Genomic DNA, 72,089 nt, shown 5'->3' with positions numbered 1-72,089 from the left:
AAAGAGGATCTTTGAAGAAGAATAGGGCAGGGGGTATTTAAAGAGGATCTGCCCCTGAACACCCAATGCTGTTTGTTTTGAGATGAGCACTGAGCTGCAGTAAATGTGTCTGAAATGCTCAACCCAAATTGTTTTGCCCCTTTAAGAAGAAAATCTAGTTCTGAAGGAATCATAGCCTGGGTGCGTAGTAGAAAGGTTGGAAAAGCTTCACTGTCGTCATTTTTGTTCCTATGCCCAAAGGCTGTACCAAATAAATCAGAAATTTTTGTCTCTTGCACTCTTAACTTTCTGGATCAAGAATGTATTCAGCTCAGGTTGCAGACAGAAGTGCTCACGATGGGGTTGCTAAGGTTCACAAGCATGACTTCTATTTGGGATGGAACGATTTCAGCTTTAACCCACTTGGACGTAGCACATTTCTCGCTGGTCACTAATTAGTGTCATTAGTATTTATAAATTTTAGTTTCTTGATTTTTGATTTCTTTATACCTTTGTTACTCCTTGAGCCATCTCAATGACTTCAGCAGGTTTACTCAGGAGGGGTAAAAGTTTCACGAACTGAGCCACTTGTTTAAGTAACTTGGGTTTTGTGACTCAAAACTGTCAGTTGTTTGATATTTATCACGGCAGTGACTGCAGTTAACACAGAAATAACTTCTTCCTTGTCATGAGTCTGTCAGTGATGAATAGACACGGCACAACACAAATAGGGAGCACCACACTTCACGTGGTGCTTTATTTTGCAGAATAGCTACGGGGACAGAGCAGTTCTTCTTTGGTGGAGTGGCACCTCTTTGTGCTTTTGCATTTTATCTGGTGCTAGTTGTTTTCCCAAATTTTATATATATTAAAAAAAAAATATGAAGACTAATGTCTAAGAAGCATAGAATACCAGGTTGAAAGGGACCTCAAGCATCGTCTGGTCCAACCTTTCTTGGCAAAAGAGATGGTTAACACCTGATGTGCTGTGGTCCACAGTTTTCTGCTATACACCTTTCTGTTGGTCTGACCAGCCGCCTCCAGATATTTATTTGTGGATTTGTAAATAATCCAGGGATGCTGTGCAAGGCTGTAGAGTCCCTCGCACCTTATGCGGATGGCACTGCAGCGTTGGCATTAGCGCAGCGCCTTGCCGACAGATTGCTGCTCTGATGACGGTGAGAGGTCACACGTATTTCTAACCCCTAATTTGCCCGATGAGAGACTACTGAAGTTGAAAGAAGCAATTGCTTCACTTCTGCTTTTCTCAGACTGTTCTCTCTTTGAGGACAATTTCCTAAACAGTCTTGCTGCTCTTAATGAGAAAAGCCCAAAGTGTTTATTGTAACCTGCTTTGAACTGTTAGCAGCTCCAGAGGAGGGAGGTCTTCAAACAGAGCCCGTCTTGTGCCAAAAAGCGAGCGCTCGGCAGAGCGGAGTTGAGGTACAGAAGCAGGGCAGCGAGAGAGCAGCGTTAATAAAAACACTGCAAATGAAACGTTAGCACGGGGTGGTGAAAGAGCTCAATTTTATTTTGTTTTCACACATTAGGTTTTGCTTAAAGCAGACAAGTACCAGGGAGAGCGTTCTGAAAAGAGGCTTTGTATAGGAGCTGGGGCTCTATCCATCAGATTTGTCATTTCAGGAATGCAGCCAGATGTATTGACTTACTAGCAATTGCATTGGTGCCATCTGGCCTGCTGGAGGCTGTATTAAAGATGGAAAAAACTGAACAGAAAGAAATGAAATTTGTTCATCATGCCATTACCCTGGCTGCTTATTTAAAGAGGGAAAAAATGTAACTTCTTGGCAGGGGGTATGCTGTTTGAAAATAAAATATAAGGTTTTAAGGACCACGAGTTTCAAAACCAAGCACTGATGTTTATACGTAGACTTGAAAGCTGGGCCTCACTGTTGTAATTTTGTGTATTTTTTTTTTTTTAATGGAAAAATGCTTTCAAATCCTACTGTTCCAAGCTGGAGAGCAAAAAACACCCTGAGACCCCTGCCTGGTCCACTGCAGCATTTGTATTTATTCATTCTCAGGTCTCCCCAATAATAGTTTAGCTGTCTGAATTGCTGCCTCCTCTCAGGAACTGAGGTTTGTAGGTGCTGTACTTTCTATTGCTGACCTAGGAATGTCTTCATAACTTTTGGATCATGTCTTTTCAAACTTATTGACATTGGTCTCTAAGCAGAACTGCTATTCCTGGTACATCAGTAGCAGTAATACATTCCTTCTTTTAATACTGACACTCCTAAATGTACTTATTTTAATGAATAAATGCCAGGTCTTGAGTATTTCCATACATTTCATTTAGCAAGATGTTTTTCTTAATATTAGTAGGATCAGGGCTAGTGTTAACATTTACTGATAGAGTAAGAATAAAAGCTTTTTCAGTGTAGGAATGCACTATGGCTATAGGGTGAGAAGTGCTCCCCAGCCTTATTGAGGTATGATTTTAAACATGCTTATATTCATAGTTAATTCTGCAATTAGTCTTCCTGAATCAAAGGCTGCCATCTTTCTGGGAAGTGATTCCATTTGTTTCACAGGATAAAACTATGGGTCTGAACCCCCTCCAACTGGAGTTAATGAAAGGTGGACTGGCTATTGTAAGAGGCCATAAAGCAATTCCTAGACATTTTCAATGTTTGTTGAAGGTAAGAAAAAAAGACTTAAGTACTGAAAAGTAAAACAATGTAGGTGCTAAATTGGATTATTATATATAGTTCTTCAGTAGTCTTTCATAGACATACTAGTTAATTTACTGTCACGATAAAAGTTGTTTACGATCACTGACAAAAATGATGAAACAAAGGACCAGAGTTCTTTTTTTAAAATATTCTTCAGTTCTGCTCCGTTCTTTTATTTTTGCCATTCAAGATAGAAAGCTCTTGAGGGCAGGGAAGTGGAACTTTGTAAAATGCCGAACTACTTGTGGGTGAAGTCAGTGTTTTAGCACTCCCGAACACATGTGTTAGAAGAATACACGATAGTTTTAGGATTTCTACAACCATGAAACCTCCATTATAGCACTGCCAGGGTCTTCACTGTGGGGTTTTTTTCCAACAAGATGAGAAATGCTGGCACCAATACTGGAAAAGTCAACAGTGACTAAATACTCTTAAAAGAAGATGTAATGTTCTTACTCATAGCAAGTCATCGAGCTGTGTGAAAAAAGACCCAATTCAGCCCAATTAAAGGACAGGAGAAAGACTTCTGTCCGCTATGGAGAAGGCTGGTTTGTGCCTTCTAGGGAAACACTGAGCAGCATCACCTGAGCGGGAGCGTTAGCTGGTACTGCACGGTGCTAACACGTCCATAGCCATAGAGAGCACCAAGCTCCTTCAAGATTGTACTGTGAAAAATTCCCAGCGTCTGAATCATCTCGGATAACACGTCACCTTCTGCGTTTGGGAGAGTGCTTACCACATCTGTGACAGCCCCCATTTGTTTTTTGTGGTGATACAGTCCATCTCCCTGCATCAGGACAGAACGGCACGACCTGAGCCGATAAAGTGGCTTTGGGGTTGCTCTGAGCAGCTGCTGCTTCTGAATGCCCCGATATGTCTGCTGAAGAGCACTCTGGGGTTTTGTTGCCTCTCAGTTTTCAGTCATTTGCAATATTCTGGAAATTAATTTAAATAAGGTTAGTTTGTTTTTTTTCTCACCCCCCGTAAAAATCAGTATCTCTGGTAGCAATGTCTGGATTATTCCTTCAATGGATTAATTAAAGGACTTAATCTCTGTGCCTTTTGTTTTGTAAATTCAGAATGTTGACATTATTATTGTTAACAGTAATCTTATGATTATAAGCAGGAAGACGGGAGGGCTCAAGCGTATGACACATAGGACAAAACGCTCTTTCTGGCCAGGAACCGCACACTGAGCGGAACAGCAAGGGTACAAAATATTCTGGGAAAAGAGAAACATTGCCATTTCTCTGCAGGGAACTTCTGCCCATGCAAAAGTTGCCACCATATATTGGTAGCCCTGCCAGGAACAGAAACATTTCCAAACCCCTGTGGATAAGTTTTGAGGGAAAGAAGGCAAAACATAGGTTTGAAAGTTTAAAGAAAAAAATGGAAGAGTGACAGGAGTTGTTGTCAGATTTACCTTACAGAAGAGGTTGCAAAATTGATTTGGGAATAATAGTTTTCCTCCTCACACTTCTCATTCTTACCCAGGTGAACTAGGAAGTAGTCCAGCTTGCCTGAAATTGGAAAGATCTTCAGAAGTATGTTATGTTTTCATATTTAATCTATGAGAGTGCACAAGTATTGTGCATGAAATGTGGGTGTACATATATAGCATGTGTGTATGTATTTTTTAAGTGTGGGATTACAGATATTGCAGTTTTAAAGCATATGGAGTAACAGCAGCCACTCACTGGCTCACTCAGTAATGCTAATGTGAATAATAGAAGTACAGAGGTAAGAAGAATAAACAAATTAATAAGCAATACTAAATAAATACAGGTAATATACTGATGAGAACAATGTAAAGTAGTAAACCTTCTACCATTTTTATCATTCATTTAACATAGGTATATATTTTATATACCTGCATAAATAGAAACACATACATTCTCTGTATTTTTTTAGCAATATAGCATCCATAAGATAAAACAAGGGTAGTAAAGGGAGGTGGGGGAAGGCAAGAAAACTTTTATTCCTCACTGTCTAGAGTAGTTTATTGTTTGATTTCTTTTTTACTGCACTTCTAGCACCAAATAACAGAGAGTGACAGTTGCTAGTGCTCAGAAGGCATAGATACTATCTTAATCTGGTGAGTTAGATGGGATTTTAATATGGGTTTGGAAAAGTTCATTGTACACCAGAACATTTAAGAGAAGACCACATGGAAAAATGCCTTTTAAAAGTTTCTAGAAAACCTGGAGCAGCACAGCATGTGCATATGTAAATATTTAAACCAAACACAGTGTTTTAGTAGCCTTGGACAACTCTGAAATCAGTGGATGTTTTCCTCATGAATATGAGAACAGTATTTCTTCAGTCTGTTTTTTATTAACACAAACAGGCTAGTGGTAGTGACATAGGTAGTGACATAAGGTGTATTTACGATAAATAATGGACTGCCAGAGGGGAGAACTGTGCAAGGGACAACTTTCATGTGTGTACTTTTTGGTGATGCATGACCTACCCTTACTCCACAGGCCTTTTATCATCTCTACATGAAAGAAACATGTTTTAGCCAAGTCCACATGGACTTGATAGCTCTATCTTTGTAGCCTTTTCTGCAGTACTCCCCAATGGGCTGATAATAATATGTAGTCAACCACCTTTAGGCTATTGTTAGGTCAAATTGGACAAAATATAGTAGTTTCCAAAACTTAAAACGCCTGTATAGGTGACAAGAGAAATAAAAGCAAGTGTAAGTCCAGGCAAAATAGCTAGAGGTGGCCAGTGGTTTCAGTGGCAATCTGGGGGGGATTGAACACCTTATTCAAATGTGGTCTCCGCAGAGACTTGCTGACAGCTTGCGCTGTTCCTGCTCTTGTTGGGATTCTGCGCTTTCAGAGAGAATCCCGCTGCCCATGTATGTCCAAGTCAGAAACTTTAAAACATTATATATAGGAAGAGAAGACAAAACTCTGCTAGCTTAACTCTGAAACTCCCTTAGAAATGAATCCCATGAGGTCAGTGAGGAGAAGGTCCGGGTGCCACTCTACTCTGTGTGAAAATTACACCATGACTTCAGCTGCACCAAGACTTTGCCCCTTCTACTTGGAGGAATGAAGCTGCAGTTCTTTGACAATATTTTTTTTTCAACTCCAAATTTCCGATAAGAAACATTAACTTTCTGTATTAGGGTCAAAATTAAAAATTCACAGCCTAATGAGAAATAGATCCAAGATCTGTCGCTCCTGTTAAACTGCCAAAAGCAGATCCTGGTAACTGAAATGGCTGCGGTTGTCTTTCTCCTTGCTGAAGTTCAAGTTCCTATCCTATTCAATGGTTTATTATGCTTAGGTGATGTACTCAAATTATTATTTTTTTAAAGAGACTGCTTGCTTGCTTTTTTTTTTTTCCCTTTTTTATTCTTTTCTTCAGTTGACCACTCTGCTAAGGGCATTTAACTTATGCTGTTCTTTATCCCCACAGCAGCAATAGCTCCAGAATGCCTGTACTGAGCACAAAAGGCAACCTTAATTTTTGCAATTAAAAGGAAGTAATTTGATGATGTGCACACAGACCAATAAGGCACGTGTGTGCATATAAACACCGGAGTATCATATGGAAGCTCTTAATGAAACCCTTATGATATGAATAATACTCAAGTTACAAATGCTACCGCTTATCTCTTATGTGTGGTAGGTGATAATAACTCTGCAATTCAGTCAAGGTAGGAAAGCAATTTTAGTAAATGTAATACCTGAAAGCAATTTTCAAATTAATCCCCGAGTTCTAATGTATAGCAATCTCCAAAACGGTTAGATTATTTTTCAAATCCAATTTCCAGCTTGTATTGATGGTTTTTAACCATTAGTGCCACATTGTTTACCACCTCAAATCCCCCGCTTTCAGCATGTGATATTTAGGTGTGTTGTGGTGACAAGGTTATAATTTTCTGCGCAAGCTGTCAGAATGCACCTTACACTGGAATTAGAGACATGATGTGGAAAACTGGGATATGACAGATGAATTATGGCGTACATTCATGTGAAGCATAAGACTGGGATATGACAGAGGTCTGTTTGTAGATCTGCATGTGGTGCAGAGGAGACAAGTAGGGAAGCATTATTCACTGTATCTTGCACTAAGAGAAGTTAGGGATACTTAAGTAAATTACTGCCTAGCAGGTTTACAGGAAATATGACAACAAACTTCATACATACACGGGATATTGTGAAGCCAAAAGCATCCAGGAATTTAAAAACACCATGTCTCTCCAGACAGGTGCATTGGTGTCTGTTAAACATGATGTTTGGTAGCGGTCTCCAGCACAGAAACTACATCAACTGTTGACTGCTAGAAGGAGACAAGAAACACTGCATCTTCGGTTCCTACTTTTCTGTTACCCAACACTTCTGGTTGCTGTTTCAGTTTAAATGAGCTTAACTGGACTGAAAGTATTTAAGGCTTTTCTTCATGGCAAGAGAACTTCTGAACATGCAAATGGGATGGTCTTGAGTTCAGTGCAAGACTTGGCCATTCCTATTTGGGCTTTCCTTCTAAACTTTAGAGCTCCCTGGAAGATGGAGAAATTGTATCTTTCCTACTAACCATGTTGCAGGTTTCCTGACGTCTGCGCTCCTACCTTTTCCAAAGGTTGATATGCAGTTGAGGAGAAAAATCATGCCCCTGCATCGTTTTACTTTTCTCTGTCTCATTTTTCTACCATTTGCCTGTGGATAGGGAACAATTGTCCTCTAATCTCTATGTATGGTGGGGAATGCTGCTCAGCTCTTCCCTTCTCGTTAAGTACCCACAGGGACAATCCAGCCTTTCACTATTGCAATTACTGTATCAGACACTGACAGAACAGTATCAATATCATTCTAAAAGACACAGTTTTACTATCCTGACATAAAGGCCTTAGACTATCAAAATTCTTCTTGAACTATGCCAGGAAATAATTGAAACCATATTTAGCTGTATGGATGTAGAAACCTAGAGGAATTTCGTTGGTCTTGTGGTTAGCTAAGGAAAGATGTGGAGAGATGTTTAAACCAAGAGTTTGTGCAAACCATATATTCATGTTCCTGAAATTTGAGAGAATACATTTGACAATAGCACTCACTTTAAAAACTGGATGCGAGGTTCTTTAGGATTGTTCTTGTGTGCCTTTGGCTGCCTTGGTAATATTTTTGGAGAGAGAATTTCAGTCACTGTTCAGGATTTATTCAGGGAAGGCAACGTGGACCTTTTTGAAGTTGATGCACTTCTATCTTGGCTGCAATTAAATGCTCTTCAGGTAGTGTTTCAGCTTAGCTGAGATTTTTTTTCCCAAGCAGAATCTCTTTCCAAATGTTGCAGTCAATGCAAACTTTCCATTCAGATCAAAGCGTATAGGCTGGCTCTGTGTTATCACCTGACAACATTATCATTGGGAATATTAAGCTGTCAACAGCAGATCTGAAGGAATCATTTTCTCAATCTGCAGTGAATTATAGAGGATGGGAGTCTATCACACATAAAAGTCTTCCCATTTTCTAAGTCTGTATCTAATTCTAATGGTTTCAATCTGACCTCAGACTGGATTTCCCTCTTGTTTTAAATCACGCTCAAGACACCTTCTAATGGCTTAGTTATGAGATTTGTAACAATTCAACATGTTTGTGTATGTGTTTATGTTATTTTTTTTTAGATGTATTTAATCCTGTGTGTGCCAAGCCTATGGTTTGGAGAGAGTAGTGTCCTTTTGCTGAAATGCTCACCACTGCTCTGTTCTATATCTTTCACTTTCTTGTTGCATCGTGATTAATATGTTGTTTTCATGGCTTTATGCTAACACACACATCGTTTGGGACTGAGTGTGGGTCAGTGTCAAGTGGGACAGGATTAGGACGTGGGAGGTTCCTAGCATTAATGCTTAGCTAGTAGGATTAGGATAAAGCTATAATTGAACAGTTCAGCTAACCTGGGATTCATCAAGAGATCAAGTACGTTACAGTGGTCAATGAAAGGAACTTTTAAACTATGAAGGCAATGTCGTATTGCAAAGCTCTAATTGCAAAGAGGCAGGGTTAAGCACTTATCTCGTCTTGCATGTACAAATCTAAGATTCTTTGCTGGTTTTGGCAACACAGTCTGTGTTTCTGAATGTTTAGAGATAGTGGGACAATGAGAAATGAAAAAGTGTTTTGTCTAAGGAAGTTCAAAAAAATGGCAGTGATATAATAGTATTTAATGAAATACCATTAGAGAGAGACTATCTGGTGGAATTTAAAGGGACTCGGAAGTGATAAAAAAAGTAAAAAAAAAAAAAACCAAAAAACCCCCAAAAACCAAAAAACCTCAAAGGACCTTTAAAAAAGGTATTTTAAATGAATGAATAAGTCCAGCAATTTACTATTTGCAGAGACAAAATGTCACATATTTCTCTAATCCTGCAAGTTTGTGGGCTAGGGAGGTAACACTGGGTAGAGCAGATACATCAAAATATATAAATGGTGCATAGACTTTGTGGTGGTCCTCTGTACGGGGATGATATGTAATAATATACCATGAAGATGGTGCCCCTAGCTTTGACATGTTACCCTGAAACTATAATGGGTGATACTGTTGAAAAGCCCACAATGCTGATAAATTCCTAAAAATTGCATCCTGTTTTCACCTAAATCTGTGTTCCAGCCACCACGTAATTGGTATATGTTAGTGCAGAGAGAGCAATCACATTGTGCAATTTGCCTTGGCTGTGCTCATTTTTGGGGGGGTAAAAATGGGAATGAAATAATAGCTTTTGATGACATCATAGCTATGGCTAAGATTAAAACTGCTCCCCTGTGGGGTGTTGGTGGGATTTTTGCTCTGTCAGCTTCATGGACATGTATATTTGTACTGTACTGGCAGTGGGCCAGTTTCTATGATTGTTTTATTGGGTGTCCAGTGTTATTAAGCCTCTCTGTGTTTTTTCCCCTTTCACTTTTTACTTCTGAACTGCATTTCTGTAACCAATTTGCATTACTTTACGTTAAGTTTCACGTGCCATGTGTCAGCTGAATTACACATCAGATCTAAAGATTCAAAGCCCTTTGAATTCTTCTTGGTGGCTATGCTATATTTACTACTCACTCGCTTGTGTGTGATTGAGGAATTAAAGAAGTTTTTGACTGTTTTCCATGTCTGAGGACATCTACGCACAGGATAGATTAAAAAACTGTAAAGATCCCAAAAGGGAACGTTTAGAGATAACTAACAATACAATTTATACCATGCTGTATAACAATCCTCTTGTGTTCTGGCTTTTATGTGCATTCAGCAATTGCATTATTCTGTTGATTTATGAGGACAAAAAAGTCCATTCTTTATGTCTGTGAAATGCATAGCACAGATATGTCTTGATGTTGTCTCGGGAGAACCAGAAGGGTACTGAAATATACAAATCATTAATAATTTATCATCGTAATAGTGTCAAGTTGTTACACGCTAGTCTCCGTGAAATCCATAATGGACTTGAGGTTGTAAAAATATGTATCTTTTCTTAAAGCCTTAAAATACTTTTACTGTGGCTTATATTTTAATTTAGCCACATTGATGTATTTCTAAGGTTCAATAAAAATAATGTTACAATGTGGGCCGTATACCATTCCCAGAAAGTATGAAATTCTAAAGATTCAGCAATATCACTGAATCTGACATCTTACTTTTCATCAGTTCTCTTGATCCCTGCATGGGCCACCCATGAAGTTGCCCAAATGTGCAGAATTTTGTCTGAGGTTTTTCTGAGCTGCTTTTTGTTGGGAGTAGAATAGGCATATCAAGTATTATTCCCTTCTTTTTTTTTTCATGTTTCTGTAAATCACAGATAACAGAGATAGCTGTGAATGACTTAATTCTGCTCTTCCATCCAGCTGAAGTCAGCAGAGTAAAGATGGTGTAAATAGGGTCGGAGTCAGGCTCTTAGTCACCATAAATTTCCTTATGCTAGTGGCAGTATGTTCAGAATGCTTTGAAGTGCTGGTTTGTCAGAGTTCACAACAGTTCGTTTCAGCTCCAAATAAAATATTATCTGACTTTGCTGGCTTTCCAGCACCAGTCGATGTAACAGTAGAGCTGTTCTAATTCATTTTATGAATCCAGTTTTCTTACACTAGTTTCTTTATTGGAATTCGTACAAAGCTTTCTTTAAACACAGCTTTTCACTGAAGAAAAACAAAAGAGTGTTTATATAAGACAATAGGGCAGACATCATTTACTGTATAGGGTTGATTTTGAGTTTATGCAACTAAGACAAAGGGAAATGAACACCCCCATGTGGTATAACCTCTGCAAGAGTGTAGCTTTGTTATTTTAAGGCTTGAAATGCCATACCTTTTAAAGTTTGAATTATCGAGGAATATACTCTACAACATGTACTTTGTTCTACAGAATGCAAACACAATAGTTTCCTTATGTTTTTTAATTTAGAATACATTCAAAGTAAGAACACTTCCACCTTTTCTGAAGCAGTTTGCAATGTACCATGAATGTTGTTTATCTCAGTTCTGAGACCTAAACAACTTTCAGCAGCTGATTTTATTTTTTATTTTTTTTAAGCCAGTGTCAGTACTAAGGATTAAAATAAGCCCAGCTGCTGAGCAGAATCCCTTAAACATTCAGTCTTTAATTCTGATGTCTCTATCTTCTTTCCTTCTCATCATCTGCTTTGTGAAATTCTGAGCGAAATAGCCCCTTGGGGCTCTTTCAAAGATTATGAAGCTGTGTGCAAGAAACGGTGAGGACAACGAGGAATTTCAGGACCTATGTACAAGGGGGGATCCAATGGATTGCAACTCTTCCACTTCTATCTTCCAACTCCTTATTGCATTGGGGTTAAGAAATAGTGTCCTAAGTTAATTGGGTAAAGCATGGAAAATTGTAAACTAACCTGTTTATTAATAGGATAAAAAGGAAATTTTCCCTTAGTACATTAGTGGCTGCAAAATATATATCTGACTGCAAGTAATATATCTATTACTTTTTAGAGTTGGCAATCATGCAACCCCACAGGACTAACCTCAGTACAACACTACTATGAAGCTAGAGTAAATCCAAAGAAATTACTGAACGGTGTCTGCAAGATTAAGAATTTGTTTTCCATATTTTTATGTTTGTGATAAGATCTAAGTTCAAACAAACAAAAAAGAGTAAATGATAGGAAAAGAAATCTGAAAAGAGCTAATATTTGGGAGGGGAAGGATAACTATAGTTGCAAGGCATAAAGATGACTTGGTTTGATGTAGACCAGACTGCCTGTCTCTGCCTTCCAGAGTCAAGTCCATGTAGTTGCTCAAGTGTGATCATTCTGATATAAGAAAGGAGGGATGAAGTGGGAAGGAGGCGCTTAGTCTTTTCTCTTACAAAGACTCCTCTGAACCACTTCACTTCCTTTTGGTCTGAAATAATCAGGGTCTTCTGTCCTGCAGGTCATTAATTTATTATCTTGAATGCCTTTCTGCACAGAGGTTAGGGTATGTCTTTATGGGTAGCTCGGGAACTAACATCCAGGTCTGAGAGTGCTTGTTGGCCTAGACTGGGTTCAGTACCAACTACATAAATTATATTTGAATTAGCAATGCTGTACCTACCTATATAAGTAACAGATTTTTCCGGTGTAAAAATTCTTAGAATCTTAATAGGGTAAGTGGAAACCTGGAGAGATTAACATTGGAATGGGCTGCCCAGGGACGTGGTTGATTCACCATCCCTGGAGGTATTCAAAAAGCGAGTGGACAGGGTACTCCAGGGCATGGTTTAGGGGGCATGGTTAATGGTTGGACTCGATGATCTTGAAGGTCTTTTCCAACTGAAATGATTCTATGATTCTATGATTATCTAGTCCCAAAGCGGTCAGCTACTGCAAACCATTCCTGACAGAGTTTTGCCTAATTTAAAAAAAAAAAAAAAAAAAAAAAAAAAAAGGATGGTGGGGAAAAGGGATATTTAATATTCTTTCCTGTCCAGGATGGCATCAGATTTCACACCAAATGCTGTATTCCTCATGCATGGTTATGACAGCCCCTATTTGTGCTTCCCAGTTAGTTGTGATGGATCTCACCTACCCTTTGAGACAAGCGTAAGTGAGAAAGGTGGAAAGGCATTGGCTGACTAGCAACAGTCAGATAATGTAGCTTGCAGCCATCCTGCTAAGAGATTACCAGTTAAAACATTATTTTGGTGAGTAGGAGATAGATCATCTGGTTTAACTGGCAAGTACTGCCCTTCCCCACAGGCAAGAGGTGTCTGTATATGAATGATAGTGAAGTGATAACCCAAATAAACTATGCAATGAAATCATGCTTTATTGAGCTTACTCACAATTTAAATCTAAAGAAGAAATGTCTATAGAGAGTGTTTTATTATAAGGGATGCACAGCATCTATCAGTGCTTCAAGTGTTAATAGGTAACTAGAAATTTATGAACTGAAATGTATGCAGAGAGTGTGTGCATTTTTCCATTAGTAATGTTGAGTTTTCTCAGAAAACGAGCAGGTTCTGCAAATCCATTTCACAAATCATCTTCAGCTGGACTATTTATTACTAAGAATTTGCAAACTTGAATCTTAAATATATAGAAGTCATGTTTGCTTTCTATGGAAGGAAAGGGTAATCCCTCAATTGTTCTTCTCATAAGGGCTGACTGCTCAAACTTTACCTGCGTCAGCTGCCTCCTAACCAGCTACCAGTTTATTTCTAGTGAGTGAGAGACTGAAAGTTTCATTTTGAGAACTTCAAACAAAGTATAAATCAAGATAGTTTAGTGATAAAAAAGCTTGGCTGGGGACTTCTATTGGCTTTTCTATATGAAATACAACATGAGGGGTTTTTTTTATGAGCACAAATGTTATTTTTCACTGGCTGTCAGAAATGGTCTGTTTCAGCTTCTTGTACAATTGACCATTGTGATAAGTCAGTGAGTTTGTCCTTTTTATCCATTAGGCTGAATAAACACTGGGATTTTGTTCATCTTTCAAATCATAATATAGCATTTCCCAGAGGAGGTAAGCTTTGTATTTACTTGCGTGGCAACTCTTTGAAATATGGCATTTTGAATCATCTCCTTTTTCCCCAAAAAAGCATTTCCAACAAATCAAGAGGTTGGCTTTATATGTAGGTTTCAAGGGCTAAAAAAATTCCTTGATGTGAAAACACACTATAAGTTTAATTAAACACAGGGCTACTACAAGATTAGATCAGTAGATTGTTTATATCGGCAATGCTTTCCAGAAAAAGTTTTGACAATCAACTGCTGAAAATAGCTGCAGAAAACCCCCAGTGAAAACAAGCAGTAAAAAAAAAATCCCCAAGACTAATTCACACAAAAGTAAAGAAGGAATAGCTGAAAACCCTATCTCAGCTTAGACTAATGCTGGCCTCTTTGTAGAATAATTTCTTTTGATGATCTAAGGGAGCTGTCTTGATGCTTTATATACTTGTTATTTTATATCTATTTAAAGCTACAACAGAGATTTGAGTGTGAAATACTTCTTCAATTTGAGACACACCCTGGATGAGGACTGTACAAAGAAGAGGAGATTTCAAAGAGACACAAACATACTATTTCCATGTGTGACAGGCATTTCTTTGGTAAAGTCTTTGAAAATTTGAAACAGGACAAACAGAGAAAGGAGGTGCCACAAAAGAGAAATGCTTCATCAGGAGCTACCAAAGGTGATATTAGATCTAGTGATGCTGTCCTTGATGTTTATAAAGGTTATTTGACCAATAGCTATTAAAAAATAAAAATTTTAGGAAATGTTTCCCTCTTGGTGTTCTGTCAGATTGAGTGGAGGACCAGTTGCTTACCATAGATGTATTCTGCCCTTTGAGATATAGCTTGAAGCCAGAATACCCTAAAGACCCTTGCCTCCCAGAGGTCTTATGTCTTATTTACAATTCCTATGAAGATGTCTCAGATATTCTGGAACACCTTAAATAGCACGAGGTGCTTACATTTAGGCAACTGACTGCTGTGCTAAGCTATAGACTGAGCTTTCAGATTTTTTTCTGGAGAAGAGCCATAATCAGGAAGATAATTTTTCGCTTGACTGTTGGGCATATTTGAGTTAGCTTTAAAGAAGCTGGTGAGGTTGCTTCTAGGAATATAGTCAAAACAGTTAGAGCATGGCACCAGCTGAAGCTCAAATATTTGTTCAATTTCTTGTGAGGATTGAATATGTCCTTGGTGAGTCCTATGCTGCAATGGTTAGACAATAGCAGTATTCTGGAGAGAAACTAGTTAGCTAAAAGTTGTCTTGAATATGTGCTCTCACCACAGCAAATGTACATCTAGACTGCAATAGATGGATATCCTGAAGGTGCAGCCACAGTCGTTCACAGTAGCTTATGAGCTCATGACTCTTCTGGGTAACGGCACAGCAACGCTGGGCACGAGTGAGAGCAGCAGACTACCTGGGAAAACAAAGCTGTCAGACGCTTGTTCAAGGAAAAAAAAAAATTGAGGTTGACAAACACTACAATTATAAACCCGTGCTGCATCTACTTTTTATGGCAAAGGTTAAAGCTGTAGTGAGCAGCTCTGGTAATGCTTAGAGACTTAGATCTCCTCAACACCAGGCAATTTGTTTTCAGGGCTGCGTTATAGCACAGAGCCCTTAGTAATTGGGTTAGCGAAGTACTCTTTGTGATGGATGGAGGAGAGGCGTTGCACCGATCCATGTAGATCTGCCAGCTGCCTTTGACACATGAAGGATAGTTGACATGTCCGTGGGCCCTGGCAAGAGAGATGGAGCCATATTTGAGTGTCTGTGTTTCATTGTAAGGCTTGGACTATGTCTTACTGCCTGGGGGGACTTGAGGGATTTACCTTGAATAGGTCTGTCTGTGGGACGAGGTACTTGGCTGGACTTGGCAGTGGTAGTAGCTCCTGTGAGCAAGAATTTTTCCTGGCTCTTATTATGCAGTTTCACAGGTGCTTCTGTGTTCCTGAGTATTAGTGGTTCATAAGCCAACGAAGTGGTCAACACACGGTTGCCACCCATTTGTCTGTGACTAGGTATCTCTCTACGTATATTCCATGTATACTCCAAGTCACTATGATAGCCTATGCTTTTATCAGCTTGGTCATTGCTGAGCATGAACACACCATCCGTTTAACTTTTTCAGAACTGAATGTGAGTACAAAGGGTTAGCTCACTGGTGGGGTGGGCTTGGTCACATTTAGCTTGTAAAACAGAGAGAAAGAAAAGACTGATTATTAAGACCACATTTCAAGTTATGCCCCTGCAATGACAGAAGGACTTTAAAGATTTCTTCTGCTTACCAGGGTCATCAGAATTATTTATATTACTAGAAATTCTTCACCTGAACACAGACAGTGCTGGTTTGGAAACCAGTAATGCCAAGTTCTGCCACAGATTTTTGAGATCCGGTTAAAGTGCTAAAATACCATTAAGTACTGGAGCCTTGATTGCTTTGGAAATATTAATTTCAGCCATTACTAAACTTTGCACATTCGTACTTTAACCAGTTTTAATATTACGTGTGTCCAAAATGAAAAACATGAAATTCCACTTGAAACCTAAGTTCATGTTTCACCTGAGGTGAAATGAATCTTTGCATTCGACCACAAACAATTTTCTTCTTACACTTTTGATTCATTAGAAAAGCATCATGGTGGACTGCCTTTTTTTTTTTTTTTTTAATAACTCAAAAAATCAGTTGTGTGCAAAGTTCTGCGTGGGACCCCAATCTAGTTTCAAAAGCAATCAAACCCCCAAATACCCTATCTCTCCAAACCAAAACCTCTTGCATCTTTCTTAGGCATGCCTAGATACATCTCACTGATTTCACACAGGGAAAGCAAATAAACAACAAAGAACTGAAGAAAAGTGATATGTGTAGTTACATCATGAAAAGGTACTGAATGCAAAGGGTGGGATTTACAAAAGTATGGAAGCATGGCAGGTCTCTAGTAAATCACGGAGACCAAAGAGGATGTCCACAGTTCCCAGGGCAATGAGGTGCAGGTAACTTTGAGCTGTCCCCAGGTGAACTTGTAAAAGAACAGAGAAGGGTATAGCTGTACTGAGACTGCACTGCTAGGAAGTTTTAGTGCCCTTAATGAGATGCTTCATTTAAGCCCTCGATAGCTGGATTGCACTACTGTGTTACATGCCTATAGACTGAAGGACACCCAAGATCCAATTCCTTGGGAGTTAGGTGGCTCAGCTCCTCAGAATTATCCTAAGTCAGATGTCTCTCATAATTTAACTCTAAAACATTAAGGCTTTTCACTTAACTTGTTCCTTCTTCCAATCATCAACAGCTGCTACAAAGCTGTGTTTCAGCTTCCAAACGATGAAGTAGGCGTATACTGTAAGCTGCCATACAAACATTTCTGCATTATTGGTACCATCAGTGCCTGAGTCATATATTTGCCATCAATTAAGTTAGTCTTTTCCATTCTGATTTTATGTTTTAATGCGCTGGCATGACAACTTAATCAGCCATTGCTTGGACAAACAAATATGATAACTACTGAAGAAAGAATTCAATCTAGGCCAGTGCATTTCTAGTTCAAATATTATCTGTATTTAACCTTTCTCTGCATAGGTTAGAATCTCATATTATTCTCTCAGGACTTTGATTCTTGTTTTCCTAAATAATTATCTGGACTACCTGACTTTGTGCTTGGCTATCAAAATTGTTGAGTTAGGAACACTGAGGAAAGGTTAATATGTTCTCCTGCTGATGATTGTGTCAGAATGGGCTAAGTCTGTGAAATCCAGGATGCCAAAGCAAATATTCAGATTCCCTTGAACTCATTAGCGAAAGTTTATTTTAGATGTGATGGGATGCGAGCTATTACTCCAGAGTGGAACAGATGAATAGATTAGGATGGACAGAATTCATGCTTAAAGCAGGTCTGTATCTATTGGAACTTAATACTTCCTTACTGAAAGCTCAAAAATGGCTTAATTTATGAACACATTCTTAGATACAAATATTTTATTTGATATTTCATCGCTTATAGATAGAATTCTTTCAGTCCTTTCTGAGTTTCTATCTCAAATGGAAATAAGGTAAATCCATTAACTGGCTCATATTTCACGCTAAAAGGGGAATGACAGCAATAATTCAGCATAAGCAGCATATAGGAGCATGAACACCACATAGAAAGTCATGTAGCTTATGGAGCTTAAAGTTAAAACATGAGCAGCACATCAGAATCCAAGGAAATATCTGCTGCATTTTTGTTTCTTTCCAAACTCTAAGTGTGATATCGTACCTTGTTAACAGAGTGAGCTGCCATTCAGTCTGAATTAAACTGCCAGAGCTGTAAGATAATAACAGCATGAAATTCTTGAAAGATAAATTCAAGATAGTAGCTACAGTTGGACTTCTCTGAACTGATTACAGTTATAATTATATTGTGAAAAATACTTATAGTAAAGGTGAAATATACCTGGTTTTTTATCAAAAGAAGTAATAGAAGAAAACATCTCACTTCACTTCCATGCCATACCCAATACATTCACTCTTGAACTTACTCTGTTTATAGCTTGCAGGGGACAAGGTTTATTTGAACTGGTTATATTTTGAGTTCATGTGGGTTTCTGCCTTCAACTGCAGAATGTACTCCACAAGTTCTCGTGTCACTCTGCCTGGCTATTCTTTTTGTTGCTGTGCCAGGGTTTATCACCACTCACTTCTGGATAGTGTTAATGATGCAGTCACTTCCTCTCTGCCAAACAACTGTAACATTCACCAGACTTCCCTGCATGTTACGGAGCAAGTCAAGTATCATTACCTGAAATGGTAAAAAAAAATCAAAAATAAAAAAAGTTAATCCTGTTTATAGAAGAAATTTTGATAGATGCTGAACACCCTTTTGAAAGATTAATGCAAAGAAAGGTAGTCATTTTGGATATCTTAATAGAATTTCAACAGAGTGGCGCTTCACAATACTCAGGTTTTTAAAAAAAATTGTTACGGAAGCGAGCTCCTTGTTTTCATCTTTTACTGCATCAAACTGTATTCCTTTAAGGGAAATGAAAACCAAGCTAACAAGTGATGGAAGGGTGAAAGCAGTGATGTGTCACTGCCCAGGGCTGTGTCAGCAAATAGTGTGGTATGGCTGAGATGGACAATTCTCAACCAACCACAATTCCAAAGTCATCTCTTCTCCTTCATAATACGCAAAATGTATTTTATTAAGGGGGCTACATGGGAAGAGGTGGGAACTATAAAACCCTAAAGCAAATGCCCAGGTAGACAGAAGTGTTTGTATTTATGCAATTGAAATTCTGAAAACAAGTTATTTTGGGGAATCCTGAGAAACAGAAATAGCTGTAGAACTTTTGTTGAAGATAAACTCTTTTACTACAACAAATTTCTTAGCAATTGGTTAGAAGATAGTAATGTTTACCTTTGGAAAAATACCACTGTGCTGCCAACTACACCAGTTAGAGCAAATTTCCAAATATTACATCTTTTTATTCACTTAGGCTTGACTCCATGCAAGAAAATAGCTCCCATTCCTCACAGCTGGAAGGACAGGTTGTAAGTTGGAGCCTCCCAGTCCTCTGTGATACTGAATCGAGCCAATTCAATGCACTGGCCCAGAGGATTCCCCCCTTTTCTTTTGATATTGGATGGAAGATTGATGCCTGAGGATGCCGGTTGTATAAAGTAACCTTGTTGCAGAGCCACCTCCGCTACATGGAGAGGAATAGAGGCCAAAATCCTAAATGGGTGGTACATAACTCTTCTATAATCTTTACATTTTTTCCAAAGACAGATTGAAATGGAGTTTAGATCTATAGGCATGTTCAGAGAGGAAGGTTATTCTGATGAGGCTTTTTAGAGTGGATTCTTTCTCCTGAGTTTGGACTGGAAAACCCATCTCAGACCAAAGAAACCTTCATAATGGAAGTTTGTGAAAACAAACCTTCCTCATAAAAATGTTCTGTCTGACCAAATCTGCACGTCATAGATTTTGTCCAGCTCTATTTTGGAGAGCCCCTTACCTATTAGGTCTGTCGTTCATGCGTGCAGCAGTTACTATGTCTAAGGGCATGAGAAGAAAGAAAAGGTTTTCTGTATCTCTGGAATTTCTAGCAGCTCCTGTGTAATTGTAAAGCGGGCAGGTCAGCAGACATCAGTCAGAGCTTGCAAAACTGAAGGACTCAATCTGCAAGTTGAAGCTTAGACACGTACAGCTTGCAAAAGCAGTTCTGAAGCATGAGGAATTAAAAAAAAAAAAGTTTTGCATCTCTCAAACTTCAGTACTCCTGTTTTCTCACCTCATTGGCAATTTTGACTCATTTCTAACAATGCACTGGCATCCTTTCTCAGTTCAACCAGTCCTCGCCAGCCCCCTGGGGAGGAAGGAGCCTGGTCTCCGAAAAGCTTACACAGACCAGAGAACCCAGCTCGGGAGGTCTTGGTTTGGCACCAAATCTAAACTAAGAGTGTGTCTTTTAGGCAACCCAGGGGAGATATGCTGCTTTAGACTGCTCTGATCTTCAGCCAAAAGCAGGACTTTCGACTCTGTAGACTTGGGAACAAGGATTTTCAAAGGAAATTAAGAAATGTCTCCACAACAAGTTAATGCTTATAGTGAAATGTCAGAGAAATGGAAATTCAGTGTTCACTAGATGCTAAATTTTCTTCAGCTCCTGTGGAAAAGCTCTCAGCTTTAAAGAATAAAAAGAGCTAAATTTACTGTTCTTCACTACACAGTAGCATATGGGTTGGTGTGATTTACAACCAATTGTCAGCTTATTCATTTGTGTTTCCTTTTATTCGTGAATTAAATGGGAGTTTGACCTGTTAAACAGCTGTTGCCTGATACACCTACTGAGTTCATTGAAATATTCAAGGGTCTAAAACCCTATAAAATGACAGTGTTCCCAAGTAATTATAGATAATTATTTCTGAATATTTCATACAAAATTGAGCAGCAGGGCAATTGTTTTTACCAAGTTGCAACCTCAAGGTAATATGACGTTTTAGTAGCTAGGTCCTAAATGTTATAAGCTTCAACTATTCTGGTACTTGTCTTAGAAACAGAACTATGTTTCACCAGTGAGATTTTATGGAGAGCTGTGTGCAATGAAGACTTAAATGCATAATGTTAACATGTCCTTCTATCCTTTCTTCAAATGAAGGATATTTGTGAAAAGGAAAAACTGACCCATGTCTTAAAGGGACACCGTTTGAGATGAATGTATTATAAATTCAATCTACTCACATGCCTCAGTGTCACACTTGCTGCAGTAGCAAGTCTAGAAGGACTGGGTGAAGCTTAGATGGTCACTAAAAGCCTTGTAAAGACTCTGCACAGCTTGGGTGTGAGGCCCCTTGGATTTGAGCAAAGCCTACTGAAGTACGGATCAAAAGGCACTATTGACTGTCAGAACTGAGATTAAGCCTCATTTCACTAGGGAGCTGGGAAGAGGGAGGAAAATCAGACTAATATTCTTGTAGGAGATCAATATCATCTGCAGAATTAGCTGGGTGTGTATGGAAGGACCTGCTAAGCCAAGTCTCCTTTCTCTTTCCAAAGCCTGGGAGACTAACCCAAAACAATCTTTTAAAATGCAGTTTTATGACCAGGCAAAAGTTAAAGTGTGGAAAATGTATCAATGCAGACACATCTACTTGCTTGCCTTTTGCTGCAGTGGCTGATGATAACCTAGCCTCCTTCCCAACAAAGTAAAAAAAACCCACAACAAAAACCAAACAAACTGAAAAAGCTTGACCAAAGGAAAAAATGTCTGATGAAATATTTTTTGCTTTGTGCAAGCAGTCTGAGGGACTGAGTTTGAGTTTAGTAAGTGTAATGCCACTTAAATTTACTGCTGCTTATTCACTAACTGTAAGCTACAGAGGTGGTAGGAAACTCCAGGCACTCTGTGCATAATCCTAAGTGAAATCTAGGCCCTGTGCCTGTTTGGCCTCAGCTCTTGGGATCAGGTCTGAAGTTTTGCATAATAATACCACTCTGGTCTTTGAATTTTTTTCTTTACCATGCAAATAATAAAATTAAAGGAGTTCACAATCAGATCGGAAAATACTGCATGCAACAGAGGTAAGATGGATATGTTGGTTTCTCTCTTATTTATTTCCCCATAGAATTTTTTTTTTTGGGTGACCCTTTGCTTCTTTGTTATATATTTGTTTTAGTACTATGAGACATCATGGTCTCGTGGGGGACTTCAACTTGCCAGATGTCTGCTGGAAATACAGTACAGCAGAGAGGAAACAGTCTAGGAGGTTCCCGGACCGTGTGGAAGAAAACTTCCTGACACAGCTGGTGAGGGAGCCAACTAAGGGAGGTGCCCCACTGGACCTGTTGTTAGTGAACAGAGAAGGACTTGTGGGTGATGTGATGGTTGGAGGCCGTCTTGGGCATAGCGATAATGAAATGATGGAGGTTTTGATTCTTGGAGAAGTAAGGAGTGGGGTCAGCAGAACGGCTACCTTGGACTTCTGCAGGGCAGACTTTGGCCAGTTCAGGACACTGGTTGACAGAGTCCCTTGGGAGGCAGTCCTGAAGGGCGAAGAAGTCCGGGAAGGCTGGACATTCTTCAAGAAGGAAATCTTAAAGGTGCAGGAGCAGGCCGTCTCCATGTGCCGAAAGATGAGCCGGCGGGGAAGAAGACCGTCCTGGCTGAACAGGCAGCTTTGGCTGGAACTCAGGGAAAAAAAGGAGGGTTTATGACCTTTGGAATAAGGGGCAGGCAACTCAGGAGGACTACAAGGATGTCATGAGGTTACGCAGGGAGAAAATTAGAAGGGCCAAAGCCCAACGAGAACTTAATCTGGCTACTGCCATAAAAGACAATAAAAAATGTTTCTATAAATACATTAGCAACAAAAGGAGGGCTAAGGAGAATTTCCATCCTTTATTGGATGCAGGGGGAAACATAGTGACAAAGGATGAGGAAAAAACTGAGGTACTTAATGCCTTCTTTGCCCCAGTATTTAATAGTAAGACCAGTTGTTCTCAGGGTACCCAGCCCACTGAGCTGGAAGACAGGGACGGGGAGCAGAATGAATCCTCCATGATCCAAGGGAAATTGTTAGTGACCTGCTACACCACTTAGACCCACACAAGTCTATGGGGCCGGATGGGATCCACCCAAGGGTACTGAGGGAGCTGGTGGAAGTGCTCACCAAGCCACGTTCCACCATTTACCAGCAGTCCTGGCTAACTGGGGAGGTCCCAGTTGACTGGGACCAGTGTGGCGCCCACCTACAAGAAGGGCCGGAAGAAGGATTTGGGGAACTACAGGCCTGTCAGCCTGACCTCGGTGCCGGGGAAGGTTATGGAGCAGATCATCTTCAGTGCCATCACACGGCATGTACAGGACAACCAGGTGATCAGGCCCAGCCAGCGTGGGTTTATGAAAGGCAGGTCCTGCTTGACCAACCTGATCTCCTGTGACAAGGTGACCCCTTGGTGGATGAGGGAAAGGCTGTGGATGTTGTCCACCTGGACTTTAGTAAAGCCTTTGACATAATTTTCCACAGCATTCTCCTGGAGAAAATGGCTGCTCGTGGCTTGGATGGGTGTACGCTTTGCTGTGTTAAAACTGGCTGGATGGCCGGGGCCAAAGAGTTGTGGTGAATGGAGTTAAATCCAGTTGGCAGCCAGTCACAATGGTGCTCCCCAGGGCTCAGTACTGGGGCCAGTTCAGTTTAATATCTGTATCAGTGATCTGGACGAGGGGATCGAGTGCACCCTCAGTAAGTTTTCAGGTGACACCAGGTTGGGCGGGAGGGTTGATCTGCTGGAGGGTAGGGAGGGTCTACAGAGGGATCTGGACAGGCTGGGTCGATGGGCCGAGGCCAGTTGTATGAGGTTCAACACGGCCAAGTGCCAGGTCCTGCACCTGGGTCACAACAACCCCATGCGGTGCTACAGGCTTGGGGAAGAGTGGCTGGAAAGCCGCCCGGCAGAAAAGGACCTGGGGGTGCTGGTCAACAGCCGGCTGAATATGAGCCGGCAGTGTGCCCGGGTGGCCAAGAAGGCCAACGGCATCCTGGCCTGTATCAGAAATGGTGTGGCCAGCAGGAGCAGGGAGGTGATTGTCCCCTGTCCTGGGCACTGGTGAGGCCGCACCTCGAGTGCTGTGTTCAGTTTTGGGCCCCTCACTGCAGGAAAGACATGGAGGGGCTGGAGCGTGTCCGGAGAAGGGCAACGAAGGAGGTGAAGGGTCTGGAGCACAAGTCTTACGAGGAGCGGCTGAGGGACCTGGGGTTGTTCAGCCTGGAGAAGAGGAGGCTGAGGGGAGACCTGATCGCTCTCTACAGCTACCTGAAAGGGGGTTGTGGTGAGGTGGGGGTCGGTCTCTTCTCCCAAGTAACAAGCGACAGGACGAGAGGAAACGGCCTCAAGTTGTGCCAGGGGAGGTTTAGATTGGATATTAGGAAAAATGTCTTCACCGAAAGGGTTGTCAAGCACTGGAACGGGCTGCCCAGGGAAGTGGTGGAGTCACCATGCCTGAAGGTATTTAAAAGATGTGTAGATGTGGCACTTAGGGACATGGTTTAGTGGTGGACTTGGCAGTGCTAGGTTAATGTTTGGACTTGATGATCTTCAAGGTCTTTTCCAACCTAAACAATTCTATGGTTCTACCATAGCATTTTACTTTATTCTTCATTGTTTCGGTAACCTTGCTGTGAACACGGGGTTTTTTTGTGTGTGTGATACTGCGAGCAACCAGGCATCTGTTTAGAGGGGGTGATTAGTAATAACCCTTATTATGTGCTTGTCCAACTACTCAGAAGCCTGAAGTGGACTGAAATTGAATAGTAGAGTGAAATATGTTCACAGAATTATTGTCATCAATTAGGTGAAACTTACATCCTTGCTGAAAATGTTATTTGAATGAGTCACTAGGTAGTAGCACATTTCCTGCTAGTGATAGATACATTTTCTTAGTTGAGTCTTTTATTCATACCAGAGGCATGTGTTGGCAGAGTTTGGCAGGGTTTAGAGGAAGTCTGTGAAAAGTACATAAGAAACTCTTACCTGAAAATGTCAGTGAGACCTCTCCCTTCTCTCAGATGTATGCCTGTTCGTGACCCAGAACCCACTGATGTGTGCTTTGAACTTCACCTGCAGCACTTACTCACAAAATGTGTTTTAGAGCAAACTGTTGCAAGTTGCTGCTTGAATGTGATGGATGTCACCTTGCAAGAAAAGATAAAAATCCCTTAATGTATGTTGTTCTTACATATTCTGGTAGAATATTGAATGGTAGCACCCATGTGAGTCAACAATTAGCAGCATTAAGGTTTGAGAGAAGCTGGGTTTTTAATCGAGGAGCTATTTCTTTGTGTCTTGCTTAAACTTTCTCTTCAATTTTTTAAAGTGGAAAAAGTAAATGTGTCTCAAGGAGCTAATAGTTGAATAGTTAATCATTGACTTCTGACTAAGGTCACGCCAGTTTTTAGTACATTCAGTCCGATAATCACAGTCTCAACCCTTAACCTTTTTTACATATATCATTGCACACAAGTAGAGCTTGTAGCTTTGAGCAGTTCATGTGGCAAGGATAGCCGCTTCTCTTGTAGCGGCTTAAGAGCTTTTGTTTCTTTGTAAGCTATTGCTGAAAGTTTTCAAGGAATGATTTTTAGACAATAGGTTGTTTGCAGGATGACGTTACTTTCAGGAGACCGTGCTTTTGCCAAGCGTAAGTTCCTGGCTAAGTACAAAAAGTGTGCTGGTGTGTGATATACAGGAGCCAAGTAGCGGGAAGGGCAGCTCAGGTACTCTGAGTGATGCTTGGGAGAAGTACTGGAGTAAACAAGATGTGCCAAAATCTCAACAGTGGAGACCGCTGTTTCATATTAGCAATGTTGCTGCCACTCCCTCGGAATAAACCTTGTGTTGTAGCCCCAAAGACGGGGGCTGGCCCTTGCTGGATGGGTGCTCGGGGTGGTCTCGTGCTGCACGTGCGGTGCGTACCTGGATTTCCTTCACCCTGGATGTGGAGGGGAAGCACTGCCTTCTCCTCCCTCCTCTCTCCCCTGTGAGCTGTCTGAGCGAGGAGGAGAGGGCTCACATCTTCATCGGAGCTGAGTCACCTTCTTTTGAGTGTAACTGTTGAAACGCCCAGGGCAGTGGTGTTAAAAAGGGAGATTTCTGCCTGGCGCTGACACCCCTCACTCCAGCTCTGCAGACATGGCCAGACTTCTTAAATTTAAAATCTCTGACTGTGATCATGCAGGAGTAGTTACTGATGTAATATCGCTGTTCCCTGGCCGGGTGGCTTTGAGGCCTTGGGCAGCAGAAAAGTGCCTGTGATCCCAGGGAAGCTTCCAGTAGAAACTTTGCAGAGCTGTGTGTGGTGAATTATTTTTGAAGTTTGGAAAGAGAGCCCAGTGCTTGGGAAAGTTGCTTTTTCATGCAGTTATTATAAACCAAAAGTTATACAAGTCTGCCGCTATTGCCTCAAGACCATCCTTTTCACCAAGCAAACACAGAGCTGTGGTTTCGTAATTGAGTCTAATTGTGTGAGAGATATGTACATAATGAATAAGGGTCATGAATGTTGAGACCCTAAGGATTAAGACCAAAAGAATGGCTTAGGTCTGGCATTGCAATACTGTAATGATAATTTTCTGAAATACATAACATCGTTAGGAGCCTGGGCTCCCTACATCCTTGGTATTCCTTCTGGGCAGGGCACCAGGTCCTGGGGTAGAGAAGGTGCAGGATCAAATATTCTCAGGCAAAGAAAGTGTCTGAAACCGGCTGCTCATTGAGTCTGTGGGTCAGTAGCTGAATGGTAGGTGTTCCTCCGGTCTTGCTAGGAAATGGGGTGATGAGCTGTGAGGATCCCTCATCAATGCAGTAGATGGGGGCTTATTCAGTTTTGAATCCCAGGAAGCTGATACAAGAGACAGAAGTCAAGGTTTGTTGTGATTTCGTTTGGGGTTTTTTTGTTTGTTTTTGTCATGTCTGGGAGCAGATATGTAGGTAGCTATAGGATTTCATTGATGGGAACCATGGGATCTACCTTCTCAGTTGTGTCCAGACAGTCAGAGCTCTTCTAACTTTGCTCAGAGCCCTTGGGACATGAAGCAGCTCTGGACTAGAAGCAAGGCAGCTGCCTTAGTCCCAGCCATACACCTTCTCAGTTGGGTTATAATGTGCCCATCTGACCCATGGGCAGTACAAGCCTCTTTGTCACTTCTCATTGTAGACATACCTTAGGTCGCCTGGGGTTTTAAATACCTGTGAAGTTCAGCATTGTTTCAGGGAATGAAATTCTCTACGTGCCACTTTGGGGAACAACTTTCCCAAAGACAAATACTAAAGTGACTGGAAAGAAAGGCCCTCAGAGTCTTCTCATGCTGGTCCCTTGTATGGCTTTCCCCTGCATTTATTTCCCTCTATTCAGTTAAAAAAAAAAAAAAAAAAAAAAGCTATCCCAATCTTGGCAAAAATCACTCTGTTTGCCTCGATTTTTTTATTTTCTCAGCAGGAAGGCTTTGGAGCTCTTCAGAATTTTATAGGAAAGATGCCAGAACAAGGGACCAACTAATGGTGTGTGAACTTGAGTAAAACAAGAAGAAAAGTAATGCCCAAACTTCTGTCCTCCTGGAAGGTCTGTTATGCAATTCATGGTCTTGCTAGGGTTTCTTGCAAAAACAGGATATAGCAAAATCCTTTAAGATATACAAACCTGCTATTTTGGTGCTGAAAATATGGGAAAACTAAGATTATATGTTCCATGGTGAATGTCATAGATGGCAAAAAAAAAAAAAAAAAAAGACATATTAAATGCCTGAGCCCCTTTAGGGAGAATATGACAGATTCAAGACAGATGCATGTGAATAAATCTTCTTTTAATGAACGACACTTAGCTCTGCTGGGCTGTATCAAACATCTTGCCATGGTGTCTGTGCAGCTTCAGCAGCAGGAAGCTAAATTGCCAAAGAGGTAATATCCTGAGTCTGATCAGTGTATCATAATCAAACAGACTCTAAGCAAGAAGGATAGAGTCTCCCACAAACCATATTGGATTAAACAAGCTTGCTAACTATCTGTAATTTCTGTGGGCTTCAACAACTGTCTTAAAGGGCTAGACAGAAGCAGGATCATGGAGTGCATTATTTTGGAAGACCACCATCTCCCTGAACATTGCCCTTACTGTAATATAGTGATGAATGCATCGCTATAGTTAATATTCCATTATAGACCTCATTTTCCCAGGGTCTATAACTCACCCATAATAATTTGCTGAAGGTTGAAACTTGGCAGACAGGGCTGCAGACCGGGAATTAATTTTGGTAACACTATAATAAGTGCTCTTTAATTAATGTTAAATGAAAATGGAATTCCTAAGAAATTACACACAGCAGTCATGCGACATGCTGAATGAATTCATCATGATTAATGTTACTAAAATGAATATCAAAAGTGGTAAGTGGGATTTGCCTTTTATTAAAAAGTGTTGCCAGCATCCTTTTACTGATATTTGGCACCAAATTGCTTTTAAAGGGACAGCATGAGGAAAGCACCACCTGTTTAAAAAGGAAAAGGAAAGCGAGCAGGCAGGTCTTGTGTTAGTGTGCATGTAAGTACGTCTTAATCCTGTAAGCCCTGGTTACTCGTACAGTCTCGAGTCATTCAGGGTAGCCACATACAACCTGAGCTAGTGCTGGTGACAGCTCTGCTTCAAGGGGGAAAACTGGACTGAAGACCTTTATCAGCCCCTTCCAGCCACCTCACCTTTGATTGCGTGAATAACAGTAAAATTGAGGATCTGGATTATATGGAATTATATCTGGAGATATTTGTGTAAAAATATTTCAGGGATGGAGGAATTAGGTCTTTCAAGGCATTATTCTCTCACAAGGTAAATTGATAATAATTATCCCCATGTTGCAATCCAGGAAAGAATAAAGCAGAAAGGAAAAAACAAAAGGTACTATCCAAGGAAGTCAGCCTTTTGGCAACAGCCAGAAATTGTAAGGTGAACCTGTTCATTTGTATTATTTCCCACGTTTGTGAATGTCCCATCCACGCTCTTTACCTAATAACACCTTTGACTACCACAACTGAATAGCTTTCTAAAATTCAGAGACTTTTAAAATAACTTTCACCGCTCAGAGATAAACATTTATTTTAATCTTAATTTTATTAATCTTGGACAATGGCACTATAAAGTCTAAGAAAATAGCCTTGGAAACTCTTTGTGGAAATGCATTGATGAACACTGGATGGATCATAAATGGTTTGATGAATGCTGCCAGGGTTTCTATATAGGAACGCTGGGAGATTATCTGGGCTGCCAGACTTCCCCTTACTAAGGATTTAGTGAAACTCTGTTATGTAGACTGCCCTGGAATGGAGGGAAGAGATGACTTGGAAAACAGCAAAGTTCATTAGCAGGAGGTATAGGAATAAATTCCCCCAGCTCCCAAATAATCTCTTGTGATGGTCTACAAAGAATCAGTATTCCCAGCACAGTAGGTGTTAGAGTACCTCATGCAAGAAGTCCCTGTGAGCTAGACCATGCCTTCAATGAGGTAATAATATGACTCATCTGCTCCATCATATGGCTCTGCCAGTGTATCATGGCCTACCCAAGAAAGGATCTCCTTGTAGACAGAGGCCATAAATCACCTGAACTGCATGTTCCATGGGGCAGCATGGCAGATACAGTTTGCTAATGAGCTGTCTTGAAAAAAATTTATCATGCAGTTCACAAAGTGAAATATTTTGATTTTGGTTGAATTTACCGAGAAAGAAATAATCCAGTTATGTGAATAAGAAATCAGGGGGAAAAAAAAAAAAAAAAAAAGAAAGAATCTGCATTTAAGAGACAAAATGTTAATTTGGCAAAAAACTGATATACACCCATTTCCTAGAAAATTTCTGACCAGCCAGATTACTGTTGCTCAGATAAATGGTGGAACTTATTCCTAACCTGTCTGTTTCCTTAGGAGTAAACAAATGACAATGTTTTTGTCAGTTAGGCTGTTAGATGAATTGCTTGCTTACGTGGCACAGATGGCAAACACAGCAGCCAGACTCGATGCTTCTTCCTAGGCCATCACAAAATTTTGAGTTGATTGCACTCATTTTAGTAGTGAATTTTTTTTTCAGCAGCATTGCAAACCTCTCTGTCTTTCTTTCTCTTTACAACTACTTTTTTTAAGTTTATATGATATACAAAAATGTCATATGATTATCCTTGCCAATATATTCTGCTCTGTCTCCTGTGTTGTTAATGTTATCTCTCCAAATGTCCCTGATCTGGCAGGAGGATATCCCACTAAACACAGACACACTGGTGCCAAAGAAAACAAAACAAAACACATGATAATGTCTCAAACTGTCTCTCTTTGAATGTACATTGTGTCTTTTCTTGTAAGGATAATCAAGTATAATGATAAATGAGAAACAAGATAGGCTATATTTTTTGTGGCGTATGTAGGTGTGCAAGAATCTGGATAAATTCTGGTATTCATAGAGGATCTTTTTCTGAGCCAGAGGATTTGAAATCCAGAAAGATTTGAAAGGAACCAAATCACATCACCAACACCACTGTGTCAAGGGAAGAAAACACACTGGAAAAATCAATAACATGAAACCTCTTTTGACAATTACCACTGACATATGACATCACCAGCTGTACAAAACAACAGTTATCTGGAATTCTCGGTCTGCTTTATAAGTCAAAACAGAGAAGCTATCTTTACCTCGGATCTTCCATCTTTCACCCAGCCTAGGGGAAGGAAAAATCTATGTCTGTCTTCTCAATTTGTATTCAACTGAATTGCCCCAAATTATTTGTTATGGTGATCCCCTTCCTTCCTTCTGGCTTCTCCTTCTGTAGCAGGGACCCCTTCGCGCTGGGCAGTCGGAGCGGAGCGGGAGGGTGATGTGGTAGGGTGCCTGACTCCGTGCTGCTCCGCTCGCCTCCGCCCTCGCAGCCAGCCTGCCCCCCGTGGGTCAGCACTCGCCTTCCTCTGGTCGGTCACCTGAAGTCGTGGTTGGGCTTTGAACTTGTTCCTCCCACACCCCAGCGGGAGAATTTTAAGAGTTTTGGTATTCATCGGGAAGAGAAAGGAGTGGCAGAAAAATATTGGCCAAGACCAGACAGTGGTGACGCCGGCAGACTGATAGGGCGCTAAGACACGACAGCACTGTACAACGTCACTCCTTATGGATAGCGACACGTCTCTGGCATCAAAGTGACTTTCTGTTGCAGATGACATTGTCCTTGTTCCTCCTGTGTTGTATTCTGCAATGGTTCCAACACACCAAACGTTAATATTTTCCTAATTAACATTTTCCCTAATTTTTGTTTTTCCTAATTTGTGCTTTACAGTCTATTATTTTGATGGTGAGCTAACAGTACGTTAAAAGCAATATTAAAATATACTTACATCGTCGTTATATGGTTAAAAGAAAAATAAAAAGGAACCCAAATTGGCTGTTTCAATAGCCTCTAGGCAAGATGATTTCTTCAGATAAACAGCCTATCTCTTAAGATTTTTGGAGTTATTCTGCTATTGCAATCAACTGTGTATTAATAGACCAGGAGAAATCAAACAAAAAAGACCAGACTTCAACAGATGGCTTTTGGGTCCCACATGTACACCTCTGTCCAACAATCTGTTTACAGTTCAGGTTTATTTTTCTAGTGATCATTTATTTGGACAGAGATAACAGCATTGCTTTCCCCAAAGAATGAGTGATACGCTCTACGGGGTGAAGGAGAAGGCTGAATAATTTTGGCCATGTAGTGTTAATTCTGACGTGCACAAAACTGTACATTCTCTGAATTTTGTGAAAATCTGAATAGAGTTTGTAGAAAATGTAAAGGTAAACTTGCTCTGTGCAATGCATTCTGTGAAGATATGATTCAGAAAACCTCTACAAAACCATCAAAATGGTCGAATAGAGTCAGACCAGAAGTTTGTCCATCATTTATTTTCCCCTTGCTGACAATGGCTTGTAGGAGAGGCCTAAAGAGTTTAGGACTACAAGAAATATATAGGAATAAGATTGTAGGCATCCAAATTTTACTAGCAAGAAGGAATGCAAAAGGAAAGAGAGAACCCTGAATTAAGGCTGAATTGCTTATGTCTTGCAGACCTTCAATGGCACGTAGTTAAAAAATAATCCTTTCAAAGAAAAGCGAAAAAAGAATTCTGCACTCAAATAGAGAAGGTCTCTCAGAGATCCAGCCTGCCTTGCACACAATCAGAATTAGTGGGAAAAGCCATGGTAATTCTTCTCTGGAAAATCCAACCACAGTTAATTTCCAGTGTCTTCCATTGAACCACCACATTTTTGTATCTAAATTTGTATGGTCTGGAAATGGAAGTGAAACCTCATATATGCCATGAATGAATGAAAAGTAAATAAAGACTAATATTCCATTGTAGCTTAAAAAAAATAAGCTTATACCAGACCACATTTGTCTTTCCTTACTCTGAGAGTATCCTACATGTCCAGAGAAATGACATATTTAATAAAAATAACCTCAATTCCTTGTGGTACTTGAGCTTATTTCACTATAAAAGTTTGCAAGAAAAGGAGGGGGGAAAAAAAAAACAACCCCAAAGACAGGCCTTCATGTCTCAATATAGTGCATTGGAAGTTGACGGAAAGTTTGTTGCTAGTTTCTGTGTGCTGTGTCTGACACACATGGGACAAGATCAGACCTTAAGAAAGGTTTGAGTCCTTCGCAATGTGCAAGAAGGCATGTTACACAATAAAAAATATTTTCCTGCGGAGTGGAATAGCTCAGGGGTATGGATCATACCGAGGGTGGAGTTCCCCAAAAGCAAGACTGGAAAAGGCTGGGCTGGCTGGTTACTCAAGGGGCTCTGTCACAAATGAATAAGTGGGAGAATGTAATCTGAAGGTTGAACATAGCTGGAAAAGATCCAACAATTTAAACTCATCGGTGTGGAAAATAATTACATACTGACAGGTCTCTAGGGCAAAGAAAGAGAGACAGAGACAAGAGCTTATATTAACTCTTCAGGGTTTCAACAATCAATCAATTGTTATTTAATTGAACAGTATTTGTAGGCATTTTCATACTGTGTACAAGAAATGACACGTTTATTTTATTATTATACAGGAGATAAAGGTGTTTAATGGATAGCCGGAGGAATTAAACCACGATGTTTTTGGAAAAATCAAACTTTCCAGTACCACAAATTTAAAAATGTACCTTGATTTGGGTAAATCTTCTAAACTAGTTATCAAGTGTGGTGTATAAAGCTTTGAGCAGAGGGAGCAAGGAAACGGGAAGTGAGCACAGTGTGAATCATTTTATTTGGGAACTTAGTCCAAATGAGAAAATTCAGCTGTTTGTTTGCCTGGAAGGTTCAATGGATGGGCTAAATTGTTGCTAAATTTGAGGGCCCCAGAGCAGGTTATAGAAGGTTTTTCTCTTGCTCCATTAAAAGCTGAACTGAAGAAAATACACAGAGTGCTCAGTTAGTAAAATTCAGGTATCACTGAGGGAGATGTATGCAAATGAGACCTCAGTTCCTCATATTGCCAGGTTTCTGGATCCTCAAAATTATTATTATTTTTAATAACGTTGTTGGGAACAACAATATCTAGTGAAACAAGATGTAAACCTACTTCAAGGCAAAGTGGAGCACATCGCCATTAATCTTATTTCAGCACTGGTGCCAAAAGCTCTGAATTCCATGAGCACCGTTCAGAGGGTTATCTGATTGTCCTCAGCACACAGCATGCTGCAACCTATACCAAGCAAATTAAATATAATCATATCAGTGCACTGAAATTACACTCCTTTTCCATATGGGGCCTGTGGGCAATAATCATGTTGTTATCCATTTATCTGTTTCCCTCTAGGAAGTTTTCAGACTAACTAGCCAGAACAAATTCGAAGGCTCTGTCATAATTTCAGGAATTGCGGTGCCAGAGGGCTTCTAACACCTCTGGTATTTCTCGCTTTCCTGTCAGGGAAGGAGGGGCTTCTAAGATTGGTTGTTTTTTGTGTTTTTTTTTTTTTTTCTTCCCGTGTAATATTTTCTTGTATTCCATTCTCAAGGTGGAGAAAAATAAGGCTGCAGTGTTTAGCCTATGCCCATGGTCATGCTAACAAATGTATTTCCTCTAAATGTTGATATTATACAAGGTTGAATGACATCACGTTGCTGCTTCCAGTTCATTCTTCCCTTACAAGGGCAATATTGTATGGCGAGTAATTTGTCAGAGATACTAAAAATGGCTTGGGAGCTACAATAATTGTGAATAGGGTGAGTGGGTTCACTGTTCTGACTTGTTTCAGGGGCTTAACTTTTGGAAAACAGCCTAAAAAAATATCAATTTAAAGGAAAAAAAAAAATAGAACCTGGGGCATTTGCTAGGGCCAGACATTAGTTCTATTTAGACCCTAAACCATCCCACACTTAATTGTAGGTCTGCTGCATTAGCTTGTAGGAGTAGTAAAAGCATGTAATTCGATCTAATCAAGATGGGCAGAGGAACTGGTGCTTTGTGCCAAGCCAGCCAGCCCCTGGAACAAAAAGACAAATGTGACTGCAGAAAAGTAGTTTTACAGCACCGTAGGAAATTCTTGCAGGACTAGTTGATCTGTACAGAAAGTGGTGTAAGAACCGAAACACTCAAGAAAATGCTGGTGTCTAAGCTCTTCTTGTTCTGTCTCAGCAGGGCATGACCTGAAGTCCTCGCAGAGCTCTCACTGAATGAACTTGCATGGACCAGCACTGCTGGGTTTTCCATCTCGCCCAGATTTGATTGCCTAAAAACTGGGTCCCCAGCAATAAGTGTCTCCAGGAGGCAACTCCTTCCCCGCTAAACTTGCTGTAAAAGAGTTACTGGGAGTCGTCCTCTGCAATTATCAGTCATTCTTGATCCAGTGAAAGGTGTACGCTTGATGAGCGTAGGCTGGATGCCTCATGGGGACTCACACCCTGAGTTGTCCATCTGGGACAGCTGCTGTGCTGTAAAGTCACACCCACTTTATTAGGAATTAACTTTCTCATGCAAATGATCTGTAGATGTGCCCTCCTTGTGAAAGCAGAATACCGAGCAATGCATGTAAATTGTTCCTAGGAAAAGACATTGCTGGAAAATTATCTTGTACTGAAAAAAGGACACATGCCATGGCCAAGTAGCTTTCCTCTAGTTCCTTAAAGATGTAACTTTGTCTGCATGATAATTTCTTGAAGTGATAAATACTTGTCTGAAACTTTTCTTGAGGAAATTCTTTGCGTATATAGAAATTTTAGCCCTTGTTGATATTTCTGCTCTCTCTGCTTTCCATAATAACGTTCTATCCTTGCTGAGATATGAAGTTTTGTGTTGTCAGTGAAGATTAATATATGTGGCTTATCAATATTCTCAGTTACAGTGTTGCTTTAGATGTTCTGTATCTACATTGGTTTGTTAAATATCAGTAATACTTCCTTTTTTTCCCAATCTAGTTTAAGCATTTGCTATTACAGAAAGTAAACACTAAATGAGTGGGTGGGAATGGGGATTGTCCTCTAGAATTTTTTTAGCCACCTTAGAGTTGCAGTGGTATGGTTCTGGTGGTCACAGTAGGTTGCTCATGTTTGCATTTAAATGGAAGTTTCAAAGAGACACTTGAGCAAAAGTAATTTTTCTCCACCTGAAAGAAATGTGGACAAAAGAGGAACAATAATTAGGCAAAACTTCAGTGAAATAATTAAATTAAAAAAGAAAAAAAAGAACATGAAGTTGTTTGGCTTTAAGCTGAGATGTCAGCTGAAAAAGCAAGCAAGCAAGCAAACAAACAAGACCTAAAAATGTCTTTAATTCACAATAGAATCTTCCAACCAGAAATCAGGAAAATTTGAGAAAAGCAAGCACAGTTCATTAAAATCCCGTGTTTCTTTTAGGGTAAAGATAAATGAGCATTTTTTTGTCTGCCACTGTTCACCGATCAATTTATTTGAAGGTCGGAAGGCCGCTCTACTCGTAGGTCCCTTATTGAAATAGAAAATCAAATCAGAGTTCAGTGAGTTACTAGAACAGAAAATCACTTCAAATGGGAGCAAGCTCTGTTGGATGCAAAGGCTGGCTTGGCCAGGGTCCCAGTCCTTTCACCAGTAACCCCTCCGGAGGTCAGCCCCGCCAGCCTCCTGGATGCCTCTCCCCGACCCGCCGAGAGTTGCAGACTGTCGAATTCTGGCTGCCTCTCCCCCGGCATTAGAGAGGGATTTCCTCTACAGCTCTGCTACTCCTTTCTCTTTTCAGCGTGCCCTCGTTGGAACAATTATAACATGGCCTTTAAATTACAGCACCACAAAAACTGACACTAGAATTATTTAGGAATAGAAAGTGTGAACAGATTAAGTGGAGCATTAAAAAAGAGAACAATCTGATCTGTCAAAGTACAATGACAAATCCTATGTTTAGGAACAATGAGCATATTATAGATGTGCTACACATTTGTTTGAGTGTGCATGGTTTGTATAAACATTCTTAGCTCATTTAAATAGAAGTTCTGGCTTTGTCTGCATGACACTTTTGTTTCTTACATCCTAAAAAGAGGCCATTAAATAAAGCACAAATTAAAGGGGAAAACCGTGACTTTGATTGTGATATAATTTGGTAGACAGTTAATTGGTAATTAAAGACTGGGTTTGCTTTAGCCGGAGCTTCTTATTTCTTAATATTTATCTGATATTAGGTATTAGACCAACACTTAAGGAAATGGAAAGATTTTCAACAGTACTGAGCACCCTTTAAGACAGAGCTGAGAATAAATAGAGCTTTTGTATTCTGATATTTCAACCTTTGTTTTATTTCTGTTTCGGAGAAAATACCCTCAAATGAAAATGCTCTATTATGAAAAAAAATAGCTTGCATTATATATAAAAAAAGCATAGTTTTGAGATCAGAATAGTATCTCTAGTCAGTGAGTGTCTACTGGGATGTGTAATTGAGACCCTGCATTGCCCTGTAACTTTGCTATCTAGCTGTGCTACAGGTTCTTGATAAACTGTGTGGTCTTTATGTATAGTAGCACCTCATTAAAAATGATTTAATTGAAACTTCTTTCTCTTCAGTTTTTTTGACCTGGTCTTACTATGCTGTCAATTAATTCAGAAATCTTGCAGATTCTCCTATAAAAATTTGCAGTCATTTGTCTTATTTGCCCAGGTAACCTATGCTGTCATTTCAACTTAAATTCATGACACATTTGTGAACTGCTATAACTTTTTAGACCTTCCTGTGGAGATGGAAAAATAGGAATGAAATGCTATAACAGAGCCACTTCTGCATTTTACGTGCTTAATATTTGTGCGTGCCTCTGGTGATAAATCGCCATAGTCCTAGCAGTTGAAAATATCATGACTTAGTAGGCAGGTTAGGGAGGGCATCACTGGGGGAGGAAAGAGATGCTTGGACACGTGTGGTGATTTTGACATGTTCCTAGTCTGAGGACGGAGCCCCATGTCCCCTGGGGACCCAAGATCTGCCAGCCTGCAGAGGATGTGGCTTGTGTCCCCCTCTGGGTTCCGCCAGCTGCTGCAGACAGAAAGGTGGAACCAGTACGTCCTTCCCTCCCGCTGCGGGATCTGGTCTTGCACCAAGTCAACAGCCACGCTTCCACTCTCTGCAGTGGGTGCGGAGCCAAGTGGCGTCTGTGCTATTATTAAACTGTGCTGTGATTTACCCCCGGACACCCAAGGTTTTTTAATTTCTAGCTTTCTGTATCCTCCGAGTCCTACTTTTTTTCAGCTCTGTTGTTTTGGCGAGTGAAAACATTACTCTGTAAGGGTGCTACCCGCTGGCTGGAGAAATCGTACGGGTCACTTTACACATTAACTTTGAGTTTGGCTGCTGAAAGTTAGACAGTTTCTATATTTAAAGAAGTGCAAGTCCTGATGCCTGACTACTCACCGGGATGGAAAACTTGTTGCTGCAGAAACGTCACCCTGCCTTTTATTGATATTTTTCTTACTCTCTGCAGAGATATTTTTTCTTTCTTTTAAAATAATAAGTAGGAAACATTTACTTATTTACTTTGTTCTGACTAAGGGATAGAAAGAGTGACATTGTAGTCAAGTTTAAACAGGATAGATATTGGTGATATCCAGAGATTACAGAGAAAGTCATCAAAATGGAGCCAGAGGAAAAACAAACTTAGGCTATACTGGTACCGAGAGGCATTTGTGTTGTAGCTGACATGACATGACATGTTTGCGATGCCATTCTGTGTTTGAAACTTTCCTTTTCCCTGAAAGTATTTTCTTTTCTTCTGTTACACGTTCACAACAGCACAAGTTAAAAAATGTGCAAAACCACCGTAGAAATTGCTGCTGGGCTGTGAACAAAGACCTTGGGATCTTTGAAATATGGAGGCACAAATGTACTTCTGAATCTACACCTTTGATCTTAGATCGGCAGTGCTGTTTTGGCACACCGTGCAATAAACAGAACCTGATCTGATTAGAGGAAGGTTGGTCACCATGCTGGGTTTGAGCCCTTCCATGTACTTCTGGGCTGAGGTTCACGTTTGGAGTTGATCCAAGCAAAGTCTTCATGCTACAGTGAATCTGTAGACCTCACCAGACTGCCTATATATCAAGAACCTGTTCTTTTAAAAACATTGGGCTTGTTAGATAAAATTTTGATGCATAGTTAACTTCTTGTTGTAGAGCCACTGGAAAATATACTACTTCACGTGAATAAAGAGGAACAGGATCAGACCTTTGGTCACAGCCGGTACAGCACTAATGTTAGTGTAGGAGTAGATGGGGTAGTGCTGCCTACATGTTAGATTTGAGAAATTTGATAACACATTGAAAAACAGGCTCCTACTGTGCTTTTACCCTTTAATTTCAGTAGTAGAGCGATGCCAGGTAGTTAAGAACAGAAATGTTGTGTGGAAGCAAAAATTTCTATACAGCTGGAATGTGGGTTTATGAAAAAATGAGTTGTGTTTCAGAACTAAATTCAGTTTGGTGTATATGATACACATATGGTATCTGTTCATTTGAGAGTACCAAGTTCCTTGTCATTTTGTCTTTGGCTGCTCTTTTTATTGTTTCTTGTAATGATAAGGAAATGGATCGTCTCAGAATAAATGAATGCCATATGTACCAAATGTACATGAAAACGTCAGCTTTTGTGTTGTGTATCACTAAAACCCCACTACGAATCCATGTCAAAGAAGTTCAGAGAACTTCTTCATATAGCCAGCAGCTACTCTCAAGCTTCTGTATAAACAGTAGTCAAACTCTGAAGCAAAAGTTGCTGATGACTCAGTGACAGAACCTACACTGCATGCGTGCTGCCCTTTTATTGCTTACAGAAAAATAAGTGAATGGGTCATTAAGTTTCCAAGGTATGCTATTTCTGTTTGGACTGAAACAGCTTGGATGTGCTTTAAAGCAAGTAACGGAGCATTAATCTTTCTATTTCTCATATATTTTTTCAGGGAAGTTTGTTGCTAAGTAACATTAAAATTCTGCACGAAATCACAACAGTTCTGCAGCAAAACCTTTATTTTCTCATGCTTCCGTGTTGATGTGACATGTAGTTTTTTTGGAGTTTATGTTAGAGTGTAAGACAGTTATATTCTTTTTTCAAATGTCAGCACAGGAGTTGGGTGAAATCAACTACAGTTAATAACACAAACTAAAAAATTACTGAAAATTTTAATTTTGATGAAAATATAATTTTAAAAGCGTAATGTTGTCACTTTGCTGTTTCCAGTCAGGGACCCAAAAAACAGGGTAGATGAACCGTTTAATTGAACAATGTGACGTGGATGTCATTTTCATCACTTCAGATAGTGACAAAGAAGAGATTTCAGACGTTCTACAGACTTGAGAAAAATTTTTGTAATTTTGAATAATGAATAAATATATAAGAATTTTTAAGACCAGCTGCAAAGATTGAACAGTGAAATTATCATCTTACCTGATGTGAAAATCACTGTCTCAGGTTTCCCAGCCGTAAAATGGGGTAATGATTAAAAATTTCAAAGGGATTTTTAAAGAGATTTAGATGCTCAACTCCAGATAAATTTCACCAGGTCTTTCTTTAGGATTTAAAAAATTCCTGGACCCTGAATTTAGTCACTTAGCTCCAGTCCTAAGTGTGTACTTTTTTGTATTCCAATACTCCTTGCTGATGTTTGTTCCCTGTCTTGTGTCACGAATTGCATTTTATTCCTCAATTGAGTATAAAAGATACCACACTGCAATAATGATTAGAATTTGTTGAAAAATTGCAACTGAGAAAAAAAAGAGGACGTTTTAAATCCTGTATCAATGCCTGCTGCTACTTTAAAGCTCTTATTTATTTTATATTTACCAGGTTTATATTAGTGTCTCAGCCTTATTGTGCCAGATTCTGAATAAACGTAGCCAGGGGATGGCTGTGCCCCAGAGAGATTATGTTCTACACAGAGGGCTGATTGTGTCCTTCAGACTTCTCACCTGTGTCAGGAGACAGTTATGGTAGACCTTTAACCTCAGGTCTGCCGCAGCACTGCAAAGCCAGGAGCACACAGCTGCCCCGTCCTGCTCTTGCCCCTTCACAAATTCCTCCTGCTCCGTCCGATCCTCACATGGCGTCTTTGTGTTGGAAGTCAGTCAAGAAGGAAAATTTGGACTCTGGGGCTTTAGCAATACTTCTGTGCCTCATCGGGCTTTCAGGGCAGTCGTCCCCTGGGCAAAAATCTGTGAAGTTGTCCAAGTCTGCTGATAAATGATGTGCAAGAGGGGGGTGGCGAGCACCCACACTCGGGTGGTAGCCACCAGCATGCACCCAAGACCGGTGGCATCACCGGAGCGGGCTGCTCTCACTTCTTGCATCATCTACACAGCAGAGTCCACTGCGAATCTCTGGCCAGGGAAGGATTTCATACACAACCACAACCAGAGCCATATCCCCCGCGACCTGTACTGCTACGAGTGGAGATCTCTCCGGTGAACTTAATACAGGAACGTCTGCAATGTTTTAGAAATGAAAAAAATGAGAGGGCGGGCTGAGGTGTTGTAATGTCTGTATTAGCCCAAATCGCACGCTTCAGATTTACATGCAGTTTGAGCTCAAATTCTTAATAAATATAGCATACGTTAAATCAAGAAGACTATACAGATATTTAATAGGGTTGTGTGTAATTTGGTCTCTAAGCCCCCAGGATTTATCACAGAGGGATCATCTTTTCAGTAGAAGTTTAGAACAATGTACTAAGATAACATTTCCTCTTGCAGGGCTGTGCAAAATTATTAAAATTTTGGTATTTATTATTAAATGCCTTAGTATTTTTCTGTGCAGGAAGAACAGTTGAATAAACTGTCTCTCTGTACATCCGCCAAAATCTTATCTGAAGCAGCAAACACTCGCTAGAATTTGTATCTGTTGTTTGAGAAAGTATACCTATGCTTTTGAGAGAGAGCACCAGGGCTTTGTGTGCGTACGAATACTTTGCCAGGTTGTTTACCGCAGAGGTTATAGCAACAGATGCTGTAAACAGACATACATTTTCCAGAGCAGGAAGAAGAAACCCAGAAGGAAATCAAGATTTCACTAGAATACTGTAAGTAATTTTAGCAAGTTGAATGAATGTCCAAAGGCTGACAAGCATTAGGCCTTCTTTTTCACAAAGCTTTTAAGCACAGACTTAATTGTAAACACATGCTTATGAATGTCGCTAACCAGCAAAGTACTTGCACAAAAGATTAATTTAACAATAATATAATAGCTTCACAATAATAATTTATCGTGCTTTTCCACTTAGAAATCTGTAGCTAATGTAAAAATAAATAGCACAAAGGAAACATATATGGCTTTGCCTTTCCATGGCAAGAAGAGTTATAAAATAGGAGAGGTCATGTGGTAAGTGTGATTTACCTGAACTTTAAGTACTTTGAAAATGAAACACCAGGAACAGCATAATCAGCCAGGAGAGCAATTAGGGACTCCATTACCACTCAAGAGAAGCAACAGAGACCATAATCACTTGCCTGAGGAAACGGTTTTCACATACATGGCAAATTCAGTGTGTTTTCTCTGTGTATCAGCAGTGTGTAAGTAAGGGAGTGTCTTAAGCTCTTGACAGGAGTAAGAATAATACATAGGGAATGGGGCAGTTATTTAGGGAATCTGTCTGTCGTAATTTATTTGTTCTGCTTCATATCTGGAAGTAGTTGCTAAAAAAGTTCAAAGCCCGGACTTGCTGAAGGCATGTGGAATGCTTCATTTGTTGACAAGGTTTGCAATGTGTCCAGCAGACCAGGGACACTGAGGAACCTTTAACTCTGTTGTATAACAGGAATTACTATGGTGGGTTGCTAGACATGCCACTTGTCTCCCATCTTTCTCTCTTTAAGGGGAAGCAGAAAGCCCAACCGGGACAAAGATGACAAACCACGGTTTTTAAAAATGTCCGTGTGATGGGCATTTGGGGTGGGAAAAGGCTGGTGACTCATATGTGCTTTATATTTACCCTCATACACACATGGGAGATAGTGAGTATAGGATCTAGTTTAACTCCAGGCAAAACATATTGCTCTATGGCAGAAAGACAGAAAGAAATTACTTGAGTCGGAGGAGGATTGTGGACTACCCCAAATGTCACATGTAAAAGTCTAAAGCATTCAGGAAATGCATATAGGGCCTATTATCTCTGTTATGTATCTTTTGTGTTGACACATAAAGTGCAATAGTATTTTAGACTCCCATACAAAGTCTGTTCTGTTCAAAAGAAGCATCTCAATAGCTGGCATTGGAGGAAAGGGTTAATAGATATGACAGGGACCAACCAGTTACACTGGTGTGTCCCTCCCAAGAAGAAGGGCTGGATAGGTTTCCTTCTGGGCTGTGTTGCCAAAGGACTCAGAGCAGTATAGAGACTCTGAGACGAGTCCAACGATTTCAGGATCATAAACCCAACCATTCATCGCAATTGTCCTGATGGCTAAATTTCAGGACAAGTTTCATGTGACTGAAGGTGATGCCTGCTTGCAACTGTTGGCTTAATTTTGTGTTTCTGTTTACAAAAATGAATATTAGAGGAAAATTCAGACATGACATAGTGATGCAATGCCTTTAATAAAGAACAGCAAAAGACTTTGAAAGTATTGGAAAAGGGTCTGTAACAGGAAAACAGCCCAATGTGTACACATCCATAGAGAGTAAAAAGTGAATGACTTTGGTATCTCAAGCTAGGAGGTTTGGACACTTTTTCCTAGCCTTTTTTCATTTTGATAAGATGAACGAATGATTTTTAAAGTCCATGAGAGGCCAATAAATGATGGTGATGAAGAACGAAAGAAATGACGATGAAATGTACTGGTCAATATTTATAGAGGATTTATATGGTAAATAGACTGAGAGCAACTACACCTTCATAACTCTTATCAAGCCCTCCTTTTTGCTTGGACATTTTTCTTTCAGTGTAGGTTTTGTGCATTTGTCAAAGATACTCGGACATCTACTAGCCCTACTGCTTTGACAGGGTTGCTGGACATCTGGAAATCTGGACACGCCAAGTGCATTAGCATGTATGCGCTCTACAGTTCATGCACGGTAAATCTGGAACATCCAGGAAGTCTCTCCTCAGGTCCCATGCCCTGAGCTGTGCTCATGCTTAACAGTTGTTTGTGCATCACTGGATTCCTGGCAACTTCCTGGAAATCTCAGAGAAATAAGAGAAAACTGCATAGATCTTACTACAGCTGGGGTATAAGAAACTCATACTGCTGTAGCACCCATGCATAAGACTAGCATATGGCAATTTTCAGGACTGGGTTTATAATGAAGGAGAGTTATGTAATCATATATTTTTTATTTCTGGGCAACAGTGGTTAGAGGAGATTTGAAAGGCAAACTAAAGCTGCATGTGTAGAAATTTTGACAGTGAGTCTTAATCTAAGTGTACAACTCGGCACATGCTCAACTTCAAGCTCATAGGTGGTTTTCTTGCTGAAGGTAAGCACACATCACGACATTCAATAGCAGGCAAGATCAAGCTAGTAAGACTAATCACATGTGCACACGTAGTAAAAAGAAAAAGAAAGATTTTGGGAGCAGCAGCTATGCTATCAATTGCTCCCTGAAAAATACACTCTAGCTTGTTTGGGCTGGTAATAACTGATGAATTTTAGCTCTGTTCCTTTTTTTTTTTTTTTTTTTTTTTAATGACACTTTCAAACTGCATTCATGGTCTTCCAAAACAACTTTGTGTTATGATGGAAGGCATATTCCTTTACCTCCATACTCTTCCAGTGCAGTTTTTTTTAGTAGTCTTCCCTTGAACACCAGGAGAAAGTAATGTGTGCTAAACAGTGATCTCACCCTGGTGGGAATTACAGTTTTGTTGTAACTTCAATACAGTAGAATGTGTCAGGATGCCCAAATTTAACACTTCGGTTAATAATTAAGGCAGTGGGAGTGGTGGGGTGTTAGCTTTACTGCCAGCCTTGACCTATCATAAAACAAGTTTCTTCATGGTGCTCTTCCTGCCTGGACTAGATTTTATCCTTGAAATGACAAAGGCCTTTATTTGTCCTTTCATCGTGAATAAGTTTGGCTAAAAGGTCCAATTCTAATGCGCACATATTCTTGTTAGTTCAATGTACTTATTCTTTTAATACACTCCTTGGGTCATTTTTTCCTTTTGTGTTTAGCATGATCTTACTGTATCACTTTTCGTAACTGGCTCTCAGCAGATTCAGTGCTCTGCAGCTCAAAGTGTCAGATTGTGGGTGGTCCATTTCATTTGGGGTATTTTGAGCCAAATGTGAATAGAAAACAGCTTTTGTTCTGCAATTTTGGACTTTACCCTTAAATGCCTACCAGACTGTAATCATCCACACATCACCCACTGCCAATAAATAACCTATTTTATTATCCAACTCCCTAGATGGAGAAGAACATTTTTGCTGAATTTGGTTAGAGGCAGCAATATACTGGGTCGTCTTTCTTTTTTTCCATATGAAAGAGAGTTAGATATTTTATTAGAGTGGCAGTGATGTGATTATTTATTTTGTTATACAAGAATACTGATGCCAAAGTTAAAAACATGAAGTAGAGTTTAAATGTTTCTGTGTTATATACTAGTATAAAGGGAAGCAGAATCTGGCCAACAGAGCTTTTCACATGTATGGGGCCAGAATATATGTGCAGCATAGAGGTTAAGAAAGCAGAGTTTGATAGCCGTGATGATATAATTTTACAGGAGCACTGAGGAATCTTAGTGAAATCGTAGGCTGCATGGGCGAGGCATAGTAGAGGTACTTAAAACAGAAATGCTCTCCAGCTCTCTGAAAGCTCATAATCTAGGTGTCAGGTAAAGTCAAACAGGTGAATGAAAGAGGTAAGCAGTGCAGAGAAAGCTGGCAGATGAATTAATGCTGTAACATCCAGAATTTAACAGAAAAGCAGATGCTTGAGCTAGCTATTCTCCTAATCAAAGTTCAACAGGAGTAATACGTAGCCATCCCAGCAGAGCTAAGTTTAAAGAAAGAATTTAAAAGGGTATAAATGTGAATTTAACCTTCAAGTTTTCTTCCCCCCCTCCCCGCCCTGTTCAAATATTTAGAGAGCGCTTGTTTTCCTGTCTTCTCGAATTCCCACAAGGATACTGACACGGCACTGCGTGGTAGCTTGGCCACACTGCTACAACAGCTCCTGATTTGAAAGGGTTCGATCGGTTTCTGTCAAAAGTTTTCATTCCCGAGGGGCTTTTCTATTATTTTTATGATACGTCAGAGCTATACTTGTGATGCTGTTCCCCCTGACATAATCTCACAGCTCCGATTTGTGGCTCCCAAGAGAGTCCTTAAAGCACAGATGAGGGGCATTGGGTTAAATCTCTTTTTACTAGGCAACCTGCTTTGTATCATTTTCCTTTTTTTTCATAGATCAAGAATGTATTTTTGGCATATTGTACACAAACAAAGGCTGTTCTGGGTGGAAGCCTATCTAGTAGTTAAAGCAACGGATTGTGACTCAATGAGTGAGTCAGCCTCTGGATTCCTAGCTGAGCATTTTCTATTGATTTATTGTGTGGCCTTAGACAACTAGCTAATAGCTTTCTGTCTCCCTCTATTCTCTCTCTTATTACTTTTGCATGGGCATAATTATACCACACAGACCTTTTCTCATCCCTTTTTAAAAGGGCTCTTTTAAATCAGGTGAGAGACTTGGATGGGAGTGTCCATGACCTAGGACTGCCTTTCCCCTGGCTTGGGCAGGGTTTCGGCGGCGCAGACGCTGAGGCAGACTATGGCAAGGGACCCCTTTGCAAGCGTGGGTGCAAGGTGTTTGTGTCTTCATTGCAGGGCAGGAGCATGACCCATTCCTGGCTTCCCACTGTTAACTTTGGGCACGTCCTGGCCACATGTTACTCCAGCCACATTTGGAAGGCAACCAAATTTGTAGATGCTACAGTTATAGCTGCTGTAGCCCACTCTGGCAGTTAGGGAACCACTAGTATAGGACACAGAGTAGAGCGTGCTGACGTGGCTGTTGAGGCTGTGGTCTCGTTGACAAATGTTCCTCGGGGGATCTCAGGGAAATTGAATGAATCAGATGATCCTGGGTGGTTTTGAAAGTGTAAGAGGGCAGCGGGGGGACTGGGAGGCAGGGTCATAGTCCCCAATCCCTATTGCTAATAAACTGCGAGTCTGTGCTCCCCATCTTATAGACACAGCACTAACTCTGCCCTGCAAAACATATAAATTGCTTTGAAAGCCTCTCCCAAAATAACTGTTCTTCCTAAAGGAAAATCCCGGGAACAACAGTTTAAAGGAAATTTCCTGGTTGCATTAAAGGAGGTTGAAGTTAAGGTTCACTGGACTTGCTGTGTGCACAGCACAAAGCTGACCTGTGCATCTGCAGACGTTACTATGTCATGTATTCAGGGTCACTATGCGGCAGGTACATGTCATGCTCAGATCATCAGCCACATAAAAGAGCTCTAAGATGATGCATCTCTGCGTCTTCACACCTTCTGGCTACCTCTTCCAAACATACAGAAATGTGCTAGGTCATTTTTTGCATAGATGATGAATGATAGGTCAACCTGTAGCTCGGGGACAGCTACTGGAAAGCCAGGTTTTCCATTTGCTACAAACCTTTTTATAAAAGAAAACAAAAAGGGCCTTGAATTGCAATACAAAACCATTGGGGTTTTCATAGCTACTGTAAACTGATGTGCTGTCAAATGAAATGAGCCTTTGTAGGCCAAATGCAAGTGTGATTGCTTACCTCAGACTTGTGTATGCTGTTTACAGCAACAGTACTTTTATATGGTAAATAAGTCAAAAGAAATTCTTATCATTCAATTCAGCGTTATCATTAAAAAAAGTAATCTGGACAGTGTAAGTGCTACAAATTGCTGACTGTGTCAAGAGGTTGATGTTCACACTTAATGCCTTAGTTACAGTACTTGAAAAAACAACTTTGAGATAAGAGATGACTACATTATACCATATACCAAAATCAGCTTTCTTTGAAAGTGAGTTACTTAGCTTTGATTTGAGAATATTCTGTCTTTGCTAAGCTCTAGTGGTTGATGCCTTGAAAATATCAGTTAAATTATACAGGTACAGATGAGAAGAGATAATATTTTTAAAGAATGTCATAGCAAATAGAAAATTGCTTACATAAAAATGTTGCCTGCTTTGGGCTTTTTAAAGCAGAAACCGGTAGGACTGTTCAGAATTATGTAAATTCAGACTGTTTACTGTCATACTGGTTTGCTAACTTTAAAAATTCATTACTTTTTTCCTGTGCAGTAAAGACTGCCCATTCTGAGTCATAGAAACATTTGCCTGTTCACTTTAAAGCTATACCTCAGCCCCACTAAAATCAATACAATTTAAACAAGTACTTAAGCATTTGATCAGTAATGGTTAAAGCCAGAAGGAGGTATTTGTATTTATATATAGTCTGACCTTCTGTTCAGGACAGATTTGTAAGATTTCCCCATAAGCCAATAAATTCATCTTTGGCTAAAGAACACGTACAAGAAGGCTATTTGATTGTGATTTGAAGGCTAAGAGTTCTTTCATTAACATGGTCCAACTGTTAGTTATCCTCCGTGTTTTAAATAGGTTACTCTCTGCCATTTTCCCTTTGGCTTCATCCTCCTGCCATCACTTCTTATTTTTCTTTCCCAAAACAATATTTTCTCTTTCTTGTATAAACACACACTGTAATCAAACTACTCTTGATTTTATTTTTGGTAAGCTTAAGAGTGAGTCTCATTTTAAGTACTTCAGCTTGCTGTACAGCTCTATTTCTCTTACTATTCAGAAGTAGAGGGGAAAGATGCCCGAGCTTGGGCATATGGACATATGGGCTTGGAGCATGGCTTTGAACATCCAGTTTTGCTGAATGGAGGTAAATCCCCACCTTATATCCATGGAAATGGTTGTGGGTGACAAAAGGACTGCACCGCTGGACCTAGTTAGAGAAAAAGAATTATATGTCATGGGCACTAATGCAGCCTTTTGACATTGATTCAGGGCTATTTGACATCTAAGAAGTTCTGAAAAAAAGAAATCCTCACAATTTAATTCTTCTGTGTGTACTTTCTCCCTTAAAATCTATTTCAGTCCCATGAATTCTCCAATAATTGCCAATACAGCATCTCCAGGTGAGTCCACAGTCCTGCCCAGCCTTCTTAAACCTCACACTTCTGCTGTGGATACATGGTGTAGCACAGGGCTGTCCTTCAGCGCTGAGCTGAGTTTCCCGACCATCTCCTTGCTGTGCAGCAGTGATGTTTTTCTTATGCTGTGAAGACAACAAACTCTGAGACTGTGAAGAGAATATGTTTACATGTAATGAACTTTGTTATTAATATTCTTTTTTTTTTTTTTTTTTTGAAATGGGGAGTGTATGCAGAGGAGCAGACAGACTTTGTGATCTGCTGTCAGGCAAATTGCGGCAGGATGGATTGGACAGACCCCTTGGTGTTTTGCTGGCACACAAAATAGCCCTGTCTGCAGTGTGTTTCTTTTGTCATCTGTGATGTGTTGGTTTGAAAAGGCTGCAGGAGGAACAGTGATGTATAAGAGTATTTTGAGAGTACCATTATGTGGTACTCCCAAATGTCAGAACATTATGTGGTGGCTGATGTCTTGATTAACTGTGTAGAAAAGCTTTCCCCTTCCCTTTCCACAAGCAGTTCTCCCTCTGTGAGGAGAAGGAAGAAAACTAAAGATAAACACTTAAGCAGAAAAGTAAATCCAGCTCCATGTCAGGTAATTGGCTTTAATTATGAAAACTGTAGATCAATAACATGCTGAAGGATATTTGAAATACTTCTAAGGGTGATATATGTGTTCACCTCATCTGCCCAGAAAAGGTTGTATAGCAGATACAGCCAGACTGTGTGTCTAATCAAAGGAAAGCTGTCTTTGGATATCAGAAAAGCAAATATTTTTAGAATGGTGCTTCAGCCTATTCTTCAAAACAAGTATGGAGCAATGTGAGGGTTTCTGCCTTAATCAGCTTGCAGTAAGAGTGAGATGTTACTCCACAAATCATTTAGCAGAGCTGCATATGAATAAATCAAGGATCAGTGTGGAGGAGGCATGAGGTGAAAATGAATTCACAAGCAGTTACTAAGCACTCTAATATCACAAAAATATTTATTAGGTGTATTGGACTGGAAAAAAGTAATGGACATGCCTAAATTGTGGTTCTGGAAGTTGTCCAAAGTGACCTGGCTCCATTGGAAAGCTGGTATGCTCGTGTATGTTTTCAGCTTTCTGTGTCTGTCTAGTCTGGGTTGAGATTTGCATCTAGTTTTCTGTTCCTCTGTTGATGTACCAGTTTTATGCAGCATCCTCTGGGATCACTCTGCCAGTTATCCCAAATGCGGCTGGGCACAGAGGCATGTGAATCTTCCATGGGGTCTTGCTATGAATATTAATATCGTCACAAATGTCTTGGAAAGCTCACTGAAGTTCACTGAAGTTTTAAGTGAAACTGTGCCCAGTTTTGAGCTTGGATCGGCCAAGAAATGTTTCTGTATTCCACTCAGTCTCAATTTAATGCACAACGCGGTGCAGGGCATGCCCAGAAAGACCTCCTGGTATACAGCAAACACTACATTGAAAAAGGAAGGCACTTCTGGAGGTCATAGTCCCCCAAGATCTATTGATTACAGCGTTATAGTTTTGGATTTAAGAGCCTATATTCTGTGTAGATTCCGTGTAAATTTAGTGGTGAGTCCCATTTTGGAGTTGTCGAAAGTCCGACTCTCCAATGCTATCAGCAAGATCTCCCATGCAATTGATGCTTAAAAGTAAAAATCAATCCACAGATTTTTAGTCATGTTCTGGAAAGTTCAGACTGCATAATTTCTCTACTAGAAATTCATCTTCTCTCTGGTTAATGTTACTCATTTTAGCTCACATTTAGCTAAAACTTTTATAATTTTGTTAATCTCGCATATATGCTCAATGTTACAATATATCCTCTATCATTGAGGTACCGTATCCATTTTCCCAACGTCTTTCTGTTCCATGTTATTAAACACTATTGCTGTAAGTGATAAGCAGAAAGCAAATTGCATGGAAAGGTCATCAAATATGATTATAGTACGCTAGGTATGATGTGACAATTCAGTAATGTCATAAAATCCTGATTGTATCTCAGTCTTGTCACCCTCAAACATTAAAAAATCCTGAATTAGGCCTGATTGTGATGAGCAATTTAAAACTTTTTGAGATTTTTTTTTTTAAATTATATATGTTGGGCTCTCTTACTGAACTTATTGCATACGCTTCACATTGCTGAGTTTCCTGCCAGTGACTAGTGACAAAGCTTACTTTTGTAATGAAAGTTATAAATGGAAATTGCCCGAGTTATTATTCAGGCAATCACTTGATTGCAGAAACCTGCAAGTATCACAAGGGTTGTGGTGGGCAGTGGTTGATAATGGACGGTATCTGCTGAATGATGATGTCATCGGCAGAGAATACTTTCTCTGGACTCAGCATTTTTGTGTCCTCTTTTCCCAATTTAGAAGGAACCAAGAGTGGTGGAGAGAGGAGCAGAGCTGAGGCAGTTCCTCCTTCTCAGACATGCAAGAAAAGGGGAGGAGAGGGTGCAGGAATCCTTAGTCTCCCTTTTATTCCCCCTCCCCTCTCTCAGCTAGCAGGGTTGGGAGGAGGATGCTTTTTCCCCACTTCTTTCTCAGCTGGCTGGGGAAAAGCAGGCAGGCAGCAGAGATGTGTCTCCTCCCTACCCAGAAGCCAAGTCACTACCTGAGCTTCTGGGGGAAGGGAGCCCTGCTCCAGACCTGGGACCAGAAAGGTGACTTCCACTTTTCACTATGGTTGAAACAAAGTCCGGATTCTCTCTCTCTAAAACCAGACAAATAAAGCTACTTCCCACTAGAACTCACGAACAAAGCCATCTCCAAAAGTTTGACATCTGGCTTAGAAATGTCCACAGGGCAACACTAAGGTGAAAAGAGTTAACTGAACATCCATGTACGTGTTCTTCCCTTTGGTCTACGCTACCCACCCACCCATTCCACTGACCAAATAGGTCTTTGTCTATAATGAACAAAAAGTAAAACCCTCACCATGATATACAAAAAGCTGGAACACCGTGAGAGAGGCCCAAGAGTGATAAGAGGGACAAAAGCAAAATACTCATCAGAATGACTCCTGTGTGGACTGTGTGAATTCAGAATGTTAAAACCTAATCCCTAAAAAACCGGTCAGTTCTAGCAGTTAATGACCTGCTAGTCTGCTAACCATCAGGAGAGGAAGCCAGGAGCAGTTAACACTTTCAGAAACACAGTTGTTGCTAACAATAGTAATGAACCATATCTTGGACTTGTTATTGTACATGATGTAGGAGAAACATAAGTGCTTCAGAATGACAGTAAATAATTGAAATATTAAGGCGTAGAGGTGAGGAGAACTATAGATGTGATCCAGGAATGGAAGCAGAGCATTACAAATATAGTGGGCAAGCAAAATAGCACCGGTTTGACCCAGAGTTTATTTTAAAGCTGTGGACTGATCATTTCCTTCCTGCAGTAAACACGCAGGAAGAGAAGGAAGAAGGAAAGGGCAATGCAAATAAGTGCTGGCCACTTTATGGGCTTACTATTTGCTTGTCCTTCTGGCTGTCAAAGCAAAAGATCTTACAAAACCATGGTGCCCCAGAGAGTCTAAAGTTTCCCAAGGAAAGCTGGTCATGAGAATTTATCCCTCCTGAACGTCTCCATCCAGCAGCTCATGTTTCTCTACTTCCCGACTAATAGGAACCTCTACAGGTACCTCTATAAGTTACTTCCCCAAAAGAGAGAGTTGTGCAGGATTTCCTTCCGCCTAGTGTTAAACCAGAGGTTGTGCTCTAGACGGCACTCGCCTTAACAGAACGATGCTTCGGAGCTATTCGTGCTCTGCTTTCAGCCTCTTCTTTGTTTTCTTATTTTATCGACATAGCCATAGGATGCAAAGGAAGTATCAAAGGGTCTCTTTGGGGTTTCTGTGGTTGCCTGTGAAGTTTCAATGACAGACTCTTCCTATTTGTCTACAGTTTTTTTGGTGTTTTCTATGTAGCGACCTGACCTCTCGCTGCCCAGTATTTATGAGACTGCAAGCTGAATGCTTTCATACTTTTTAAAAACAGACTTCTCTGATGACTAAAGTAAGACCTTGAATGCCCTTGCTTCTATTTACCTCTTCTTTCAAGAAGTCAATTCAATTATATTTAAGAACTTACGATGCAGTATTTTTGAAACCTTGGCATATAAACTCCTCCATTTTGCTCCTCCCAGACAGCATGGCTATCAACATGAACCTTATCATTGCTTTGTAATAGCTCATTATTTATATATAACAGACAGCACTAGTCAAACATAATTACTGACAGCACCACTGTTCATGCAAACTTATCAGGTTCTGTGAAGGCACTGTTTGAGATTAATGGTATAGATGGCTGTTCTTTTCCTGGGACACTTTGCTTTCTGTCAGATACCACTATCCGTACAAAAAAAGACTTCTCACTATTCCATGTTAAATCAATTGTATTAACTGGCATAGGGACAGGGACAGGGACAGCAGAAGCAAGGGTAATCTGCTCTGGTGTTGGTATGGAGTCAAATCTGTGTTCATGTAAGTTTCTTCTGTACTGAAACTTCAGAAATTAGGAGTGGTGATTTATAAGCTTTTGACAAATTTCCATCTGCTCTCATTCCATGTAGTTTTTTTTTCCCCTCAGAGTTCAAAGGCTGTCTACTGCAGAGCTGCAGTGCCTTTGTGATATATAGCTGTCTCTGAGGCTGTCATACATTCTAATTTTAACACTGATGGAGCTCTATGCCTTAATTCAAGAACCACCCCGAATAGCTCCAACACGCAGGAAATCTATTCTGCTAAAACCCAGCCAACCGATCAGTCTATGTACTCTCATGCAAAACAGTATTTGTGAAAATCAACCTAAAAATATTCAGAAAACATTGAGCGATGAATGTTGTTGGGGTTTGGAGAGAAATTAATGATGATATCATTTTGTATAATATTTTTCCCCACTGCTACCTTCTGCTGCAAAAGTGATCTAATTTTTTGACTGTGTGTAGCAATCAACATTTAGCAAAGAACAAAGCATGTTTTTTTCCCCCGACTCTGCATTTTTGAGGTTTGTGTAACTACATATTCCTCAATTTTTCACTCTTTTATTGTGGAAAGTTACAAATCCAGACATGGAAAAAGGAACAGTATTTAGTAACTTGTTCCACCTTTATTGGTTGAACATTCATTATAGTATGGATTATATAACACACACACACACACAAAAGAAGTAATAGATTCTAAAAATCTAATAACAGGACATATTACTTAACTAATAATACTAACACTGAATCCAGTTCCTCCCTCAATTACAAATACACAATTCCCAGTGTGGCAATAAGGGGCAAGTATAGGAAAAATTCATCGTAGTCAGTCATTAGCCTCAGTTTCACACCTCTCTAACATTTAAAAAAACCCACCCTGTATTCTAATATTTCTGGGAAGAAATTCATGTACATCATTCTATTAATCCTGCAAACATATCAAAATCAACTTTTAGATTTTCTCAACATTTTCAAATAAGATCCTTTTTCATGCTAAGTGCCTTTTTTTCAACACAAAGATGTACATCAGATTTTCACCTCCTTTACTAATATTTAGTTATTTCAAAAAGTGAAACTTTTATTCTTTATAGCTATAGGTAAAAAGGGAAAATAAAGAAAAAAAGTCAATAAACGCAATAAATAAATTAACATTATTTCTCTCTTCTCTTCCTTCTTCTCTGCCCTCCAACCCCAAGTTGAATTTTTCTAGAGCCCTGCACAGGGAAAAGAAATTCCAAATTGTTGAACAAAAAAGCTTTTCCAAGTTTTGTCCAGATTTCACTGATCTTCAGTCTCACAGGACTGTCAGATGCAATTTCCTTTCCCCCTCTGTTTCTGATGCACACTGAGAAAGTCGTTAGTGGCGTGTTTTCTTTTAGGTGCAAAATGCAGAAATGATCTTAAACACATTGACATGTTGTGTAGCCCTGTTTTCTGAGAGGATTGCCGCTACCTTCCTCCTCCTGCCCAGGGATGAATGAAGCTGGGAAAATAATTTTTTAGAAACTGGAAAAAGAGCCAATCACAAGGTGCAAGAAGTGAGAATTTGCAGTTAAACTGAATTGCTTAGAGGGAGGGCAGTGATGGGGAAGCAAAGCTTTTTGTGAGATAAGTCCCATTATATAGAAGATAGAGGAATACTTTGAACTTGGGCTGGATGTAAAATGGATGAGGGCTACCAGAGCTGACCTTTTTTGAATTATGATGATCCTAACAGAGAGAGTTAAGTGAAAACTGATGGAGGGAAAGCAGGACTGCAGTTAAGTGAAAAAAGAGCGCATTTGGTTGTTTGAAGGTCCATATGTAAAAGCAGAAAATTTCAGTGGATGTCCACGAATAATGAGAGGCATAATTTATCCAGGAAACATCCTTTCAGTTGACAGCCCCAACCGTAGTACTGTGGTCTTTCTTTCCTTAAGTAGTCCCTGGGCCTAGGCTTTCTTCTTATTTTTTACTGTGGCATAAAAATCTTTTCAATCACAGCTTCTTTGTAATGTTAGTGCTTCAAACAGCTATTAGAAAAATTCATAAGCAAAAAATTTGACAAATTAACTCTCTTTTATAGTCTGTTTTCATGGCTTTGCATTTCATTTCCACAAAGTGCAGCAGAATTTACTGCTACGCTCTGAAGAGCTACTGGCGATGTTATTACTATGTTTGTTGTGATAGCAGTGCTTAATAATTATAGTATCAAAGACTCTCAGTTATAATCCCTTTATTATAAATACCTTATGAAAAAAACCAGGTTTTATTATTTAAGAATGATACTGTAAGCAGCAGTTACTTTGAAGTGCAACATAGAGGCCAAAGGTAAAAAAAAGGCTAGTGAGATTCCTAAAATGTTCTAAACAGTAACTGAAATTATTTTACATTTTAACACTTGTTTGTTATCTGAAACAGCAGAAGTCAGCTTTAAATTGAAAGCTGCTTAATGCTTTTTAATTGCCTATTAAACTGTGCAGATTTTTACTAACATGACTCTAAATGTTTCATGAAATCATATTCTGACCATCTGAAATACTTTGTTTAATAAGGTTCCACTGATTGTCTCTTTTATATGCTGCAAACAAAGTGCTCTGCTGCTAAGCTGGATGGAATTAGGCACAAGCTATACAGGATTCCAGAATTAGTTCCACTGCACGACATATGTTTTCAGAAATGGAAAAGCACAGCATGCAGCAACATGCATGTGATTTCTAGGAAACTCAGGAAAGACTTGAGAAAGTTTGGATTGCAGTCACTATACACACGGTTCTCCTAGTTTCTGCTGGCGAGAAAGCTTTTGTGAAAGAATTTTTATGTACAGCCTGTCAGTTTTAGTACGTCTAAATAATTTATAAAACTCTAGGAGGTAATCTCTGACCAGGCTTAGCCATTAGAGCGATCATAATATTATGTATTGGGTCAGGTTTCCATATTGTAAAGGGAGACCTGATTTGTCAGGCTGTGTCACAGAAGTTAGGACTTAGTCCAGACTTTGCCTATGAACTTCAAGTGTGTTGTAATTTATTACTTGCTTGATGCAGCTAATGTTGGTTTTCTCTATTTTGATTCAAGGTTGGTATTTGACTAACAAGCAAGGCTTTTGCCCATCTGCCCTTGTGCTTATGTATATTAACTTCCTTATCCTTGCAAGTGTTCAAGAAGTTTTATTGGGAAAAGGCAAATGTCAAAAGTGTAAAGTTACTTTAATAAAACTGACCGAGATCAAGTTTCCTTGCTGGCTGCCTGCCATTGAAAATCCCTTTGTTAGCTTTTTAAAATTTCCTGTGACAAATAGAACCGTTTTCATTTCTTTCTATCAGACTGAACACGTTTAATTAAAATGTGAAAAATCTGACTAAAAATTTCATAGCATAGAAACCTTGGGGGTACTTTCCTTTTGAACCTGCCTGATTTTGAAGCTACTATTATTTTAAGGACAGTTCTAAACCTCATGGATGTAGAAAGCATGAAAGATCAAGAAAAAACCATTAATTATATTACCAAATTTTAGAGTGATTGTATCCTCCCATTTTCCAGGGGTTCTGATAAAAGTTTCATGACAAACAGAGAGCATGAGCTGCTGGGAGGAGGGGGGCAGGGGAAAGAAAAAAAAAAAAAAAAGAAGAAGAAATATGGTAAATGCGAACACAATGAAATGATTAAAGTAAATGAAAGCATTACTGTGCAGCTGGAACAAACGATTGATATACTGTGCACTGGACTGATACTTGTAGGAAACACTCGTTGTCCCCATAGCTGCTTTGATTGGCGATATTGAAGTTAGCATAAGGAGCCAGCAAGATCAAATGCAGTGTCCAAGCAAATGTTCCAGAATTTGACTGGAAAAAATAGTGGTTATGGTTTTGGACATCCACTGTTTAAATTGCACTGGGTTACTATGACATGTAAAGTACTTGGCACGAACAAATATTTTTTACCAAAACAATTCGACTCCATTAAAATGGAGTCTTTTAAAATGCTTGGCATGCCTTAATATTTTGTGCATGAAAAGAAACGTGATCAGGAGAGCAAATACAGTTTTGGTATCATATACAAATTAGAAATGTAATAAAATATTAACAAAATGGTTAAGCATAATTTAAATTTCACAACAAAATTACCTTCTTTATGGTAACAAGGCAGTGTGTTTAATTTCACTTAATAATGTAGTGCATGGAAGGGCAGGTTGTAGAAATCCCAAGAGGTTTGACATTCGGTCGCCTTAGACCACATCCTGCATTTTTCTGTTGTGTTGATGTGTATTGCAAAGTCGGGTTTGAAAAGGAGCACAACTGCCAGATCAAGCTCGTTCTGGCATCCCTGGCATCTTGATGATGGCTGGCGTTCTGATGTGTTCTTCCAGTTCTTCATTTTGGGCTAGTTGGACCCATTCACAGTGGCTCTGTGTGCTCAGGAAGAATACATTAGTAGTGAAAATGATATCTGGTAACTTAGTGCGGTCATTATGTCAGATAATAAAACCTGAGGCCCTGGAGAGATAAGGTACTTTACAAACAGTACCTCAAGAAGTAGGAGATGGAGACAAGCCTAACACAAGCAAGCATGGACTCATTCCTAACATACTTTCTTTTTATCCTCTAATCACCCTTCTTTGATTCTCTTTGTTCGCCTCTCCTCCAAAGAAACAAAATGCCCCTGTGGTCCTTTCCAAATGAGGAACAAATAAGGTTCAATAGAAGATTTTGCCAAAACCAATAAACAGAAGTGGCAGTAGCTGTGTTAAAATCCTATCGTTTTTAAAAACACAAAAGGAGAATTAGTATGGCCTAGCCTTGGGCCAAATCTGCTAATTTTCTGCAGTATGGTGTCATTACAAATTTAAGAAGGCTCTCAGGAGTTGATACAAACCATCTGAGCTCAGAGCTGTAGAATTACAAAGGCATTCCAGTGTCTCTGATGAAAGGAATTAACAGGGAGGCCAAGGCAGAGGTGGGAAGCCCAAAAAGTACGGGAGGCTGAGACAGAGGTGAAGGCCGAAAGATGTGGGAGACCAAAAATGTGTGGGAGGCCCCAAAAAGGTGTGGGAGGCCCCAAAAAGTTGTGGCAGGCCCCGAAGGACAAAAATTTGTGGGAGGCCAAGAGAGAAGTGGAGGCTGAAAGCAGTGGGAGGCTCAGACAGACAAATCATATGTTCCCAACAATTAATCAATACATTTAGTCCCATTTTTTAACCTTTCCAACCACTGCTTAGTTTTTGCATGCTTTGAAGTGAAGTTACCTCAAAAACATAATGCTGGTTCCAAGACTACTCTGAGCTCTGGAAATAGATCAAGAATCAGAAATTATGTGTACATCGAGTTTCCCCCATATTGGATTATAAAACAGAATAGGTGAGGTATGGTAAAATTTAGAATTGGGTCAAAATACAGATTTCTTTGGCTCAAATCTAATTTAAAGACCAGCATCTTGTATTGCTTCCTGGGCATCTTTAACTATCAACGTGTTTCTTTCGGTCATTGTTCAACGTGTTCTTCGGGTCAACGTGTTTCTTTGGGTCACTGTCCTCTGTGTTTTGTGGAAGTTAGACAAAGGAAGTCCTACCTTTAGCTACACTGAATGAGAGACTGAAAACATATGTCTAAGGATACCACTACATTCTTTGTCTTAGATATATAAAACCTAAAAGTAGATCTATAGAGAGTTCAGAAATATATTCCTAGGTAGGATATTGCTGCTACATTTACAACAGTTTAATTCACTGGACTAATTTTTAAAAAACACCTCTATTCTTTCATTAAAGATGAAAATCATAAAAGTAGACCTTTTCCCTGTTACATTCAGGAAAGGGGGAGAAAACTATGTGCAAATAATACTGTGTGTTTAATTTAGCTGAGTGTGGGCAAGCTTCACCATGTCAGTTAAAACTAAGAATAAAATACCCTATGTGTATACAGTCTTTCACCTTCAAGAATCTCACAGCACTTTAAATACACCAAAACCTCTTCACCCCATGTAGTCACAGTGCTGCTCAAAGGTACAATGAAGCTGTTGTTCAGCTGCGTGTAGAAATGCTACATACCAGTGGAGGGTAGGAAGTTAAGAATAATACAGTATATTCAAATATAACTTTTAGGAGTATTTAGGTAGGCTGAATGTAGCTACCTGGAATTTGGCCACAAGACTCAGCTTAACAGTCCTCTTCTTGTCAAAAGTGGAATAAGATCTTTAATTTTTCCATTCCGTTTCTATTAATCACCATAAGTGGTCATGAGGTTTTTGACCCCAGCCAGCAGTCAAGCTTTCCAACAGCACATTTCCTTTCAGCAGTACATTACCAGGGTGCTAGATCAATGCTGCTTCAGAGCTAAGAGTGCCTCCTACTGAATGGCTAACCCAGTTTCCCTTCACGTCACGACTTCCCGTCTAAAAATTGACGAGCTCTCCTGACCATCTAGGTGATGATCTAAGGGTCTAAGGTACAATGGTAACACAAGCTGAGAGCCTGTGCCTTTTCAGAGAGGCCTTTAATCCATCTTCAGGAAATCCTTTAGGAAGATTTTGCTTCTCTGACAGGCTAAGTTTTTATTAAACAGCAATTGCCCTAATCTGTAGCAATTTTCTATTTGAAACATGAAGGGAATTTGGATAATAAAGAAGATATAAAAGAGAGTTGAAACTATAAAGGGTGATTTTTTTTTTACCAAATGACCCTAGGTTCTTGAGGGTCTTTTCTGAGTTCAGAATCCAATTAGTGTCTGTACGTAAAGAAAAAAAGGCAAAGCAAAATGATAAAAACCTCTAACTACTTAGCCCCAAATATCTAGTGTACTGTATACAGAGACAGGAAGGAAAAAACTGATGATAGGCAGTGGCATGATAGGGAAGGACAGTTCTGTAGCTGAAGAAGGCGCAAAGAATTATTGACAGAAATATTTTGCTGTGAAATTCAGCCTATGTAAATAACTTCCTTGCCAGATGCTGCATTTAATTAAGATAGCTTTAACAAAAATTGTCCTTCCCTACCCCCCTCCCCCAATTAGAGGGTAATATTTACATTCCTTGTCAGAGATACTGATATTCTATAACATTCAGAATAATCACCGGGGCCCGATTTAAGGGATGTTCCTAATTGGACAGTTTTGTACTTTAGGTTAAAAATTATCTATTGTATCTTGCATTTGTTCCAGTCATAGGACATTATGGTCACTGCATATCCTAGCAGAACTGGCAGCTGTTTCAGTGTCATCTCTTCAGGGTGATTTACTTTCTAGCAACACACAACTGAAATGCCATGTTTACAAATACATGCTTTGCATTTGAACTAGAAAAAAGTACTAAGAACTGTGGAAATACAGCTTTTTTGCAGATAAAGGTTGATTTTAATACAATTTGTAATAGCTTCTGCTTGCAAAGAAGGTTTCTATTTTATCTTCAGTAATTCCAAACAGTTTTACTGTTGGTCTTTGGATCACTTGGAAAAGAAAAAGTGGAAATTTAACATTTGATTTCTGGAAGAGACTTATTCAGATGTCTCTCTCCTGTCTGTATTTATATTTTAATAGTATCTTAACATCTACCATAAGAACAGGTCTTTGTTCACTAGCTACTGCACATATCCAAACTCAGGAAGACTTTAAAAACCTCAGAATTGTATAACTCAGCTAAGCTTGGTAAAATGTTGGTTTGATAGACATATTCTGCTTTGAGATCCAGATTTCTGCCTGGTGCTGAGCTCTGGTGTTTGAATACACTTGCCGCCTGTGCTGAGCCACTTGCCTTTTTGTGTCCTGCGGACAAGGTGGTGATCAAGATCCTGGGGGCTCACAGCAGGAGACATAACAGTTCCTAGAGCCTCAAACTTGAGTCTGCCCAAGATTTTCCTGAGTTGGAAAGCACTTTGAAAACCTTCCCAGACGGTGACTGTAATAGAGGCGTCAGCTGTAGCTGGTAAAGGTCCTTCTGGATACCTTGAACCGCGACGTTGCCCTTGCGTGTATTTTTTCTCTGAGCACCAGGTGACTACTGCTGTCCACACCCAGAGCAGCCCTTGGTCATGAGGGGATGCAGCACTCATTGGGAGACTCATCTTCTTAAGTTCTTTCTTTTTTTTCTGAGTATCTCAAGGGAGGTTAAAGTATCGCAACAATTTACCTTTTTTGAGGGCTGAATTCAACTCTTAGATTTATTAGTGCTTTTGATGGTGTTGACTTTGATAGGTATTTACCTCCAACATCCCAGAATTCTTGGCTTTAGGATATGAGAAATCCAAGACAAACGTTAAAAGTGATGGGTAAGCCTACCTGGCATTCTCTTATTTCTAAAGGCACTTCAATAATGAAGTTTATTGGTAAACAGTGCTAGTAATGCAGTTTTCTAAGGCAAAGTTCACATCTATTTCATTCCGTAAAAAGAATACAGAACAAACCAATACTAAACAAGGACTATTAATGTTGCTTTTTCTGGAAACTTGCTAAAAAAAAAAGAGAAAAGATGGGTTTACTGAGGATGGACGGAATTGAGGCCTTTTAACCACTGGAGAAAATGACTGCTTACTTTTCTGTTACATGATGTCTTTATGTAATTTGTCTAATTCACCTGTATTTGTGTACATACATGCAGGCATTCACTCTGATGAAGGCTGTTTATGTATGTATTTAAATGAATAAGACAAACATTTTCAACCTAAGGTGCCAGAAACGCACCTCAGTAGATCCCGTGAGGGCTCAGCTCACTTCCTCAGGGCCTGGCACTTCCGAAGATGAAACGTTTGTACTGAATATGGATTATGAACAACTGTGGTTGGGACGTTCAAAAATGTATGCATAAAATTCTGTTTCCAGTATGTGCCTCTTTGGGACTCTTGGACTATTTGCCATCTGACGCTACCTCTTGGAGGTCAGTGGAAATGTTTTTGTTGAGCTTTGTGGGCACTCCTGGGTTACCTACCATGCAATCATGTAAAATATATGTCTAAAACCACTCTGCTTCACCTAATGTTGTTTCAAAATAATTTCCAGTCCATTAATTATGGTCTGCAAGCTCTTCTTTCTTGGGGCCACTTTAATGTTGCTGAGTCGTACTGTTCAAGCTTTCCTCTTTACGGTTGCATTTCCTTAAAGCAAAACCTTGGTGACATTTGTGCCAAGAGGTGAATGGCTCTGTGACAGGATTTGACCTTATGTAAATACCCTGAAGAGCCACTTCCCTCAAGCAAATTACTGAAGTCCACTTAAATAAGACTTTTAAAAGATGTTTTCCAACTGATGTAGCTCAACACAGGCATTCAGCGGCAACTAACTGCAATCCAAGCTTAGACGATTTATGTAGACCTATAGCTCATATCTTGTAATCGCATGTCCCATTAGCTACCATCCTGGTGTACATGTCTTTGAACTGCTTCACAGGAAGAAAGGCATTCAAACAGATGTGGCCAGGAAAGCAACTACTAGTAAAGGTATTGGTACAGACCAGCACCTACCTCTACTTCTGCTACATCTTCCCCACCAGCAGGAGGGACGATGGGACAGCTTAACCCCAACAGGGGAGAGGGGTGGTGAAAAAGTGCTTGCACAGGCAGACACTGGTTGCAGCTGTGCTATTAGAGATCACATTCAGCCGGAGACTAGTGCTGATTTTATGGGCACTTCTCCATTCCAGCTCAAAGTGTAACAGGTTAACTTAAACTGTGTGTCACTTTACACCTGCCTGCTTGACTATAGATTGGAGCAGAATTTAGGAGAAGCCTTAAGCAGCTGTCAGGCATCTTGTCTGTCAGAGGTCTAGCAATTAAACAAAGACATGACTCCAGTGTTTGCCATCTTCCAGCTGAGACATACATCTGCCTGCATCCTAATTTGGCCATAGCTGCAGTGAGTCAGGAGGCTGTACTAGGCTAATGCCAGTGCTCATACTTGGATCAGACACAGTATAGACGGAGGCTGGGACAATTGCTGTTGCCCCTGCCCTGCAGAATCAGGTCCTGGGCATTATTCTTGCAGAACCTTGACATTTTACCAGTCTGATAGTTTTGCAGCGATCAAGTATGGTAAAGCAACTGCTTTACTTCCTCCTGTAAGGAGAGGAAGACAGAGGTTGCAGCCAGTTAAATTTCAGCAAAGGGTTAATTCACCTATAAGCCTCTTGTACAATACTTTCACAAGACTGGGAAAAAAAGGATCCCACATTAATGGTATAAAAAGAAGGTACATGCTCAAGGGCACTCTTCATCAAACCAGTCTGTCGCCTTATTCACACTGAAATAGGCTTAGACTCGTACCTCATGCACTCCGAGGTAACATGTGCCTCTTATAAAATCATGTATTTTGTCATGAGTGTTAAAATTCACTTTTCTCTGTTTCAAGGACACCGGTGGGAGGAAATCAAAACCTTGCAGAAATGTGTTTTCCCAGTTCACTATTATTCCCAGAAGTTACTGTCTTCCTTCTGTTGTGCCTAATTCAAAAAAGCAGGTTGATCCCTTCACAAGCATTGACCTGTTTTGTAACATGAAAAAGAGTCAGTGCAATCACTTAGCTCCCACATTATCTTGGAGCAAGCTGCTCTCCAAGGGTAGCCAGCCTGAACAGCTCGCTTTGCTGTCCACAGAGGAGAATGACTCTTCATTCCACTGTCTCTATGTCAAGACGTGGCTTCCAATGAGGTCATTGTTTTGACAGTTTGACAAAAAAAACCCCCAAACATTAAAAAGTAAACAGTCATACATTTCTGATGACTGGGGGCATTTGTAAAAGGAAGATGAAATGTATCCAAAACTTTCCTTAAAACATCAAGACACTACTGAACGTTCTGATTTTATAAAAAGGCAACATGTTACAAAGCTGGTAGTATTAGCTGATGATTTAAATTCCAGTGACTATTTCATAGCTGTTTTTCTTAACTGCTGTGCTGTTGGGGTGTTTGAATCTCCATTGCTGCACTAATTCTATGTTTAAGGGAAATAAAATAATTTCAAACCCTGATAATTGTTCGTTCCATTTAACACACAGTTGGCAAAGCATAAATCGCTTTTCTTGGCGTTCTGCAATTTTTTAAACTGAATCCAAGGTTGTGCCTGTATTGGGTCATTTATGTGGCTGTGTGAGACGTTCGCAGTGAACCCTGAACCAGCTCAGACTTAGCTTGGGTTCAGTGCTTGCTGCAAATGTGAGCATCAGCCTGGGCTGGCAGAGTCCCTGAATACAAGCTGGGGTTTGTGTTCAGGTTTATGCAGCGGCTTTTTGCCCTTAGGTTAATCGCTAAGCATGTCCTGCAGGTTCTGTGCGTCCTCAGTGCTCACTAATATTCTGTGGGATTAGAGGCTTTGACATCTTTGGAGGCTTTGTCTTTTTCAAGGCAAAGTGTACTTTTCTGTACGTTATCCAAGAAAAACATTGTTAATGCCAGAGAGGGAAAAAGAAGGTATCCTTAACAATTTCTTCATTGATGAAGAGCTTGGATATCAATATGGAGTTTCAGAGGTAGACGTGTGGGAATATATACACACCTAGAACACTCTATTTTCATTTACAATCTTGTCTGACTACAGTGACTTCTGGAGTTTCACATCTTATTGTGTGGGGGTGCAAGAAATGTGGTGAGTGAGACGCCACAGAGACTTAAAGTGTTAAAGACCAAGCTTGAGCTCAGATTTTCATTTCTCCAGTTCCTCTAGCATGGAAGCCGCTTATGCTGTTTTTAGGAGCAAAGCTGTCCTGGCTGATCCTTAGTGCAACTCCATTAGTTTTAATAATCAAGGTGGTCATAAATACTGCTACAAAGTTCCTGATACCATCTGCCAGTACTGACAACACAGAAGTTATTTGAGTTACTCTCAGGTTCTCCACAACTTAAGGTTTTATCACATCTTCTCAAACCCTGTCCGTATACCTGGCAACGCTAATGGTGCAGAGTTCATGTAAATTTTATCACGAGCTAATCTGCAAGTTGTTTGAATATGCATCAACCATATTTATTCTCATTATGGGAATCTAAGGCTGGGGAGCACGGTGGATGTTTTGGGAGCACAGAATTTGCTGGGTTCCTGGCCCGCGCTTTCATCTCTCCAGGCTGGAAGCCAACTCGGTTCTTTGAGGCTCTGCCTCTGCTTGTTCCTTGTCCTAGACGAGGTGGGGTCTGGATCGCTTTACACGCGCCAAAAGCTGACTTCTGCTTGCTTTGGGCTTGGGGAGCCACGTACTGCTCTTAGCTGGGGCTTCTGCGGCCGGCCTGGGGGCTGCCTGCCTGTGCGTGGAGGTCTGGGTGCTCCTGGCTGGGCTTCAGCGCCCTTCGGCAGAAAGTGTTGCCTGGGGCATGGCCCAGCACCACCGCGACGGCTGCTGAGAGCTGTGGCTGCGGGAACGCTAGGTTTTGTCTGTGTCTCTGCCTTCAGGTGGGATTAACCCCCAGCCTTACAGCAGCCCTACCGTAAAGACAAAACTTTGGGGGCCTTATTTCTTGATCGCAGGAATCTAAGCTGGTGGTCTACCTGGAACCGCCAGCTTCGGAGATCAGGAAATTTTAGGTGTTCAGCAGGAAAGAGCTGCGAGGTCAGGCCACAAAATGAACTCATCTTTCCCCCAGTCTCCCAAGGGAAACCTCTCTGTCAGAGCGTGGCGACGTGGAAAGGTTCATCCTCCGGACAAAACGAGATCTGCTCACGTGAGACCTCCCAGCGTTCATAGCTGGACATACCTCAAAATAACAGACTGCTGTCCTGTGTGTGTCCTCCACGTGTAGGGTCTTTCTACCAAGCTTTCTTGCTCCACAGATCCCCATTTCTTTCTGTAAAAAAATGATGATCAGGTTTGATTGTTTAGCTCTATGGAACTTACAAGTTAACCTCCTTTTTCCTTCACACGTCTGCCCAAGTTATTCCTATTCCTTATCTCTAAATGGGACCACACCCCTTAGTGGCAATTATCATGGTAGAAGAGCTCATGCTGGATATTTTTAGAAGGATTTGAGCAAGATATACTGGAAAAGGCGGGACAAGCAGCTACTACTTTTTCTAAGTCTTGCCAGGAGTGATTGCACTTGTTCCAGGAAAGGGTTATACATATTTGCACTGCTGACTTTGCCAAGAGCAAGCATATCTTTCCAAAGAAGGTTGGCAGAGTACATACTGGCATTGAGAGAGGAACAAGCAGACCCAAGGTGTTTCGCTCTCCTCTTGTGTGTCACCAATGATTTCACACCCTTCTGCATGGATTTCAATGTGAATGCTCTGGTATAGCCAATAAAAGAGCAAAGCAGAGAATTAATATGAGGGATCGTACATGCTGGGCCAGGACACTGCAGGCTTTGTGGCACTGCAAGGCGGTACCAGCTGCTGCCAACCCAAATTGTACTTTTCATACCTTTTAATATTTCACTTTGGAAAGCTCTTTTTAAAAATGCATCGACTTTAAAACTTTGGTGCAGGTGGTGGCGAACAGCAGAGGGTTTTTTTTTTTTCCAAATGGACTTGTCTTGAGGAGCGTTGGGCTCTAGCAGGTAGCGTCTGTCTTAGCCACAAGTTTAGAAGCCAAACAAGCCAGAAAGGAGGTTACCCTGGATGTTAGGTGTGCCGCTCACCTAGACATACCTCAGTCACCACTAAGTCTGGAAGACTTAAGCTCATGCTATGTAAAATATGTCTGGTCCCTTGCCACAGACACTGGAACTAATTTTTAGTCTTGCTGGCAGTCTTGCAAGTGCATCAGTAGCTGAAGGAGTATGGAGATTAAACGGACTGAAATGTTCCCAGTTCACAAGGTAAAAGCTCGAGGGCTGGCTGTGCAGCTCTGACTCCCAACCCAGTGTTTTCTGCCAGTGGATACCCCATGAAGAGACTAGTTTTTTGAGTCATGACTCAACCAATAATTGGATGGTGCTGTGTTTCTGGCTGCGCTCAGATATAAAACTACTGTTCTGCTACAACTGCTTGTGGTCATTAAAAGACCCCACAAGCACGTTTTGCAAGCGTTTGGGTGTTAGTCACTGTGTTCTGGCTGGATTCCCAAGTGCCTTTGCCTAAATTCCCACTGCATTTTCAACTGGATACGTTATTTCTTATTCTACTCTTTACAAACACAGTGCTGCGGTTAATAAGGGCTGTGTTAGCACCCGTTGGATCAGCATGTACCAGTGCTGGGTGAGGTCATCGTCTTAAGTGCAAAGTGCATTAAGATCCTCTGAGATGCGAGATGTAATGTAAGGAGGTCTTATTTTCATCTACCCTTTGCCATTTCAAAGAATCAAAATGCTCTCTACAATAACAATGCTTTGTCTTCCTTTCACTTAGCACATTTAATGCAGCACACTTAACTTTAGAAAACCATAAAACACTAGGCTTAGCACTGCCAAAGCCTGGCATGGTTTATTTTCTTCTCTTATGTTTCAGGTAGATCCAATACAGCATATGTAAAAAAAGAAAGGTTAAAATAAACAATCAGATTCATTTTACTTGCTTTTAAAAATATTCAAAGACTTTCTGGATTTATAACTGTAGTAGTAATAGTTTCTGCCTTCTGTCATAAGGGGTAAAGTTACGGCTTCATTTGAAACTGTCAGCCCTGCACAAGAAGCATCACTGAAAGCGATACTTGGGTCAGGCATCGCCATTAGCCAGTGCTTATTCACCGAAACATGCCACTGAATTGATCTAGGCCGAAAAGTCTAAAGAGTGGTACATTTTTAAAGTAATTACGTGATTTAGGGGAGGAGTTTTTCACTGGTTTTTCTGTGGGATGTGTCCTCCTAAATGACTCATGAGGTTTTGATAGGCATTAACCTCTTAAAAAGTCAGAAATTTCTGAAAGGCTACATGCCCTGTAGTTCTCCAATACTAGTCTGATAGCGGCTTTGGAAACCATCTCCCCGTTTTTTAGGAATCTAGACCTGCTTTGGGGAAAATCAGTCTCAGTTTCTGTTTTTCATAACTATGACCCTAACTTTCATCTTCAAAATTTACTGTGATGCATGCTCTTTTTACTTCATAGTGGCATGGGTCAGGATGAAAAGGGAAATAATCAAAGCGAAGCAGAATCTCAACTTGCATTGGTGAAACTTTATCCTGTTTATTAACTCTGCTCTGCGAGCCACAGTATATTGTGCTTGGATCTTGTAACACTCCATTTTAGAAAATAATAGTCAAAGTGAGTGTTTTAACCAGAGTATGAGGGTTTTAATATAAAATGTGCCTTTCCTTTAAATTGATTGCAAATGTACTTTCCAAATATTTTACTTTGTAAAAAGAATTCTTGGAGGAATTCCAGTGACTGGTACTTTCCAGCTAGCTAAATGCAGATAATTCCCCTTTTAAATACGCCTTGAAAGGTTTTGCAAATCCTGGCTGTATCGTTCGGAGCAATGGCCTGTATGAAAGAGTGCAAGTTAATCCTTGCAGCTCTCACCCCTGTGTGAAAGGTGAGGTTCCCATGTTGAATGGGAGGCAGAGGATCTCGGTGTTGACTGCAGGGAACACACACATGCTGTGGATGCGTGGTGTGAACAGCAGTGGTTACAGCTACACAGTCTCTCACATAAAACTGGGGCTGCTCCTTGTCCTAGCTAATTCCATGGAAAAGCTGCAGGTGATGGTAATAATAATGATAACAACAACAACAGAGAACTTGGGATCTTTTATTAGGTATATGACACAATTCTTCCCAGACTGTAATGCTTCTGTAGGTGTCCACTAACCCCAGGGTTTTGGTTGGTATAGACAGAAGACTTCAAGTGATTTGATAAAGCTCATTCAGAAGTGCAGGGGAAGAAAGGAACCTGGATTTCAACCTTCAGCTCAAAGGACAAATGAACCTTCTTTGTGGTACAGACATTTCACGAGGTGAACTGAAATCTGCATTTCTTTCATCCTGTATTATTTGAATCTAAGGGGAAAATGGGGGATAGTAATCCACTAAAATAATTTTCTGTAGCACCTGCTTTTGACTAAGTCTCTCTAATGGTGTTGAAAGAAGCCAACTTCTCCTTCCTGAAATATTCAGCAAAGCCTTCATCAAACAGATGGGTGAATATAGGCATGATTTCAATCTTCGTTAAATTAATGTCAGGTATTTGAAAAATCAGTCCTTTAATAATGTATAAATATTTTCTTCTTGAAGTAACTGCCTGATTTTCCCCACAAGGACTGGTTTCTACTTTTTGTAATAAGACCAATTTATGATGGAAGAGCTGCCAGTGCATGTATACTTGCAGATGTGTTCTTCGATAAGACTTAATTAACCATCTTAGTAATTTTCTGCTTAATGTGTTTTTAACGTTTTTCAGAGCTTGAAGGGAGATATATCTGGGTTAAAGAAAACAAGCTAGCTATCCATAATCTTGCCTTGAAAATCACTTAGTTTGAGTTAGGCTAAATGCAATATATAACATAATTTTCCCAAACCTGCCTATTCTTAGTCCTGCAAAAGAAAGTGTACTCCTTAATTTTCACTCTATCATCGCTAACAAATATGTGTTTATTTAAAAAAAAAAATTGAGTGAGTTTCCAGTTTTAAAACAAGTTTTAATCTCTCTCTTTAATACAATTTTAAAATCTCTCACTTAAAACGGTGGTAAAATTTTTTTGATGGGATGGGCATTCTGAAACAGATACATCAACAAAAAACCAATTTCTTGTCGCTTCATTTAGAGGCTCAAGCACTGTGCCACCGCTTACAGCAAGTCAAGCAGTTTTCTATCTGACTGCCCTGTTCTATACCCATGCACAAGTCTCAGCCAGCAGCTGCTTCAAACTGCAGTTGTGCAGAAGGGGAAGAGTTGTCAGCACCAGCCACTCTGCACAGAGCCTGGGAATTTCACACATTTGCCTTCTCAGGATGTAGCATGGCATGTCGACTTCATACATCTCTTTGCTGCTGGGAGAAATGGAAGAGGAGAGGATAAAAGCAAGTGGAACAAAACCAAACAAGCACTGGGAACCGTTAGACCTGTGTGCTGGGGCTGCGTGCCTAGCCCCTGCTGACTTCTCCCCTCAACCAAGTCATTATATTTCATTAAGGCTTTCCAGTTAACACTTGTATGTGGTTTATGCAGAAGAAAATAATGTCTGATTACAAACACAAGATATTAATTCTCATGCAGGTTCCGCATTTGCTCTGGGTGTGGGTGGGTAGGTTTATAAAACAAATCCATTTGTACCAGAGAATATACTTTCTATGTTCTATTTTAGAGACAGAGCCCAAGCCTATGTTTTCATATTGTTCAAAGACTTCCCTGCCCATTTTGCTAACAGACATGGGAAAAGGTTCATCGGCAGGGACAGGTTGTCACTGCCAGGAAACAGATATCAGTTTTGAGGGTCTCATGCAAACCTTGGAGGCAGTGGCTTGTAGGCATGGGCTGGCATTCCTCTGTCCCCTCTCACCCTCTTCATGTCCGTTTGACGGAGGTGAAAAAGATAATGAGTCTGATGGACTCCTCCTTCTGAGTGAATTGGTCATTGCCCACCTGGCAGATGCTTTCAGCTGAGATCTGTCTACCATCCTACTGTCCAACTCAGCAGGCTTCAGCAGCACATAGAGCTATTGGCTTTATTAAACTATCTTTATTGAAGTACCTCTTACGATAATCAAATCCGTTATCTAGGAAACTTCTTCCCTAATTACTTAAATTGTTTTTATATTGTAAGGCTGCACTGGTCATACTTATCTTGCTAAAGCTCTTAATAAGGAAGACTGAGGTAGATAGTAGAGAAAACACTTGCTGCCCTTCATGTTGCTTCTTCAGAATAACAGCCTTGATATACCCCGTGCCCTTCACCCATCTGTGTCACTAGGAGCCAGAGCCCTGATGAAAAACATGGATTGCTTTTGAACTTACTACCTGAAAGGTGACGATTGCTCAAGAGGTCTGTGGCAAGGTATGAAGTATCAGTATATCTGTATTTCTACACAGCTCCTTAAATGTGCCATACCCAGGCACATTAATAGATCACGAAAAGACAACTTTGCGTATTCCCTCTCAGGTTTCGGATCTGACAGGCCTGTGTGGCATGGATATTTGCTTTCTTTGGCCAGAAGTCACTCCTCTTTTGCCATGATTCTACTTTCAGCCCATTTCTTCAGCACAGCCCATCTCCCTGTAAACTTCAAGGGCACAAGGGGAATCACTGATTTCTATTTTTCTATGTCTGTGGTAGATGCAGACACTAAAATTCCCTGAAACGGGATCAGAGGCAGCAGGAAAATCTTGGGGAGGCACTTCTGTCTCTGGAGTCCCACGATGGTATTCGTGATCTGCTCTCCAAATCAGATCAGACTGACCTTCCAGTGCCCACTCCTGAACTGGATAGAGCTCCTGAAGAAAAGCGTTAAAATGTTCTCAGTGAGAGCAGTGGTAGGGGGAAATAGGTAATGATTGCTTACATATAGACTAAAAACTTTTATAGTATTTTTACCATGAGAAATTCAAATAGGTCTCTTTTTCCTTTCTTCAAATGATACATGAGAATAATCTCAGGTTAACAGCTGCAGGGTCTGTTCTACTGTAGATATTCCTGCAAAGCCTCCCTTAGCTACCTCAATAGGAGCAGCGTGTGTATTTCAAAGAAAATAGAACCATTAAAACCTGCCATGATTTGCCTTTTTCCCCTCATTATGCACACACATGCACCATCAGTACTACTGGAAATTGTTCATATTATTGAAACAAGGGAACCTTCTGTATGTGTATATGTGATTATAAATAGGAAGGGGGGGGGGGGGGGGAATCTCATTCCAGGGAAAATATACTGATTTTAAATAGGAAGTGACTGCCAAATCTCTTCTGATGTAATCTATAGCATTAATAATACACTTATCAAAATGATAAATTTGGGTCTGTATAAATGAAAAATACTTAAAATTGATTTTTTAAAGATTTTCTTGAAAGATATTGTGTTAGATAGAGGAGAACCTGACCATAGAAAATAGAGCCTGTTTCTCAATATGTTTTATATCTTTTCAAATACCCAAAAGAACTACTTTTTTGTCATTTCAGCTCCTAGGTAGTAATATAAAGTTAGAGGAATACTCTGTTACAGGTCTCATTTGTTTGCCAAACAAGAGCTCAAAGGATTATTAAACGAGTTATGTAAGTTTTCAATAGATGTTGAACTAAAAATGGGATATTCAAAATGACAAAATGTCATTGGAGACAAAACTAAACAAGTAATACTGTTTACCAGAGCCTATTGTAATATTTTGAAGTGATAAATTTCACAAATAGTTGGAAAAGTCTTTCAACACAGCCTTATGATATATTTCATACACAAAGATATGTTACGTTAAATTATAGGAGATATAAAAATATACAGAGAAGAAAGAATATAATAATAGGTGATATGTTTTCCCTTTTAACTCTGTAAAATTAACTTTTCAGTGCAAAATTATGGCATTATTCTTGGAAGCCAGGG

Source organism: Harpia harpyja, chromosome 10 (assembly GCF_026419915.1).
Source record: "Harpia harpyja isolate bHarHar1 chromosome 10, bHarHar1 primary haplotype, whole genome shotgun sequence".
Classification (NCBI taxonomy): Eukaryota; Metazoa; Chordata; class Aves; order Accipitriformes; family Accipitridae; genus Harpia; species Harpia harpyja.
Note: the sequence above shows the minus strand (reverse complement) of the source record.